This window comes from Dufourea novaeangliae, unplaced genomic scaffold (genome assembly GCF_001272555.1).
Source record: "Dufourea novaeangliae isolate 0120121106 unplaced genomic scaffold, ASM127255v1 scaffold248, whole genome shotgun sequence".
Classification (NCBI taxonomy): domain Eukaryota; kingdom Metazoa; phylum Arthropoda; class Insecta; order Hymenoptera; family Halictidae; genus Dufourea; species Dufourea novaeangliae.
This window is the reverse complement of record NW_015374156.1, coordinates 2,165,830-2,237,918: the sequence shown is the minus strand read 5'-3', so window position 1 is coordinate 2,237,918 and position 72,089 is coordinate 2,165,830. Positions and strand designations below refer to the sequence as shown.

The following is a 72,089-nucleotide window of genomic DNA, read 5'->3' as shown; positions in this document are numbered from 1 at the left end:
GAAATCCGATGCTCGTCCCCTTTAAGGAAATATCGATGACTTCAAAATTTCGAAAAATTTTTGTTTATTATAGTATTTGCTCCTTCTAACCAAATAATACTTTCCTCTTTCATTTTTTTGTATCTTCAAAAACAAGTGAGGTATTGAAAGTGCTCATGCCAGGTGGAAATTTGTATACAAAAGTCAAAATATGTATGTATCTTTGTTAGGTAATGGCAAATTTGGTATGAATATTCTTCGACGTCCGAAAAAGATTCTGTGTGATCGCCACTCCTTCCAATCACCCCTAAAGTCCGTCCCCTCTTAAGCTCGAAGAATTTTTAGTGTTGTAGCTCAATAATTTCTAATAATTTTAAAGGGAAACATGTAAGGAAAATTGATTTCTCATACATTGCCCTTAAAAATAAAAAATGTCTGGACAGTTCTATAATTTATTGTGGAAGAATTAGTTATGCTATTCTTCAACTCCAAAAAAATACTGTACAAAGTACAGCCAACTTAGCAACGCCAGGCACATAAATCTGCTCATTTCTCTCATTCAACTTCTCTGTTTAACTTTCATTTATTGCTTCCTGGTCGCAGCTTAAATGAATTAGTCAGGGTAACTAGTTAATTAAAAATATACCATTTCGAGGTAGATAAACCGTGTTATCAATGTTTAGCGACCACGTTGGTTTTCCTGTTAAAGGAACCGTGGTCAGGATGGCCAGCATGGAATAGATTAAGAGCAACGATAACATTCCGTACACCGGAATGGCCGGAGTTACCGGATTACGAAAGCTCGAATTAAAATTAATTTTCTAATTCGTTTTATTTGGGTATTATATTAGATATATTACATATGTACAATTTTTACAACATCATGTGTCACGTCTCACTGCTATTTCATTGAATTATGTCACATTTCTGCGTCGACGAAGCTTGTAAGTATAATATTTTGAATAAAAAATGATATTACAAAGTGACGTTTGTCGTCTTCGATACATTAAAATTTATTATTATATTCGTATAGACCTTTCTATTTCGCGTGTGTCTGTCTGTTTTTAGATTCTTCTATTTCGGAGCACGCTTTTTTATAAGTCTTTAATTCGTTTCGCGATATTTCAGCGTCATCGTCTTGATTGGGACCGTCTGTACTTGTTCTTTTTTTTGGAAATTATGAGATTGTAGCATGTTGAGCTCTCCTCTTGGCCCTCGTTTTCTATTTCGTCGACGTTTATACTCCACGTTCGAGTGCCACCTATTTGATACTGGGTAATCGGCTCCGTTGGCCATTCAGGACCAGGAGTTTGTCTGGATTTCACTTCAACTGAAAATTAATATTCTAATATTATATTACATTGATCCGCGCCGAGCATCGGATTTCTCATATTGAAATACGATATAAATTCCATAATGAAGATAATTTGAGATAAATTTATAAATTCATTAGTGGAAATGTTCGTGTTCCCGTAAACAGTCCGTGAATCTTCATGTTATATATTATTACGTTAAATGTATGAAACGCAATAAAACATGCACATTAACAGATGTTTATGCAAATTACAATTGTGGACCTTAATATATAGAACAAACTCATTAATGAATGCACACTTAAGAGATTTTGCAGCTATTAAACTCGAATTTTAAATGGCAATAATATTAATAAATACTCAGCACATGAAAATCACATTTTGTAACATCTATACCCTTTTATAACGTAGAGATTTCAATTTAAAAAATGGTAAAACTGTAATTAAATTAAAAAATAAAAATACAGACTTTACCAGTGAATGAACATTAAAAAGTAATTAAATACTTCTGACCAATGGCGCGAAAATTGCTTAACCACGAAACAAAAAATAGAAAGAAAAAAACAATATTTAATCATTTGCTTATTTTAACAACTTAATTTACTCGTTTTTATATGTAATGTTCACTCACTGGTACATGTTCATTTATTAGTGCATCCACCCTATGTTAAGGATAAATATTAAACCTTTCGATTTTGGTTCTTCAACATCTCCATCATCTTCTCTGCTCATTCTTCCCACCGTCCTAGTCCCATAACTATCGATTTCATCATTCGTGTTATCATAAACTTCATACGTGTCCTTATCATTCGCCTCCGGAACCGATTCGTCTTCATCTCCGTCAGCCATTGCTTTCATTAACGAATTATCCTCGCTTGATTTAATCCCTTCCGCCAAACGAATCTCTTCGTTTCTCTCGTATTCACGGTTCACGGGGTTCAATGTGTAAAGTTCATTGTCCGCAGAGAATTCATTTTCTTTCGCCAGTGCCCTCCAAGCAATCCCAGCGATCGTCGAATTACGACCGATCGATGGTGTACCCTCTGTTGGCCACGGTAAAAGCTTCTCCTCATCCGAATTACGTTCGATATTTTTCTCATAATTATACTCGTCCATTTCATTATCCACTGTATTATCGTCCTCGACATCGTCGACTTCGTTAAACTCCAACATCCTCCGCTTCAGATATTTCTTATCATCGTTTGTCCAATAATTTCCATCATCACCTCCTTTCGCTACATCGATTCCCAGGTACGAACTAGTGCTAACATTTCCATACTCCAAATCTACTTTATCAATATAACCTCCAATCGTCGCGTCCGTACAAACAACCCAATTTCTCTGTCCCATTCGATTCTGAAGTACTTCGTTCAATTTGCAACCGTTTAGGCCATTATCTCTAATACATCGATCAGAGGTCCTGTAAACATTGCTCCGTTTAAAACGAATCTTTTCATCGTTAAACGGCGATCTCGTAGAATCAGGCTGGTAATCAGGCGGTTCAATTTGTGGTTCAGTGTAAGTGCTCCGGTATCCCTCCGTAACTGCGCTTTCCGTCCATTCGTGACCCCTGAGACGCAGTTCTTGAATCTTAAACGGTTCATCCTTCGGCATATCTTTCCCTTTTTTGTAAGTATCCGGACCCTCGACGTTCGGTACACAGACACTCTTCGTTACCATACCTTGAGACCCCTCCTCGAACACATTCAGACAGACTGTCTGCGTGATAAATTCTTGCTTTGGTACATGATGCTCCTCCTCGTAGTCCTCTTCCTCTTCCTCCGACGATTTCGTAATCAGTTTCCTCTTGACAGTCACACGTGTGCCGGCCTCTTCAGTCAGTTCTCGAATATCAATCGTGGTTCTTTCGGTGGGCGGGAACTGGGACATAGATGGCGTTGCGTGCGTCACCGAAGGGTCCTCCGTATTGGGCTTCCTCATTTCATTTTCCAATTCGCTCACTGGTAGGTTCTCTAACTCTCGCAGCCTCTTATCAAATTCTTCCCTGTCCCTCTGAAGTCTCATTTCTCTGTCCGTTAAACTGTGCTCTCTGTCCTTCAAACGTTTCTCGATGTTGTCGAACCTAACCTTCAATTTCTCGATCTCTATATTCAGCGTGTCCTCGGTGGCATCAGGCTCGAAGGATTCACCAGATTCGTCCATAATTGGCCCTTCCGTGAAGGAATCGATCTCTTCCGGTGAAATGGTCAAACGATCACCCTTCTTGTGTTTGAGAATTTCCTGCATACGTGCCATTTTCTCCTGCTGCCATTTCTGCTCCCGGTTCGCTAACTCGGTTTCTTTCAGAATAATCGTCTTCTCTTTGTTCTCTAGCTGGACGATCTTGTCCAGTAGCTCCTGCTTCATTTCCGTTCGACGGATCTGCTGCTGTTCCTTGTTCGTCACCGCGGAAGACTTCGTCGAAGCTGTCTTCGGGTGCTTAGGTGTACTCACGTATTCGTCGTAATCGAGGGGTAAATATTCCGTGGTGTACTCGGGAGTGGGCTTCAGAGTAAATATTTCGGTTGTCTTGGTAAACTTGCCCTTTCCTGTTGTCGCTGTTTCTTCTGTAACGTTTGTGGTCTCAGAGGTTTCTTCCGAAGTGCTTTCCGACTCAGTCTCCTCGTACCTCGCGGGTACAGTCGAAATAGTCGCGTTGGTATCAGTTACATATACTTCTGTTCCTTCAGTCGTCGATTCAACAGACTTAGTTGTTTCAGTAGACGTGATATTTTCGTCGTAATCGACCCACCCTTGGGTATAAGCTCCCGTGGCTTCTTCGTATTCGTCCCCTTCATCCTCTTCACCTTCATCAGACTCATCGTAAGAGTCTTTGTACTCATTCTCGTAGTCGTCGTCGGGTACCATCTCCGTCTCGTAATAATCTTCGGTGCTTGTCAGAGCTTCCTCAGACGTCGTAACGTTCGCTGATAAAGTGAATACTACGGTCGTAATTTCTGGAGGCGAGACGGAAGCTGTAACAGCTTGTTCGGTCGTCGTCTCGTTCAACGCAAATGCGACGGTAGTAATGCTGAGGGATGGGAACGATGATTCTGTGGTAGTTATGACGGATTCTTCGAATGAAGTGGCGTTCACAGAAAACGTAAACTCGACGGTAGTAACTTCAGGGGATAAAGTGGTGAATTCTTCGATGGTTGTCACGGCTTCTTCGATTGTCGTTTCATTCATCGTAAATGTAGTGATTACAGGGGGTAATGTAGGGGATGGTAGAACTGTTATATTAGGAATTGTGATTTCTAATTCGATTAACGATGTCGTGAACACAGTTGTTTCAGTTGTCTCTGTGGTCGTTGATAAATTTTCAATAGGAAAACCGATCATCTCGAATGTGAACGATGCGTTTGATAGTGTCGATTCTGTCAGTTCTACTTCTGGGATTACAACCATTAGGATCGATTCAGTTGTTTCGGTGAAGTACTCTACTGTTTCAGTGGGTGTGGTAACGTTCACTCCTAGAAATTCTATTGTTCTTTCTGTAGTTTCTGTAGTGGGAGATGGAGTTTCAGTGACATTCACCTTTTCTTCGTACTCTGGAAATTCGGGTACCCCCATAGTAGTTATTTCTTCATACTCGATTGCTGTCGATAATTCTGGGGGCATCGTTGTCAGTTCAAGCACGTCTGTTATATTAATTTCACGTGGCAATTCAGATATAGTTACGAAAACGTATTCCGTTGTCGATGGAACGCTAGGACTTGGAAATTCTGTGGTCGAAATCTCAGTCATTTTAGGAGATACAGTTACATTCTCAACAGTAATAAGTGGGACTATTGCGGTAATATTTTCAAACATGGATGAAGTAGTCACTATAGTCTGTATGGCAGTAGTTGTTGTTTCTGTTGTTTCTGCTGTGACGTTAATTGGTAGAGATTCAGTGGTTATAGAAGTATAAACTTCAGGTGTTTCTGTAGTAGTGAATAGAGATTCTACAGTAACTTCTATTAGTTCACTTATTGTTTTCGCGGTCTCATTAATTGATGATGTTTCTGTGGTTATTGTTGTCAGCTCGATTGTAGATTCAGTTGTACTAGATAGTATTTCCATAGTTGCTTCTGTTTTTACAGTTACATTCGCTGTCAATGGTTCTATCGTTACAATCAAGGATTCAGTTGTGAATTCTGGTAATTCAGTTGTTGAGATATATTCAGTTGCTCTGGTGGTCTCTACAGTTTCATTCGCCGCCAATGATTCCATTGTTATAGTTGAGGATTCTGTTGTCAATTCCGTTAACTCAATACTAGCAGTAGGAGACTCTGTAGTCGCAATCATGACTTCAGTAGTCTCAGTCTCTGTAGATTCAGTTGTTTTGGTACTTTCTGCTGTTACATTCGCTGTCAATGATTCCACTGTTATAGTCGAGGATTCGCTTGTGAATTCTGGGAATTCAGTAGATGAGATGGGAGTTTCAGTAGTTAGAATCATAACTTCAGTGGTTGGACCAGATATAGTACTCTTCGTCTCTGTAGATTCAGTTGTTTCGGTACTCTCAGCTGTTACATTCGCTGTCAATGATTCTACTGTTATAGTCGAGGATTCGCTTGTGAATTCTGGGAATTCAGTAGATGAGATGGGAGTTTCAGTAGTTAAAATCATAACTTCAGTGCTTGGACCAGATATAGTACTCTCTGTCTCTGTTGATTCAGTTGTTTTGGTACTTTCTACTGTTACATTCGCTGTCAATGATTCCACTGTTATAGTCGAGGATTCGCTTGTGAATTCTGGGAATTCAGTAGATGAGATGGGAGTTTCAGTAGTTAGAATCATAACTTCAGTGGTTGGACCAGATATAGTACTCTCTGTCTCTGTTGATTCAGTTGTTTCGGTGCTTTTTGCTGTTACATTCGCTGTCAATGATTCCACTGTTATAGTCGAGGATTCGCTTGTGAATTCTGGTAATTCAGTAGATGTGATGGGAGTTTCAGTAGTTAGAATCATAACTTCAGTGCTTGGACCAGATATAGTACTCTCCGTCTCTGTTGATTCAGTTGTTTCGGTGCTTTTTGCTGTTACATTCGCTGTAAATGATTCCACTGTTATAGTCGAGGATTCGCTTGTGAATTCTGGTAATTCAGTAGATGTGAAGGGAGTTTCAGTAGTTAGAATCATAACTTCAGTGGTTGGACCAGATATAGTACTCTCCATCTCTGTTGATTCAGTTGTTGCAGTAGTCTCCACAGTGACATTCACTGCCAACAACTTTGTAGTTGCAGTAGACGACTCGATTGTGGATTCTGTTGTTTCAGTAGTAACAGTAGGAGTTTCTGTAGTCATCATCACGATTTCAGGTGTTGAAGGTGTTAAGGTACTCTTTGTCTCTGTGGTTTCAGTAGTTGCTTCAGAAGTTTCTGTCCTTGCAGTTACGTTCGTTGTCAACAATTTCATAGATGTAGTAGAAAATTCCTTTGTGAACTCTGGAGTTAGAGTAATAGGAATCGGAGTTTGTGTAGTTATTAACATAATTTCGGTTGTTGTCACAGGAGTGGTACTCTCCTCCTCTGTAGATTCAATTGTAGTTTGAGTACTTTCTACCTCTGCAGTTACATTCGCCGTCAATAATTTCGTAACTGCAGTTAAGAACTCCGTTGTGGATTCTGAGATTAGAGTAGTATGAAGTAAAGTTTCTGTAGTTACTACCATAATTACAGTTGTTGGAATGGGGGTAGTAGTCTCTGCAGATTCGGTTATAGATACAGTAATTTCTGGAGTAGCTGTCGTTGTAGTAAAGATTGTGGATTTTACTGTTTTATTAGTAGAACTGGGAGTTTCAGTAGTTACTACCATGATCTGAGTAGTAGGCACAGGTGAAACCTCTGAAAATTCAGTAGTAACACTAGTGGATAATGTTTCTGTAGTTATTATTGGTACTTCTGTCGTAGCTTTTAACGTGGTCGGTTCAATCGTAGATTCAGTTGTAGATTCTGGTGTTTCAGTAGTAATTGATGGACCCTCCGTTGTACGACTTTCAGTTGTCACCCACGACGAAGTTGTTTCTGTTGTAGAAGTTGTTGAAATTGTTTCTGTTGTAGGCCTTGTCGTTGTAATAATACTTGTAACAGGTTCAACTGTCTCAGTAGTAGCTTCTCTAGTGACTTCAGACGAGGTGGAAGCAGTAGACGTTTTAGGTCTTTCTTTTGTTGTCATTAATGGTTTATGCTTAGTTGTTTCTTTCGTCTCTTCGTATTCGGACCAGTCAGGAGATTTTTCAGTATCTTCTTCCTCGTAATCTTCTCCTTTGTCTTCTTCTTCTTCTTCTTCTTCTTCTGTTTCTTCATATGCGTCTTTGTATTCCTCTTCATAACCGACATCCTCGAATTCCTCAGTTTCAGCAATGTATTCAGATTCCGTTGATGTAACTTCTGGCGTTGGGAGGACTCCAGCTTCTGTCGTTGTACTAGACTACGATTATTTCAGAAAGGTGTTATGTAATTTTTATTCATTTAAAAAAGGGGTACGACTGAAGCATATACAACATATGAATATAAATGAAATTTTAATTCTGTGAAGAGAAAATAACATTGTATTCTTATAACCAACAATTTGAGGTAAATAGGAATACGTACTGTTTCGTATATTTCTGTTGTTACTGACGGTGTCGTCACAACAGGTGGAATTGTCGCTAACGTAGTCGGTTTTTCAGTGGTAGTTTCAGTAATTGGCAGTGGAATCATAGTACCTACGAAAATATTTTTTATTGTAGTTTCTGGAATAATAGTAATCTTTTGACTGATACCTATTATTGTTTCCAAAACAATTTTACTCATCGAAGTAAATAAGAATTCAGGGATACTACCTTCGGTTGTAGTAAATAATTCAGTCGATGTTGTGGCCATTGCTGTAGTTGTTTCCACTGTGGATTCCTCAGTTGTTATTATTAACTCAGCTATTGTAGTCGATGTAACTTCCAACGTCGGTTCGGGAACCGTTGTTTCTACTGTTGTTACAAATGAAGAAGTCGATTCCTTTGTTGTGGATAGTTCTGTGGTTGTGGTTGTTGATAACAGTGTTGTAACTTCTGGTGTAGTTTCAATTGTTGCTTCAGTTGGACTTGTTATAAAAGGCACGGTAATTTTCTGTGTTGTGGTCATTTCAATTGTAGTTGTTGCTGGTATTGTTAATGGGGTAATTTCTTCGGTTATAGTCGTTTCAGTTGTTGTTGCTGCTGTAACTAATGTCAGAGGTTCCTCTGTTGTAGGCATTTCAGTGGTAGTAAATATCGTTGTGATAGATGTAACAGTCTCCTCTGTTGTGGATACTTCACTCGTTGCTGTTGTTGTTGTTGTAACCGACGCAGTTGACTCCTCAGTTGTGGGCATTTGAATTGTGGTTGTCATTACTACCAAAGATGTGGTACTTTCCTCAGTTGTAGGCATTTCAATACTGGTTGTAGTTACAAAATATGTGGTAGTTTCCTCAGTTGTGGGCATTTCAGTTGTAGTTGCTGCTGTAACTAATGTCAGACTTTCCTCTGTTGTAGGCATTTCAGTGGTGGTAAATATCGTTGTCATAGATGTAACAGTCTCCTCTGTTGTGGATACTTCACTCGTTGCTGTTGTTGTTGTTGTTATTGTAACCGACGCAGTGGGCTCCTCAGTTGTGGACATTTCAATTGTGGTTGTCATTGCTCCCAAAGATGTGGTACTTTCCTCAGTTGTAGGCATTTCAATACTGGTTGTAGTTACGAAATATGTGGTAGTTTCCTCAGTTGTGGGCATTTCAGTTGTAGTTGCTGCTGTAACTAATGTCAGAGTTTCCTCTGTCGTAGGCATTTCAGTGGTGGTAAATATCGTTGTCATAGATGTAACAGTCTCCTCTGCTGTGGATACTTCACTCGTTGCTGTTGTTGTTGTTGTAACCGACGCAGTGGGCTCCTCAGTTGTGGGCATTTGAATTGTGGTTCTCATTGCTACCAAAGATGTGGTACTTTCCTCAGTTGTAGGCATTTCAATACTGGTTGTAGTTACGAAATATGTGGTAGTTTCTTCAGTTGTGGGCGTTTCAGTTGTAGTTGTGGTTACAACAGATGTGCTGGTTTCCTCACTTGTGGGCATTTCAGTTATGGTTGTCGTTAATATAAAAGACGTAGTTGTTTCCTCTGTTGTAAGAAATTCTGACGTGCTTGTCGTTGTCATAGCAGACGTGGCAATTTCCGTTGTTGTTGTCGCTGTTATAAAAGATTTGGTACTTCCCTCAGTTGTGGGTATTTCAGTTACGGTTGTCGTTGTGACAAAAGATGTAGTTTCCTCTGTTACAGGCGTAGTTATTGTTGTTGCCGCAGTCGTGGTACTTTCCTCAGTTGTGGACTTTTCAGTTACGGTTGACGTAACAACAAAAGATGTAGTTTGCTCTGTTGTAGGCACTTCAGCCGTAGTAGGTCTTGTTGTAATAGACGTAACAGTTTCTTCTGTTGTGGGTATTTCTGTCGTTGTTACGATAGGTACAATAATACTCTCCGTCGTATATATTTCAGTGGCGCTTGGTGTTGTGATAACAGATGTGGATGTTTCCTCTGCCTCAGTCATTTCAGTTATTGTTGTTATACTAGATATGAACGTTTCCTGTGTTATAGGTATTTCATATACAGTTGCTGTCGTTATAAACAATGTAGTACTTTCCTCAGTTGTGGGCATTTCAGTCGTAGTTATTGTTGTTGCCGGAATGGTGGTAGTTTCCTCAGTCGTAGTCATTTCAGTTGTGGCTGTTGTTACAAACGATGTGGTAGTTTCCTCAGTTGTAGGTATTTCTGACATGCTTATTGTTGTTATAATAGATGCAGTAGTTCCCTCTATTGTATGCATTGCAGGAGTGCTTGTGGTTGTTATAACAAGCGTAGTAGCTTCTGTTGTTGTGGGTGTTTCAGTTGTAGTTGTTGTTGTTACAAAAGTTGCGACACTTTCCTCAATTGTAGACACTTCAGTAATTATTGTTGTTCCCTCAGTCGTAATTGTTTTCTCAGTTGTAATAATTTCAGGTGTGGTTGTTTCCTCTATTATGGTTATTGCAGGTGTGATTGTTTCCTCTGTCGTAGGCATTTCAGTCGTTGTTGTTGTTGCTACAACAGACGTGACAGTTTCCTCAGTTGTGGGTTTTTCAGTGGTGATTGTCGTTGTTACGAACGATGTTGTAGACATTTCAGTTGTGGTTGTCGGTATTATAAAATAAGTAGTAATTTCTTCTGTTGTAGGTATTTCTGGCGTGCGTGTTGTTATCACAGACGTGGTACTTCGTTCTGTTGTGGGCATTTTCGTCGTGGTCTTATATGTTTTCAGTGTAGTGGCTTTTTCGTCTGGTTCGTACTCAGCCCAGTCAGATGGTTTTTCAGTATCTTCTTCTTTGTATTCTTCTTCTTCTCCTTCATCTTTTTCTGTTTCATCATATTCTTCTTTATATTCCTCTTCATACCCGGCATCATGCGCTTCATCAGTTTCAGCATAATATTCAGCTTCCGTTGATGTAATTTCTGGTACTGTTGGAAATCCGACCTCTTCCGTTGTACTAGTCTAAGTAATACCAGAAAACTTATATACGTAACGTTTTACTAAGTAAAACCAAAAAAATATACATTCCATTCTGATACAAAGCAATTTGAAGTAAAGAAAAAAGGGATACGTACTACTTCATACATATCTGTTGTTATTTCTGATACTGTTGTAAAAGGAGGTATTGTGGCTAACGTAGTGGCTCTTACAGGAGTGGTTTCAGCAATAGGTGGGGAAAACATAGTACCTGTGAAAATACTTTTTATTGTCGTTTCTGGAAAAGTAACAATTTCTTTACTAATACCTATTGTTGTTGTTGAAGCTACTGTAGGTTCAGGAATCGTTGTCACTGCGGTTGATACAACTGTAGTAGTTATTTCTTCCAATGTAGTCGTTTCTGTTGTTGTCGTCGGTGATGTTAAAGATGTTGCAACTGATGTAGCTTCAGCAACCGTTGTATCACGTGAAACCACTGTTTCAGCTGAACTTGATATAGCAATTAATGTGGTTTCCTCTGTTGTGAGCATTTCTGTCGTAGATACTGTTGTCGCAGTTGTAGTAGTTTCCTTAGTTGTAGGCATTTCTGTCGTGAATTCTGTTGTCGCAGTTGTAGTAGTTTCCTTAGTTGTAGGCATTTCTGTTGTGGTTAGTGTGGTGATAAGAGATGTGGTGCTTTTCTCCGTTACTGGTACTTCAGTCGTTTTAGCTGTCGTTACAGAAGATGTGATACTTTCTTTCGTTGTAGGTAGTTCAGTCGTAGTTATTGTTATCACAGTCGTGGTAGCGACCTCGGTTGAAGGCTGTTCAGTTGTAATTGTTGTTATCGCGGTCGTGGTAGAAGCCTCAGCTGTGGGTAGTTCAGTTGCAGTTATTGTTGTTATCATGCTCGTAGTACTTTCCTGAGTTGTGGTTGTTTCTTCAGTTGTACTTATTGCAGATGTGGTTGTTTCCTCTATTGTTGGCATTTTAGTCGACGTTGTTGTTGTTACAAAGGATGTGACAATTTCCTCTGTTGTGGGCAATTCGGTTGTAATTGTTATTACAGTCGTTGTAGCGGCCTCAGTTGTGGGTAGTTCAGTCGTAGTTATTGTTGTTACTACAGTTGTGATACTTTCTTCAGTTGTGATTTCGGATGTGGTACTTTCCTCTGTTGTAGATAGTTGAGTCGTTGTTGTTTTCATTTCAGTTGTCGCAGCGATCTCCGTTGTAGGCAGTTCGGTCTGGGTTATTGTTGTTACCACAGTTGTAGTTGTCTTCTCAGTTGTGGTGATTTCAGATGTGGTTGTTGCTTCCGTTGTTGGTATTTCAGGAGTTGTTGTTTTTACAGAAGTTGTAACAGTTTCCTCTGTTGTGGGCAGTTCAGGCGTAGTTGTTGGTATTGCAGTCGTCGTAGCGACCTCTGTTGTAGGCAGTTCGGTCGTAGTTATTGTTAATACCAAAGTCGTAGTTGTTTTCTCAGTTGTGGTGATTTCAGATGTGGTTGTTTCTTCTGTTGTTGGTATTTCAGGAGTTGTTCTTGTTGCAGCAGTTGTGACAGTTTCCTCTGTTGTGGGCAGTTTACTCGTTGTCATGGTTGTTGCCACAGTCGTGGTTGTTACCCCAGTTGTGATCATTTCAGGTATAGTAGTTTCTTTCTCTGTAGTCATTGCAGATGTGGTTCTTTCCTTCGTAGTAGGCACTTCAGTCGTTGTGATAATTTCCTCGGTTGTGGGCATTTGCATTGTTGTCAATATAACGGATGTACTAGTCTCCTCTGTTGTGGGCATTTCAGTCGTTGTTGTAACAATTTCTTCGGTTGTGGGCATTTCAGTCGTTGTTGTTGTAATTTCTTCGATTGTGGTCATTTGCGTTGTTGTTGTCAATATTTCGAATGTAGTAGTCTTCTCTGTTGTGGACATTTCAGTCGTTGTTGTGACAATTTCTTCGATTGTGGGCATTTGCGTTGTTGTCAATATAACGGATGTACTAGTCTCCTCTGTTGTGGGCATTTCAGTCGTCGTCGTTGTAATTTCTTCGGTTGTGGGCATTTGAACTGTTGTTGTCAATATAACGGATGTACTAGTTTCCTCTGCTGTGAGCATTTCAGTCATTGTTGTGACAATTTCTTCGGTTGTGGGCATTTCAGTCGTTGTTGTTGTAATTTCTTCGATTGTGGTCATTTGCGTTGTTGTTGTCAATATTTCGAATGTAGTAGTCTTCTCTGTTGTGGACATTTCAGTCGTTGTTGTGACAATTTCTTCGATTGTGGGCATTTGCGTTGTTGTCAATATAACGGATGTACTAGTCTCCTCTGTTGTGGGCATTTCAGTCGTTGTTGTTGTAATTTCTTCGGTTGTGGGCAGTTCAGTCGTCGTTGTTGTAATTTCTTCGGTTGTGGGCATTTGAATTGTTGTTGTCAATATAACGGATGTACTAGTTTCCTCTGCTGTGAGCATTTCAGTCGTTGTTGTGACAATTTCTTCGGTTGTGGACATTTCAGTCGTTGTTGTGACAATTTCTTCGATTGTGGGCATTTCAGTCGTTGTTGTCAATATTTCGAATGTAGTAGTCTTCTCTGTTGTGGACATTTCAGTCGTTGTTGTGACAATTTCTTCGATTGTGGGCATTTGCGTTGTTGTCAATATAACGGATGTACTAGTCTCCTCTGTTGTGGGCATTTCAGTCGTTGTTGTTGTAATTTCTTCGGTTGTGGGCAGTTCAGTCGTCGTTGTTGTAATTTCTTCGGTTGTGGGCATTTGAATTGTTGTTGTCAATATAACGGATGTACTAGTTTCCTCTGCTGTGAGCATTTCAGTCGTTGTTGTGACAATTTCTTCGGTTGTGGACATTTCAGTCGTTGTTGTGACAATTTCTTCGGTTGTGGGCATTTCAGTCGTTGTTGTGGCAATTTCTTCGATTGTGGGCATTTGCGTTGTTGTTGTCAACATTTCGGATGTAGTAGTCTTCTCTGTTGTGGACATTTCAGTCGTTGTTGTTACAATTTCTTCGATTGTGGCCATTTGCGTTGTTGTTGATGTAGTAGTCTTCTCTGTTGTGGACATTTCAGTCGTTGTTGTTACAATTTCTTCGATTGTGGGCATTTGCGTTGTTGTCAATATTTCGGATGAACTAGTCTCCTCTGTTGTGGGCATTTCAGTCGTTGTTGTGACAATTTCTTCGGTTGTGGACATTTCAGTGGTTGTTGTGACAATTTCTTCGGTTGTGGGCATTTGCGTTGTTGTTGTCAATATTTCGGATGTAGTACTCTTCACTGTTCTGGGCATTTTAGTCGTTGTTGTTGTAATTTCTACCGTTGTGGGCATTTGCGTTGTTGTTGTCAATATTTCGGGTGTAGTAGTCTTCTTTGTTCTGGGCATTTCAGTCGTTGTTGTTGTAATTCCTTCGGTTATGGGTATTTGCGTTGTTGATGTCAATATAACCGATGTAGTAGTCTCCTCTGTTGTGGGCATTTCAGTTGTAGGTATGTGAGATGTAGTAGTTTTATTTGTGGTAGGTTTTTCTGTTTCTGTTCTTAGAACAGCTGTCGTTGGTGATAGTTTTAAGGTATTTTCGGCAACCGTCGTTTGTACCTGTGTTGTTAAAGTAGATATACTACCTTCCTCTGTTGTGGACACTTCCGTAGTTGCCACTGGTGTTATTGTGGTTGTTGAATCTTCTAATGTAGGTTCGGTAACTGTTATCTCCATCGATGTTGTTACAACTGGCGTCGTTGTTTCCTCTATTGTCGAGGTTCCAGTCTTTGTCATTGGTTGTAAAGTTGTTGCTAGTTTTACCGTCGATTCAAGTAACGTTGTAGCTTGTTCTGTTTCAGGCATTTCACTCGTTCTTGTTTCTGCCATCGTGCTTGTGCTTGTACTTTCTGTTGTAGCCTCCATGGTTGTTGTTCTTGGTGTTACTGTCGTAGTAGTAATAATTTTTAAAGTTGTTTTGGTTGAACTTGTTTCTTCTGCAGTCGGCTCAATAGCTAACGAAGTCGCTGTTGTTGGAGTAGTGAAAATTCTAGTAGCAGATTCCAATGTAGTGTCTGCAGGACTTACTGATTCTGTCACTGTCGGTGGTGTTGTTTTCACTGTTGTCGCGAGCACTGCAATTGTTGCAGCTGTAGCTGTAGCTCGCGATGTACTTTCCACAGTCGTCGGCTTCGGTGAAGTAGTCGCCATAGTTGTAGCAGAATCATCAACTGTAGTTTCTTTCGTAACAATTTCATCAACAGATGTTGTTGTTTCGCCTGTTCCTCTATACAATGTACTGGGTTCCTCTGTAGTAGATTCCTCAACTGTTGTTTCTTCTGCTATCTGTGTGCTTATCATCGTTGTTTCAGTTATCAAAATTGTTGTTCTTTTTTCCTCTATTTTCGATTCCATAGTTGTTTCCATTACTTCTGTTTCCGTAGTGCTGGTTGCAGTTATGTCTTCCAATGTACTTTCCATTAACGTTGTTGTCTCCGTAGTAAATGGCGTTGTCATTATTGGTGTGGTTGTTGGTTCAGTCACAGTAGTAGTCACTTCTAAGCCAGCTTTTGAAATCGTTGCATCTAGTTTCATACTTGTCTCACTAAATATTGTTGCAATAGGTGTAATGATCTCTTCAGTGCTAATTTCTGTTGCTACTGGTTCGACTGTACTCGAAATGCTTGTCGTGGTAACATCTATCGCCGTTATTTCTGCTGCTACCAAATGTGGCGAGCTTGTTTCGAACATATCTTCCGTAGTGATAGCTTCTATTCTGTCTTCGTATTTATCATGATCTGCTTCGTAAGGTTTCGTATGTTGCATAACTTGTAATTCTTCACTAATTTGAGATATTGTCTCATCTAAGGATGTACTGGTTTGTTGATCCAGCCAGCTCAATGTCGTCTGTAGAGCGTCCATTTCCTCCAGATAGTCAGTATTATAAGTCAATTGTGATTCAATATTTGGATTTGGAGTCGTGGCCAGTATTTTCATCGCGTCCAGGTATGCAGTCACTTCTTTTCCAAACCGATAGGTCACGTCATTTTCTCTTCTAATTCGTCTTTTCCCAACACTTCTTTTTCTTCTTCGCTTCACAGAACTAGCTGTTCCTTCGGGAAATTGTTTTAAGAACAAACCTCGACCAATACTTGCATTTCGCTTTGCAAATGTCGACAGGGAATTAGCGGTACTTGTAGTATGTCTAAACTGCGATAATTCTAATATCTTCGAGAGTAAAATAGTATTATTCCATCGATTTGGCTGCGTATAGTTTCTATTTGTTAAAACATTCTGCCCTGTTCTTCTCTTTTTCCCACGAAACCGTAAATTCGACGATCTCCTAGCTCTCTTCGATTTCCTACGATTGTGTCTTAAATTTAAATCGTAATTAACAATTAGTGACTTTAAGTTCCTCACGAGACGATGGTGCGGCCTTTCGGGAATACGTACAGACGGAAAATCGAAGCAGAAACGGGGATGTGTGTAATCTATAAAAGGATAAGGATAACTGACTTCGTGACGATTGACGAAAACATTACTCCTCGAAGAGAAACCTGCCTCTTCGGTATTAGTTTTCTTCTTATTATTATTAAAAACTTTCCTTATTACTAAATTTTTATTATCCAGTACGGTCATCTTGTCCCGCCACTCTTCAAGAATCCCGTGCAAATTAGTGTATTCCATTCGTTCTGAATTTATTCTCCCACGAATTGCTGAGAAACACTGTTTTCCTCTTAAACGACAATCCTCCTCCGATTTTGCCGCTGTTGCCGTAGTATAAAAATTAACATTCTATAATACACAATATTACTTAGTGATACTAACAATCAAACCACAGTAATGACGTTTAACGTCAACAGCAATTGCCAAATTGGTTATGTACATTATATGTTGACGGTGCTTTCGAAATTTCTGATATATTTATCGTATCAAAATCATCAATGGCAATGCTGGTAGATTATCGATACTGTTTTGGTACTTACAGTGGTATACTCCGCGATATTATTGATACTGTACACAAAATTATTGTCAATGTTGTCAGCAATATTGACGGTTACGTCATCAGCTGTTATTACCATGTACATCACGATCAGCTTACAAAACACAATAAGGAATATATTTTGCATAGCGTCATATCACGGACGTTCGAAATTATTCTCGCAGTTCTTTAAAGCATACTTGTCAGACCCGTTTCGAATCATCATGTCAAAGGATCTATCATCCTAGGGCACTACGTCTCGCCTCGATTCGATCGAATCATCGATATCTGATTCGTGAATACTTTAACAGAATTCGGTATCGATACTAAACAACATCACACGTTTCCTCGATTATGACAATAAATCGCATATTCACGAAAACCATGGAGGTTAACGATGTAACAGATTCAAATTCCTCTTTCCTTTTTAGCTAAAGTTATGTATTAATGATTGTGCTGAATACCAGAATTGAGCAATCGATTGTAATGTTCATGGTTATCTGCTGAGCTCCATAGAGAAAGTCACGAGTAACCACGTCTTTATTCTGGTCCATTGACAAAAACGATGCGATGATACTAGAGTCGGTATTATCATGCTCCTATTTATTATTGACCTGCGGATCCAGCATGTATACATTGATTAAACACTCGTACGATCAGTATCACCAAATCCTTCCTCATTTTATATGCGCCTGTAATGGCATCGTGATGATCGGTGCTAGGTCTCTGTACGTTCTAATCTACAAACTATTTTTTAAACAGTATGGTAAGTGAATCGTTCGACATGAATTCTGCATTGTTCTGCCAATTAATGAGTTTTATTAACTCATAAATTAGTAATTATTATTGGGTCAAATTGGGTATTTGATAAATTTAGGTGTAAATTTAGTAATTATTATTAGGTGTAAATTGGGGTGACTCTGATTCAATCAGGATAACTTTGTCCCAAAATGAGAAACTGATCATTTTCGATTTCATAGCTCTGAAAATTGTTAAATTAAGTTGATTTTCACGTGAAGAAATATTTCACACAGAAATGCCTGCAAAAGGATTGCAAAATCAAAAATTATTTTCTGAGTTTGGAAAAAAGTTACCCCTGACTGGGTCAAAGTTACTGCAATGAACGGTATCAATAAGTCGTACACTTTTTTGGTAAAAATCTGTATTCGTTTCGAAATAATTCAACTACCTATCCTGTATTAATAATAATCGTTATTTGATCCGCTAGTCCTCTACCATTTTTACTAAACAGAAGATTGGAATGATTTTCTAAATTTGAAGTTCATCGCCACCATATTGGAAATATAGTGAATCACTTATTGATGCACCTAATATTTTTTCAGCGTTCGATCCAGTGATTATAGAGCTCGAGGAAAAGGAGAACAAAGAGAAATGTAATTCTTTAGACGAAGTCCTGGGCACCCTTAGCATGACCAGTTTGATGTATTCTTTGTATTGTCATCATAAATATCACGTCCTCGGTGCTTTTGTTATAACAAATTTGACGGTTCTCGATATAATGAAATTATGGAAGACGACAACGACAGAATCACAAGTATTAGTTTTTATCAAATATTATTAGTTGTACCAATAAGTAATCCAAGTATTATCTTCACGAAATCAGTCTGTGGTTCTATGGAAGTCAAGGATCTATTCTATTTTATTTATATTCGTAACGATTTTCCAAGATCCTGTATCCCATTTTTCTTCAGCGGAGGTTCAAGAAAATATTTTCGGTTTAAAATATACCATTTCAAAATTAAGAACATAGTACATAGATTACTTATTTAGTAGAATACCTAATATATGTAATAGTTCAATTTCTAAAATATTCGTCATATTACTTTCACTTCAAACGAAGAATTGCCTAACTTTCGCACTGTTCTTGTACTGAAAAGTTTCAATATCGGACAAACAATAGAACAGTCAAATTAAAAAATTGAAAATACGTGTTAGGTGGTATTAATAAAAATTAAAACATATTTTCTTATGTTTCCAGGAAATTGATACTTCAGAGATTTATTATACTTCTATGGAAGCAATGATGTATATGTCTAAAAGTGCTATATTCATGGGGGTGCTTATTAGTGGATACTTTGCGTAAATATATTGACGTTTCTCGACTTTATAATATTATTCCGTATTTTTATATTTAAAGTTAATTATTTGTATTTGTTCTAGATATTCAGTAGGTAACAACTATGCACTAGTGGCTAATTATCCTTACCTGCTGACCACTTGGGCGCTAACTCCAGAAGGATTCTATCAAGGATGGACGATACAACGAACGATTAACGATTACATGATGATGGCTTATGTCATTTGTATGACAGAAGCACTCCGACAAACACCTAGACCGTGAACATTGTTACCAAATTCACTAGAGTTACTCAATATTCTATCGAACATAATTATTGAAGAACTTACTTTTCAACAAGTTTAGCACATCATTGTATATGATTCAATGTTATTACGAATCAATACATTTTTTGAACATGAAATTTATTAAAATATTCTATGTTTATCTACTACTTACAACAAGTAGGGTATAAACTTTAATTATTGCAGTGTGAACAAGAATTTTGAGATTACTTTATTACTGTTATATTTTTTAATAAAATGAACTGTGAAAAAATGAAGAAGAATGAAAAGAATAAATAAATGAATCAGTGACTGATGCTAATTTTCTCGGAATAATAATTATTATATAATAGTCTGTATACAATAATTATTTCGAGATTAGTACATTAGTTTTAATAGTTTGTATAGAATAATTACTTACTGATTTTGCATCAAATTCAATAATAATAGAAGAAACCTGAATTAAAATTTCTAGAAACTTAATTTATTAAATAAATTCTAAATTCCATGAAACTAAAACAGCAAATAATAGTAAAGCAATTTTACAGCCGAGAACAGTGTTTTCGTTCTCGATTAATATTATTCCTAGACCAAATATAAACCCCGTAATTTTTCGATAGACTCTATTCTCGAAAATATCGATAAACAGAGACTTCTATGCGGTAGGAATCATTTTATTCGGTGAAATTAATTCGTTATTGGATGCTGATCGTTCGAACTTTATTCCGTTTACACTGTACGCAATTGTTTTTTTTTTCTCTCTCTATAGCTCGCTTTACACATACGCACGCAATATGTACAAAAAGAGGTCTGTCGATTAAATATAATAACAGCGGTATCACGGTTTAGGGGAGCAAAATGAAATGTAAGCGTCGTCGCTGTGATAACTGTCGCACATGAGTGACAGCGTGTATAGATACCCGCTAGTACGACACGAAGTTAACCAAGAGGTGTTATTACGTTAAATTATCGTCTACGATAGTTTATCCTATTCAACCGTCGACTGTCATACGACAGTTTTCTTACAAGTTATTGCTATTCACCGGTCAGTTCGTTTATTCTTAAATATCTAATCACGAGTAAAAAAAAAAAAAGAAAAGAAACAGTACGTTTCGTACTCAGGACTGTCTATAAGGATTTATAATTTTATAATTTTATAATTATGCACCTCACATTTAACATGCGAGTACAGTTGCTTACGTGATAAGGTGTATATTTTTTTTTCATGATCTTTTTTACTTTTACTAGAAAAAAATGTTTTAACGACAGTCCTGTACCACTCATTCCATCATAAATTATTTTCTACTCAACGGCAGTCTTTTTCATACTTTTCTATCCACTCTCGCGTCATCGGATTAACGAACAATTGCTATAGGGGAAGCGCTGAAATTACAGGAAAAATAGAATGCTATGATTCTACGATTTTCAGCGCGACTGTGCAAACTATAGCCATCAACTTCCTCCCATTCGGTTCACACTGCACAATGAAGCTGGCCATCGTCACAATCCACCTGAAACATTTTAAATCCTTGAATAAGTTTCCTAGACTTTCACTGTTCTAATACACGAAAAATTTGTTCAGTCTACGTTAAAAATATTTAAATCGTTTTCATACCTAACGATTTGTTTGACTTTTCACATTTATTAATAACTGATAGAAAAGAATGGTGGATTACGCATTTTAACATCTAGTGTTTATTAAAAAATTCAGGTGACGTATATCTATCGTATTTCTGTTAGGTAATCAGGTGATTTGAAACACGTTTCTTCTTAGTAAAAATGTTATCTCGTAAACAAAGCCTCAGATAACATTTTTGCTGGGAAAAAACTTGTTCCAAATCACTTTACAAGTGTCCCATTTCAGGAACCTACAACACTTTTGTTACGCCCTTTATTGAGGGTGAGTCAATAACTCCTAACTGAAATAAATCGTTATCTATTAATTGTATCTGAAAACATTTTAACGAATTATGTAGCCTTAAAGTGTCTCAGCCGATAAAAGAAATACGTATTCCTTATTGTTGACTGTTTAACAGACATACGAAGTTTCATCAAAATCGAAGGGGGACACTTTTTTTTTATTTGAAAGGGGGACATCTCCGTGTCTTCCCTTGTCAGTGTGACAACCGAGGGTTAAACGTACGAATTTCATTATTCTCATGTTTTCCAGCTTCCAAAGTGAAAGCAGATAAGGCTTAACCAAATCACCTACATTCACGTGGTGGTCTCGCGTCAGATGTTGGTGTTGGCCTCTCTCCACGTGCTCTGACCTAAATTGTGAAGTCGTAGACTGCTCCCGCTATTCTCGTCCGGTTCGTACGCGGTGTTCGCGTGTCCGGCGGCGTGACCCTCGAAAACGTCCTTCACGGAGATCTGACTGCTCCTCGAGGGACGACCTTGAATACCCAGAGGATTTCCGGCCACCCCGTAGATGTTGTTAGCCCCGAGTGTTTGCATCTGGGACTTCCGTCTCATTGCCATTATGCTATTCCTGCGACCTTCAAAAGCCTTGAAGGCCTTCGCGGAACGTCTCGTTGACATGTTCCTCGGCAGACCTGGGTCATAAAATTACCAGAAAAAAATTTTTCTACTGCTAATAAATAGGAAACCTTCAGTGGCGAAGTCTAGGAATAATAATATTCCCGCCTTTTTCTTTTTAGAAAATGCTAAGTTTTAGTACTTTTAATGAATTTAAAGATAAGGAAATTTTTAGTAGATGTTTAATTTTTCAAACATAAATTTTTTTCTTGTTATACATATATGTATAGTACTAAGGACCTAACATACGTATCTAGTATGGAATTTTGGGACATTAATTCATATAGAATACATCATATACATAGGTTCCCAACGTGGGCGCTGAGAATATCTGAGGGGCGTTCTAGTTATCTTATATTCTTGTATTTTCAATCTATCTTTTTAAGACTCTATGATGACACGCACAAATGCACTTGGAAATTTTGATAATAGAGATACACAACAAATACTTACATGGAAGTAGTATTTTGAAAAATATTTGACACATATTTTTATTTAGTTGCTGACATTCATATCTAGGGTGTAAAAACAGCCTTCAAATTTGGAAGTGGAACATACATTTTCCTTAATATGTATCTTGGAAACTATTCGACTCATAGAAAATATTTTTTACAGAAAACTGTGTGTATTTAAATAACAATAATAACTAAATAAGTATTTTTCCGAAGGACCGTTCTGTTTAAACAATATATGAAGGAAAATGTACGTTTTAACCCCCAAAACTTTGAGGCCTGTTTTCATCCCCTAAATATGAATATCAATACCTACTACGTGACAAATGTTTTTCAAAATATTACCTCTGTACTAAACTGCATAAAAATCGTGATCAGTACATATCATTAGATGTGTTCCAATGTACAGAAAGAAATATTTACAAACAGTAAATATTTCTTTCTCTTTGGAATATTACAGTTCGAGTATTTCTTTAATCTTTTCTCGACCCAGATGAAAAAAAAGGTAACACATGTTATGTTATGATACTTACCGAATTCGTCTTGAAATCCTCTAACAGACAGGCGTAAAAAAATTATAGGTATATTTGCAAAAAAATTGAAGGTGACCTTGAAAAATCATGAAAAAAAAGAGTTGACAAAAAATGTGCTATAATCACCGTTAAAGCTCTCTTGAAACCATGCTATATCTGATAAAAACATTTTCGATCGGACGTAACAGAGTAACCTCTACTGATCACGATTCGTGGTTCACCCTGTATATTCGTCTCCTGACAATTGTCCGGTCAGAATTCCCCATTACAAAAGATCATCATACGAATTTTTTGCCTTACCGTTCCCATCAGACATGCTGAAGAATCGCTGTCTGAAAGCGACGTCGAGTGTATTGATTGCCTGGGTTTTTCTACGACTCTTTTCGAGGTTTCTTATTGTCTTTCTTCGGCCGGGCCCGCTGCCGCTGCCCTCCTCGTAATCACCCTCCATTCCGTCTAACCGTTGCAAATCCCTCACTATCTCCACCGCGTGTTTCGACAGCAACGCTTCCTCCGACAGATCCTTGGTCTAAACGTGACAACACACATAGCGATTTTCAAATGAGCCGAGTATGTAAATCAAGCTGCCATTAACAACGCACCTTTTTGCAACAGTACCAGTCCAGGCTGGTGCTGGCCAGAATATGGGCGAACGTGCCAAATCGATGGAACAACATCGCGGTGAATTGAATGACCAATATCAGCGCGAAGAAGAATACGAACACCAAGCCGATTGGCTCGAGCTGAAGGTATTCCTTTGTGATATGTACCTACGGAATGGGGTCCATTGTTAGGCGACATTGACGGATCGGTCTCGAGTCGAGCTTAAAAGGCAGATAGAGGTGGAAGGAAGTAACACATAAAACAGTTCTCGTTTTTTGTGATCGTTAATTGCTCTATATTTCCATTGTTGTTTCGTCGTTTTCGAAATGTTTGCGCGGTGAGTACGGATAATACGTCTGTAACATGGTACAGGGGATTTGTAATAGGCTTTTGTAATATGGTATTCTTGGTACGTGGTTTCGATGTAACATGGTTGAAAACGTCACGTGGTATTCTTGGAACATGGTAATGGACACTGTTGAACAATTGCGTGAATCCTAACCACAACACAGTTCTGATATAACACGACTGGATAAGATTTTCATGTAGGGTAAACGCACCAATGGATGAACACTTAAGAGATTATGTATGTACCAAAGTCGAATTTTAAATGGTAATAATATTAATCGATATTTGGAATTTGTCAGTGCCCAGATTACGAAAATGAACGTAAAATATTAGTAACAGTACTACTCAACCGCACACTCTGTTTTCCACTCTGTATTAGTTCTTTTTTACGCGATCCTAATATCGAAGGCCTGAAATTTATTTATAATTTTCTCAAACAGTGTTCTGTAAGAATCTAATTATAGTTAAATATTAATAATCACTAATTGTAAACTTTACTATGTAATCTAGTTAATTATAAGTTGAATTTAAGCTACTGTAATTGTTATATAAACCACATCAGGTTTAAAGCAATAAATAAAAAAATACAATAGATATCTGGCACATGAAATCAGATTTTTTAATATTTATACCTTTTGTTACGTATAGATTTCTATTTAAAAAATTGGAAAAATGTAATTAATTCAAGTGAAGAGAAAAAATACAGATTTTACCAGTGAATGAAAATTAAAACCAGTAAATGAACATTTGTAACCAATGGCGCGAAAATTGTTTGAGTATGAAACAAGCAGTTGAAAAAAATCAGTACTTAATCAATTGCTTATTTGAGTATCTTAATTTACTCGTTTTTAAGGATAATGTTCAGACACTAGTACGTGTTCATTTACTAGTGCATCCACCCTAGCGTCGACTTTTCACACTACTGCATCAAAAAAACTCGAATGGAATTTATAGTGGAATTTCGACTTCAGAAATTTATTTAACAGAGTTTCCATGTACCAAGAATTGACCATGTTAACAGAGTATTGTCTGTACCACCCGAAACTCTTTTTTTCTAATTTTATTCAAAACCGATTTTGCAACAAAATGAAATTCAACGAAATAACAATGTCCTCCTCTTCGTACGCAACGAATGATCTTTGACAGAATAATATTTAAAAAGCTTTCTTGAAATTCTTTCAGTCATCAATTCCTGTGTCATAATTAAACTGCAGATTTTTGTGCAAATATAGAACTTCATAAATTAATTGTTGAACTGTGAATTCAAAGAAAAATTGATTAACTTTGTTAAGGTTTCTAGTAGGTTCGAAGTAAAAATGTAAATCTGAATAATATTTTCGAAACTTTTTTGCACACTTAATTTTGGACAATTGGATATTTTATAAATGCATAAAATCAAGCAATCGAGTCGGAATTTAATTGCGATCGATCGTTCGTACGAACAGGATCCACACGTGAGACACAGTACATTTGAAACACATTGACACGTGTAAGCCACCGTTTAGTTACAATCGCACGGTAACTCCGTTAGTGGTGCGCTCCTCTGCTGTCATACCTAGCAGTGCATTATCGGAATTAGACACACAAGAACGTGTAACGAAAACCTGACGCGACAATTCTCCCTCCTTCGTATTCAGGCAGGTGAGCGGAGAACGGGACAAGGTTTCGTGATGTCTCTCGAGCACGTCTCTTTCGTGATCCGTTGTACTGTACAACGAATTGAAAAATGTAAAGGAACCTTCTAAATAGTGAAATATTCGAAGTCATTCGGGCCACGAAAGAGCCAGTGCACGTGAAAGTTTGGAGAACAGACAGCAATCGCTAAAAAATTGTGTATAATTAAATAGTGAGAAAAATAATTTAACGAATAACAAATCAGTCTTAAATATATTGCGTTGAATACTGTGAATAACTTCTGTTTTTCGTAGATTTGTTTCTAAGTTCAAATTCGAAAAAAAAAATCGATTAATTATACGGAAGATTAAATTCAAGGAATCATAATGTTTTTTGAATTAGCCAATAGAGGCTTGGATAAATTATAAATATTTGGAGACAAGACTTGTTATTTAATTATCGTTTGTACTATTCTCGTTGTCAGCGCGGGAAGTTACTTATGAATCGACAACATACAAGGTGTTCCATTTAACTCGATTAATGAAAGTTTTATAGGAAACAAGTCTTAACGTTTATATATGGTGTATTTGACTTTTCTTGTCATATAATGGAAATATATGTCGTTAACCATTTTGCCATGTTCGCTACCAGTGTCACATATGTCCGAATTCCCATTAAAAAAATTAAAACGCAATCTAAAGTAGTAACTTTCTTCTTTATATCTTGCTAGATTATTAATAGTACTCATTATCTGTTTTATATATTATTTAATATTTAAGTAAAAAGGAAAAAAAATTCATTGCACTGAATAGAATGTTGAAAATGTATATAGTGTACATTGTGACGAAGGGTATCCAAACAAAATAGCGATAAGGAAGCGCTAAGTATTCGGACAATCATCGAATATGCAGTAAAGATTACAAAGCATTAGGAAATGACTCAAAATCTAAAATAAGTATTGTTTAAGGGATATTAAAACTGGGTGAATAACGCTTATGTCACTATAAAGCAATAAACATTACCTAAAATATATGATTTTTACGAAACATCATATTTTTCTCGTGAAGACCAAGTGTCCTAATACTTAGGAGCGATAGTGTACATACTTTTTCGTATTTCGAAAATTTTCGTAGTTCGTATATTAATATATATATCCATGTTTCTGTGTTAAACACCCTGTATATCATATATACCCATAAGTTCATATTGAAAATTAAATGTTTTGCGTTTGTTCTCTAAACTTGTTCCAGTTAATGTTAGTCAAAGTAGAAATCCTATATGAGTAATCACATGAACACTAGAACTACCAGCGTTGAATGTACACTAAATTAAATTGTACAATACAATTGTACAGGATACATACTATTTAGCGCAATATGCCATAAGACAAAATGTATAATAAATTAAATGACAACGCAAAATCTAAATAAAAACAAAAAGACTGTAAAATAAGATGTCTAAAAGCGGCCATTTCGATGGTAGTTCTAGTGTCAAGACTATCGCCAGTCTAAAAACAAAGTCCTAGTGGATAAGGAAGGATCGAGTATCTTCGATTAAAGAGGTGGCGATGTTATTTTGTCACCGAGCCAACTAGTTTCTAGCCGGATGCTGGGTCCCGTCCCGTGCTGCATTCGCTCCGGGATACCTGTGCAAACATGTTAATGGTAATCTGCCACGTGCCGATGATCCACGTTATTGACAAAACATAGACATGTCCCAGCAAGTGCAACATTATCACCGGGTACCATTTTCCGATGTGCTCCGACGCTCAATGTAACTCGTTGTTTACTTAAACGGAGCTGATTTTCATTTAATATTTATGTAAATTCTTATTTAATATCATTCTTTATTGAAATTTCTTTTTGGAATTAAAAGGAACAAACGGGAAGTGCCAAAATGTACACGAATTATTTCGATACTCGTTTTAAGAAACACACGAAACATGTAATTTCTAAAAATAGTAAATCTTGTTACATGATGTGGCTGACTCAACTGGTAAAATGGTAACTTAATGGTACACTGTGGACTTTATGCGTTTGCTGAAGCCTTCAAGCAAAATTTCATGGAGCTTCAAATTTACTTTTAACAGAAAGAGATGCTTAATATGTAAAATAAATTTACGTTTAGTTTCTGCCTGTGTAAGTTACTTCGAATCAAAATTTACTCTTAATAAAAGTAGATCCTTAAGATAAAAAAAATTAATTTTCGTAATTTCTGTCTGTGTAAGTTACTCCAAAGAAATGTAATTTTACACAAATATCCACAGTCCACTTCTTATTGTTAGTATTGGATACCGAAAAAATATCGTGCTATTTTATATTATAAATTTAGTCTGTCACAAATTCGTACCATGTAAATGTTATTAAACAATTTCCTAGGTTCAATTGAATTATATATGTTTCCTGTAATAAATTCCTTACATTAATACTCTGTGCATTATATTAGATTGAAGCTGACATCAAATTAAAGAGAGAAATTTATCTACAACTAGATTGTAATACGCATCTACTGTTGTTCATTTAACTTCTACTTTGTATATTAAACGAATATGATTAGGAATTATGTTCTGAATTTCAGTCGAATTGACCAAAACAGTGCACAAACATTACATGACAATCCTAACTAAAATAAATAAATTAAATTTAAAATGTCAGATAGTGGTAAAAATTTACTTTGAATTTATCACTGACAGGAAAATATCACGAACTTTTCTCTGTAACTAATATTAGGTTGTTGCAAAATAAATGTAATGTTTCAACATGCTTCGTTTCGTCCACCTAAGAATCATTAAACATGGAATCATGAATCCAATTGAGTCTGTCGGTTCAAATGGACTTTTTTTGATTAAAAATGTTCTCCTTGCTAAGTCATAATCGTTCAAAAACTCTGCAGTGCAAAACCAACATCTAGGATACATGTCACAATTACTGCCACCTTAAGATTCTAGCATAACCTCATTTAATCATTTTACGTATCGTCCAACTTAAAAATCATCTCAGTGTGGAACATAATATTATTTAACATCCCCTTCATTAAAAAAAAAAAATAGTTTCATACATTAAATTTGAATAATTAATTGATAATTAATTGAAATTTGCGAGCCACCCCTATAACTGTCACCTTAAAAATTAAAGTAGTTTTGTCATACCTTAAGAATTCATTTTGTACAATAACTTGAATAATAAAATTACAACCCTTTCTATAATATAATTCGACACTCAGATTGTATTTTCATTTTGTACCATTAATTTTTAAATACCAGGTACGAATACAAGTACATGCATTTATTTGTTTTTATGTAGATCAGAGTCCCAATTTAACAATAACATTTATTGTACCCAATTCTTCATACATTACGTTTTTATTAAGTAAATTAAATAAAGTGGCAGTGTTAGGGACACTGGCAGTAATTGGAACATTCACCCTATTCCGCAAACAACCCAATAGATTCCCCTTTTCTACGCGAATCACCGCCAACATTATCGGGCGGACACCTTTCAATTTTCGAAACCGAACGATAAATCAACGGTAAGTGGATAGAATTCGTTCGAGCATCGGAGCACACGGGGGTGTTAGTCTCCCGAGGCATCAGTGAGACAGCATCTCTGTTTCTCAATTCCCCCCATCCCCCCCCCCCCCCCCCCCCTGCTTTTGGAACTATCAGGTACCTCCGAGGTCTCCTCGATGAACGTGATATTCGTCTTGACGCCGAGCGGCCAGATAACATGCAGCTGATCTTTGTTCAGCTGTAGCAAGAATACGATCAGAACGAACAACGCATTGAACATAAAAAACGCGAACACGCTCTTGTTCCGCAGCTCGATCAGATCGCTGGCAATTCGTGCCTGTCCGTGGGGGAGCCAAGCAAAAGAAGAGAGAAAAAACAAATCATAGATTAGAAATTACGTAGAAAAAAAAATTACGCCCCGTCCATACGGTCGATTCCTTTCGACTCCTTGCTGGTTCCTCTCCAGGATCATAGTGTCTTTGGGCCGGTTTTGGTATCTAGATCGTTCAAACGCAGCGAATAGGAAAGCAAAATCTGGCTGCGAAACAGTTCGAATGCTGAAATATCCTACTGTCGAACGATCGATGGTTCTTTGATATGTTAGAATTGGAGTTTTTTTTTATTACTGTGAACTGTGTTTATTGTTCAACATGTTAGAATTGGAGTTTTGAATGTATGTATTTGGTCGGGGAAGTTTGTCAGCATTTGAAATGTTTCACTGAATTCGGTGGGGAATAAGTTTTGGGGGGACGTATGTTCAAGAAGCAGGATAACGCGATATGGACGGAGCGGTCTTTACCTCCTGCGAGCTTTCGTCATAAGTGATGTTGGTCTTGATACCGAACGGCCACTTCACGTGCAACAAGTCTTTGTTTAATTGCAGCAGAAAGACGATCAGGACGAAGAGGGCATTCAGCATAAAAAACGCGAACACACTCTGGTCACGTAGGTCCTTTAGATCTTTGGCGATTCGTGCCTGATGCAAGCAGCATGGATCGGTTATTCTATTATTCCGTTAATTATTCCCCGTGAAATATTCCTCAATAATCTTATTTTTTTTATTTTTTTTTTTTTCGTCTTGATAGATTTCGACAGAAGTGAATCGTTTTTACGAGATGTTTGATTGAGAGTGTAAATCGTAGAGAAGGATTCAACAAAAATATCTGCTTCATAAAATTCGAGGCTCGTCTGCCAACATGGGCGTAAAAAGGAAACTTTAGAACAGTCGTTAAAATATTTAAAAATAAAATGTTCGAAAAATTGGCCATTTTTTGGAGGGAAAATATTCAGAATTAGTATAAGTTCCTGTAAGATCGAATTAATGCATTTGGTGTACCAATAAATAGTCCACTATTTTTTGTGAAACTAAAAAATTCAAATATCTAACTTATGTGAACAATATTCATTATTTCTTCCTATCGTCCTTATCAAATTTGACTAAACAGTTGATTGCAGAGATATTCTGAATCTAAAATGTATTTCCATCATATTGAAATTGTAGCAAATTACTGATTGGTACACCTAATATTTGAACCCTAGAGCCAGAGTGTGTCACTTTTTAAAAAAATGACATTTTACATGTTTACTGTATCAAATACTTCACTTTTTCCAGTGATAAAAATTATTTCGTTCTAAGTCGTATACTTTTTAATATAGATACATAATAGTCTAGAAATGATATGAAGTTCATATTTTTAAAATAGTGTAAAGTTCATCACATAGAGGAATTAATGCAAAGTTCACTATTTTTACATATAGACACTTGACTTAAATCCAGTTCGAAAGTAGCGATTGTTTCTCGTTCAATTATTACCGAACGGTTCCGAAATTACAAGATTTTCGCACCTTTGATTTGCTCTCCTTTAAAATTTCAAAAGTGTGACTTAATACACTATGGCTCTGGGGTCCAGATGTTCAGAATAAATTAAAACAACCGCACGTACAAAGAAATATCTATAAACAATAGGTTGCTGCAAAAGTTTTAACCCTTTCTAAAATACACTACGCAGCAATTGAATTAAAAAAAAATTGTTCCCTATATTACACTACATTTGTCAACTACATTTTATGCTTTCTTTTTTCACCCCTCAAGAAACTAAAAACCAGAATGTATGCAGCAACCCAATACTAAATAATAACACTTACTTTGTAACAATGAATAAAAAAAACATTATGTCGACAATTCTTTTTTTAAACTGCCGTGATATTATGATAGTAAACATTAAGAATTGGAGATTTTCTAGCTATTGTCTCAAAGCAAAACCGTCATCCGATCCTTATGACGAAATCTGACGTTTCAGAAACTACATTCAATTTAAATTGCAAGAAAGAAATATATCGAAGGTAAAACTATTATCGTTAGACGTACGTTTAAACGGAAACCTTTTACCTTTTCCGCTTTGTCCTCGTCGATGGGATACAGATACTTTTCCAGGAGATCCTTCCAGAACTGTTCCTCTTGGAGCGACAGCACGTCGATTTCACCCTTTTTCAACCCCTCGTCGGTCAACCAGTACGGTCGGCTGTGAAAGTTGCTGCCCTCCCGATTCCCTTCCGTATTCTCACTGGTTACAGTTTCAGTGTCGCTTTGGCATTCCCGATCCTCCGCTGGATCCTCGCCGATGGCGCCAAGATGATCGGCGGTTCGAGAACCCACGGATGAAGCCCGTTTACGGCTCGAACTCGCGTGTCCATGGGGATCCACAGCCCTGAAAACGTTCGAATAACACAACAAGGTGATGAAATAATTACATTAATCGATATAAATTAAGAAATGGAGCAATTAATCAAGTACTGTGTAAGGCAGTTTTTCAACCTATGGGTCGCGACCTAATATTGAGTCGCATTAAATTTGTTAATGGGTCCCGAAATGATAGCAGCTGACTTGTGTTAAATCTAGAAACAGCGTTTTTTTTTTTATTTAAAATCGTTAATCTTACATGTTTCCATAGTTGAATATATATGACGAAAAATAGAATTGAAGTGTTTATTGTAAATCAAAATTCGTCTGAACTTTTTTCTGTAGAAATGTACTGAATGTGATTTTTCACATATAAAAGTCATTGTCTATCAGGCTTTTAAAAATTTTATATTATAAGCGTTTTAGTTGCGGTATCATTACGAACACATAATACAGTAAATCCTCGATGAGTGTTCGAAAGCTCCTCGATACTGTACATTGAATATTTCATAATGTAATGGCCATTAAATAATAAATATTATCGAGAGAGTGCCAGTACAAAGTTACTCTCTAGAAGGTTTTATAATGGGATCTGATATTACTTAAAAACCTATGGATTCCAAATGAAGAAGTTTTTAGTCAACGAACCTTTCGATGCCATCCAAACGTTTTCCGAGATGTTCCAACGATTCAGCTATCGCGACCAACTGCTGTTTCTCGTTAGATGTCTGACCGTGTGTACAGAACATACACTTAAAAAGACCCGCCAAAGAGACTTCAATCGATCCTTCTTCATCATCGTTCGAGCCGACGCCATTTTGGAGGAACCCTAGCAAAGATTTTTGTTTCGCTTTTCGTTTCGCCTCTTCCGCCTCCTTTTTCTCTTGTTCAAGTTCCTGTTTGTTTAACGATACGAATATCAAAGACCATTTAGTCTCGATTAGACACTTTTAATTAGATACTTTCTATCCCCAAGTGCAGAGCTCTTGTTGTTAGAAAGCTGTGAGGATGGTACCGTTACTGGAACAATTTAGATATTCTGCGCACCACAAGACTATAATAATTTTTTTCATTTTAATACCTATTGCCAGGAGAATAAAAAACAATCAGTCGTTTATGTTTGTTATTGTTTTGAAAAATTTTTATGTCAATTTTATCAAGCTCAAAGGTCGAAACGTGTACTGAACTTAAACTGTAATATTATAACCCTAAGAAAATGGATGATTTATTTATTGGAGCACTTAAAGATTCATAAGTTGTGATAATCACAGTCTTATGATACACAGATGATGTAATTATTGATTCTGCGCCTTGAAACAATCAAGAATTAATAATACGGCACAAACGCCAAATTTCTGAGAACAGAATAACATCCAAAGAGTGTAATAATTAATGATAGCAATTTTGACGATTTTATACGAAATGGTAAAATATGTTTGTCAGCTTTTGGTATACAAGTCCCACGTTTGCATTGATTTTTATTATTAGTCCCGTACAAAATAGTTTCACACGACACGAGATTTTACCGAAAACCAAACTATTACAGAGTGCGACACACAAATGTCCTATACCCGAATAAATTGTTCGTGTATCACTAAACACGAAAGCATTTATAAATCATCCTGTATTCCTCGAAGATTCAGGTAACATAATAGTTTCCCAAGAACGTTCGAGCAAACGATAGAATTCACTGTAATTGTTTCAAGACACAAAAATATTAACCCCTTCTACTGAAATGACGAACCCAGTTCTCCATAAGCTCAGTATAACAAAGTACACATGGTGAATAAAAGGTTTCACACCTTCTGGATGATGAAAAAGGTCCTGATAAACATAGATCGAAAAATCAATAGTTTCAAATTTATAAACAATTCCTTCTTTCGGTTAAAATTGTAAAGAAAATTGTAAAATAAACCAACAATAACAGTAAAAAAATAAATGATAAGGTAATCCATTGTTTCCAGACGGTAAAAGTGACTTATAACTCCGAAAATATTAATTTTTCAATCTATGTTTATAACTACTTTTTTTCCTCATTTAGCGAGTACTATTTACTCTACAAGCTATGAACCTTTTTTTTTCACCCTGTATACGCAACGAAGAACTGGACCCGTCAGGGATTTTTAACTAGTGAAGCATATTTACATCTCTAAGCATGACTACGTCCAAGTGAATCGCAGTGGAAAGGGTTAATAACGCCGAAAGACGGTGAACCACGACGAATTCGATTAGTTGGTTAATAATACTGGTTAATTACCGCCGCGGTTTTCTTTGTCAGCACCTCCCTCGTTCCCCAAGTGATATCGTTCAAATTACAGACGGAGTACATGATTAGCAACAGGTACATCGAGGGCAGCGTTATAATGTACATCACGCTGTGTAATAGGCAATACAGTTCCTTGGGGTGCATCAGCGCGGATATACCCAGCTGACTTATCAGCAGCATTAGAAACAACGCGGACGGTGAAAATGCTCCGTCTTGGACGATGCTGATCGCGATCCCGACAAAGACAGCGATCATTACCAACCCGTACAACGTGCTGAGTACCGCTGCCACCATCACCTGTGTTAGACCGTTGTTAATATTAACGTTTCTGCAAACCACGCCGTTGTTTGCCTATGGTGGTTGCAGAGATGACGTATCGAGGAGGATTCGAAAGAACGATCGATAACGGACATCTGTCAATAAATATTTTATGACTTATTATAACAACGAGAAAATTGTTTAACCTGTTAACTGAATGATTATCCGATCGTCAGACTCCCTTATGGGCAGAATTAAGGATGAACAAAAATAGTCTCTGGCGACACATTTCGAGATGCACGTGAATATGATTTAATTCGTTAGACTCAGGAATCTGCAAGTAAATAAATAAAAAAGAAACGAAATCTTGCAGAAATAAGGAAGATTGGTTGAATACAAAGGACGAGTTAAGTTGTCTTTTTTTGTTAACAGGTTGAAACAAGTGTTTTGAAATAATTAACACTAGATCTACCGACGATAAACATATATCTACTTCTATCGTTCGCTAAACACGGGAAACATTTGAATATTTAGAAATTTAGAAATGAACTGATTCCTCTGCTGTTATATCGTAATAAATATCTGAGCAAATGTATTGTTATGACATTTTAATCGTAGTTAGGAAAGTGTACTAACCAGTCGTTTTGACTGGATTGGTAGTTCTAGTGTTAAAGGACTCATAATAAAAACGAATTCTGTCAGGTTTTATTTTTTTCCAGTCAATTAATTGTCTTTTCGAGGTAAATCATGACTAGGTCGTGTTTAATAGTATAGGTTCCACCATTATGCGAGTCTCGCATCTGACTACTAAAATTTGTCATCACAAAAACTAAAACATTCGACAAGGTTCGTTTCTCTAACCAGCCTCTCAATTGTCAGTTAAATATTATTTGACAATCTGCACGATAAATTAACAGGTTATATTCGAGAAATAAGATGAGCATTAAAAAACCTGCATCTCGATACGTCACTCGCATAATCCTTTTTGTTACAAGAAAAGCAAGACATACATTTTCGTACAAAGAAGCGCATTTCCGATTTGGTTGCATCCGATCCTAATGAACCCTAAATATATACACCTGAATGTTCCTTCACCAATGTCCTGATGATTGTGATTACTGATAAATATTCCTCTTCTCGGAAATGATCGGACTAAAATATACACTCGAGAATAAGGATTCTTCCGCTGCAACAATTTCATCAAACGACCAATTTCTTAACATTTTACCTGTATCATCGTTCCTACATTATCCGATCATTACCTTCCATTCCCCGAGCAATATCACCCCAATGTGTCAGAAAAAATGATTTTCCTCGATGGGGAAGCGAAGCAAAGCGACCGTGAACCGTGCGGAAGTGTTACGAACGAACGAACCTTTTTCGTCTTTTTCACTTGAACCTCGCGGGTCCCCCATGAGACGACGTTCAAATTGATAATGGAGTAAAGGATCAGAAGTAGATACATGGAGGGGATCGAGAGGAGATAAATGATCCCGGGCACGATGCACCAGAACTCTTGGGGATGCAAACAGGCTGCTATAAAGAAGGAACTGGATAAGGATATCAAAAATATGGCCGAGGGTGATCCGATACCGTCCTCACCGAGCTGGAGGGCTGTACCTACGATCACCGCCATCATTATCATCGCGTACCCTGTCGACAATATCTGCGCGCACAGAAGCTGAAAGACAATCACGTTGCTGGAGCTTGGACATTACACAGATTAACATTTAAACCCCTTGCCTTACGATTGTTTTTGCAGTATGTTAGCTTTAGAAGAAGAAAGAACTCTCTATTGGTTGCAAGTGTAACATACATTTATGGCTGTCGTCCAATTAACAGAGAAGCAGACGAATAATATCGATTCAGCGTCGATAAGTTCGGGTTATTATATGAAGATTCTAGGGGAAAAACGATCATAGTCCATTTTAAATTTTAGTATCATGTTTCAGAGCTTAGGGAAAGCTATCGAAATATAGTATAATAAATGGAAAAAGAACTGGCATAGGCCAGAAAAATTAAGGGCCAAGAAATACTAGTTTCAGGAAAGAACGTGCAATGTCATATTTTTCCAATGGAAAAATGATCAGAGTCTACCTCGACAGATTAAAGTCTAAACTGTAAAAACAAACTGTACTTTCGTAAAATTTATGAATGTTCAATGTTCTTAAAAAGATTCAGGAACAGATTATAAAAAAAGGAAGATATTACATTTTTGATCGTGTATAGTGAGAGGGAGTTCACAAAGTTTGTTTTTCAAATTTTGAGAATTTTACTTTTTGTGACTACGGTCATTTTTCCTTAGCCTCTTTATATATATATATTAGATCGTTGAATAATAAATGTCATTTTTAACAGTGCGTTTCATTTTAGCCATTTTAATTTTCACAAAACTGGGATCAATAAATTTATAACCAGTTCGCAGCAGTTTGTCGATTCAAATGAATTTTACTTTGATTGGAAATCTTCGTTAAGAAATTTTATAATATACTGTTGAGATATTTAAAGGTCTGGGAAAGATCTTGTAAACCACCTCCCCCCGAATTGATATACTCAAATGAGTGTATCCGAATATACTGATTATACTGAGTGTAGTCATTATGTGTACAAATACATCATAATTGAGTACGATGATTGTACTGAGTATGCACGTATATCCGAATATTGACATGGGTCAATATCACCTGATATAGAGGTGATATAATCCACACCACCTGTTGAATTATTAGTGAAGCTGATCATACACCATTTATGCACAAGATAGGGTGAAATTGGAGCCATGTTTCAAGGGCTCGATTACTGACACTTTACTGTCCTAAAATAACATTTATTATGCACCAACGTAATAGTTCAAATATGAATGCGTCCGCAGCAACTAAAGAATCTTTCTTCTGATTCCATTGACTTAAATTTATCATATTACTTTGTTGTACCTATTTTTTTCTTAATTTCGAGGCCTTGTATGATTGACACAATTTTTTCAATACTTTAATTTGTATCTACTATCAAAACAATTATAATAATTTCTTCAATATTAAATTCTGACATTTCCTGTTCCGAATGTTGCTTACGGAATATAAGTGCTAACGTATGTAATGATGCCTATGCAACTGAATTTTATGCTGTTAAACGAACGACATTCTTTACTCTAATTATTAAATATTAATAATAGCAAAACAGTTCATATTTCGTGTCAAGTTATTCAAAATGAATAATATTCACATTTACGAAATTTAATATGCAATCTTACCCACGAGTCGGACCTAATGTTACAAGGCAAGGGGTCACATCGAGCAGTCCAACTTACCTGAATGTTTGCTTTACACGTGAAACAAACAAGCATAAAAAGCAGAATAGGAATAATGTTGTAATAGAAACTGGTCCAGTTGTCGATCTTGAAAGCAGCCACGAAGGCACCCACTAACATAAGGAAAATCGTGCCTGGTCCTAAAATTGTACCACCTGAAACAAGGAAGAATGGCACCTGAATAAGATTCTGATGGTTTTGGGGTTTGTTCAGTTTTTTAGTGGATATTCGACTGACCCATGAGCAGAATCTGGTAAGAAATGTAGGGAAGAGATATGTTGTCGTTAATTTTGATAGTTTTTTTCGCGTCCATTAGAAGATCCATGATATTTGCGATGGTGGAAGGCACCCATCGACGACGTTGATTGTAAAATTCGTTGAAACCTTCCGGTGCGTGAGTGTAAGCGTCACTGGCCGCGGAATATTCAACCTGTAACGTTTATAAAAAAAAATCATTTTTTTTCTTTAAGAAAAATTTGTCCAACTTTCGTGTACCGTTCCACTAAATTTGACCCGAAATTCCAGTTCGACTTTAATTACAATTTTGATTCCAACAATTTATCCACTAACTTTACATCACTAATAAAATATTGCTTCTTGAACAGTTTACAAGGATTATGAAGTATCAATTATTAATTTTCACTTAATTAATGACGTAATTTCTTTTTTTTTATTATTAATGTGATGTTATTGGGTCAACACAAGATTTTACAATGAAACATTAAAAAATGTGTGAACAATATCTATTTCCAACTTGATTTCAATTTTCTAATATTTTAGTGTCGTAAAAGATCGAGTTTACATAAAAACTTCCAGTTTCTGAGTCTTTTCTCTCGATATATAATTTTTCTTTACCAAATCCCCAATGTCGCGCTGTAAATACTTTATAACCATTGAACCTTGTAACGTCTGCCTTTATGCTCACCCTGTAACCCCGTTGCAATAGCAGCGTACAAAGCCATCGATCCTCGCCCTGATCGTACTGTACGTAATGTCTTGCCTCGTCGGATCTGGTGGTGTACTTCTTCATCACGTTATCATCCATCAGAGCTTTTCCTCTGAACAACGAGAAACAACCAGGACTACAAAGTACACAACCGATCATGTGCTCGGTCGCTTTTTGCAGCCAGTGACCGATAGCGTACTCGAACATCTGGTACCAGACCATGGGACCTGGTGCATTCAAAATTAAGTATGAAACATTATTTTTTAGACAGGCAGTACGCTAACGACATTGTAAGGTAATAAACTGAAGCCATAAACAGAGACTTCTTTGAGATTTGGGTCCAATGGTCAATTTGAAGACTCATGATGAAAAATAATTGACAGCTCTATCAATATTATGCAAATATCTCTGTTTTATATTTTTCCAAAGAATGTTGTGTTATTGTGTCTTTTTAAATATAAAATTGAGTTTTCAAATTCAAAACAATAATAGTACACTACGTCTTCACTATTGTAATTAGAAGGGAATGCTAAATGTTTCCATTGTCTGTCAGCTATGACTGTCACAATAGTGAAGACGTATTGTACTATTATTGTTTTGAACTTGAAAACTCAATTTTATATTTAAAAAGACACAATAACACAATATTCTAAACAATAACGCAATAATGTCATATTTAAACATTAGAACTACCGAACCCGTCAAAATGAGGGATTTTAAATTTCTTAATTTATCTCTACAGCTTTTATGAGAACTTATATTGACCTCTAATTTATTCCAGATTTTATGTTATACCATATACTAAATTATATTATTATATTACATATCGCTAAATTATGCAATACAATTTTATATAATATACGTTCAATGCTGATATTTCTAGTGTTAAACGATTTTTTTCTTATCTGTTTGTTCAATATTGATGTAGTTCTGGATTTTATACTTTACATTAGTTTCAAGTACAAGACATTACTCTACGCCTGGCTGAGACCTCTAACAATAAGCGTCCTGAGCTAAGTCATTCGCTGAACTCAGGTCGGAAAAATGCTTCTGTTTACTGCCAGCCTCAGTTTACTACCGCAATCGTTACAGTCAGTCAGTTCTATGCATCATATATCGATGCTTTCTTATTAACAAGACTGACCCGAGCCAACTGGATGAATACGACCGCAAGCAGCGCCGAGATTTTTATTCTTCTTCATCAAGTCCACGAGCAATTTCACGGCAGCCGGCTGGAAATCGATGTCACCGTCCAGGGTCAGTAGATAAGTGTTCTCAGCGATAATTTCTTTGCGGTCCACGCTAATTGGCAACTCCATCAGTCGATGTCCCAGCAAATAATACATGTACATCACCTTCAGAATAGAAAAATGTTCGATAAATATTATCGTACAGGTCTTCGTTATTCCAGGTTTTATTATGTTTCGTAAACAAATTGTTGCAAAGTCGTAAAAGTACCTGTGATAAAAAAAAAACTAAAACTATGATCGTACATCTGGACTCCAGAGCCAGAGTGCATTAAGTCCACATTTTTTTTTAAAAATTACATTTTACATGTTTCCCGTATTAAAATTTTCATTCCTTTCGATGGTACAAATTATTTCATTTCAAGTAACTCTTAATACAATAGTGCAAAAATGATATTAAGTCCATATTATGCTTCTAGCCAAACAGTGTGAAATCCATCACATAGGAGACTTTATGCAATGTTCACCATTTCTACGTATCCAGACTTGTCCATTCAATAGTTCAAAAGTTCTTCCTTAAATTCTTAGCGAAAGGTTCCAAAGTTACAAAGTCTTGCACCTTCAACTTGCTCTTCTCTAAAGTTTGAAAAGTGCGACTAATTACACTCTGGTTCTCGGGTTCAGAAATGTATTCAATATTTTCAGTGAGATTCTTCAGTGCAGCATTTTTTGCATTAATTTTCACCGTCACATTTTTTTGAAGCAATGTTTGATCTTTTAACTTTTGGCATACTCTGTACTGAAGCGAAAAATGTACCTGACTCCAACGTTTCCTGTGACGGATCTTGCTCTTGTCTTTCAAATGGGCAATCATCTTCGTTTTTCCAGGCAGCGTCCAGACCAATCGACCTCCGTACGGTGTCGGATACTTCTTCGGCGCCCTCACGTGCATCCTTGTCTGATGAACATCCGATGCAGCTTCGTCCAATGTGCCCACCAACAGCTTCACGAATCTGTTCACCTGTGACTCGTTTTCATCGTGGTCCGACAATTCGAACGCGTCGTCGAAGAATATATGCGCTGTGAAAAAGAAAATGGAAAAAATGAATTCTTTCTATGCATGGGTTTTTTTATAACTTCTACCCCCTCGTCTTAATGCACTCTTAATTTTATTAGATTGGCAACCAAATTCGCAACCTTCGTCTTATTTCCAGGAGAATATTTGATTAAAATTCAACAAATAATAATTTTCAATCGAAGTAAGTACCATTCGAATCGATAATTTTTAATATTTTTGTAATATTCTGCGGTGAAATTCGGGTCAGTTTGAAGGAAAATACGTGGAAAGGTGCGTTGTGACATCGTCCACTTTAGGAAAGGGTTTTCCGGTTAGTGGATGCTGTAGCGATCGGACCAAGTGGTAATGGCTTAGAGCAGTGGTTCCCAAATTTTTTGTAGCCACGACCTCTTTTGGGACGAAGATATTTACTCACGACCCCCCAGGGAGTTGCGACCCATATTTATCTTTTTCACCCAAATAGAATATAAAAGTATGTTAATACGAATTTTTTGTTTTATTTTGTAAAACCTTTCACAACCATCCACAAACTCTTCTGACGATCCCCCAGGAAGTCGCGTCTTTGAGAACCATTGGCTTAGAGCAAGATAACACGAAATCGCTAAAAATATTATGTATGGGGGTCAAGGTACCTGTCCTCAGAAACGGTTTACCACACTCGAAGAATTTGGAATTCAGAAAAAATGAATTCACTTTACTTCATATGGGTGACATCAGATCGATATATTCCTTTCTGAGAAATAAGAAAAGTCACAATACTTACTTCAAGGTACAGTTTTCAACTATCCAACGATTCAAGGATTTAGAAAAGAATGCACGACGAAGAAATGAATCCATGTCGCGTATTCGTAGAAACATATTACGGGATTTGGTGTCGGATAAACGAGGGGATAACATTTCGACGGAGAGATAACTCAATATTAGCTTGTCGGATAAATTCTGTCTATTACTTTCCCTATGGATGAAAATAAAGGGTCCAATACAGACTGAGAAACTGAGCATAGGAGCAATATTTAGAAAGTATTAAATGTAGTTGACGAATATAGTGTAACAAAAGGTATGAACATTTTTTTATGAAATTAAATTGCTAGTAATGTATCGTCGAAAGAATTAGAGATTTCTCAAGAACCTAATATATGCATACTGCCGCATAAAAATTGTAATATTAACACTAGAACTACCGACGATAAGGGTATATCTATTTCTATGGGATCAATCCCCTTTTTTCCATGACCTTGATTGACCTTGAATAATTATAGTCACTGAATTCCTAATGAAAGGGACTATCATTGTAGGTGTTTGAAAAAGGGTGATTCCGTTTACAAAAAGGAAGGTGACCTTGATATCTCTAAAAAAAATACCATAAAAACAAAAATTCTTTTTGGCATCGTGTGAGCCCCATTGAACCATTCAATTTTGACCTTGAGACATTTGACGTATTTTTAAAAACAACAAAGATATTTGAAGTGCAAACCTTAGGTGATTCACCCTGTATACATATATTCGACGATTTAATACAGCCTTCTTCACTGTAGCAGTTACTGTGTTAATATGTTTCCTATCGATAAGCGTGGAAATCAAAAAACCTATTAAGGTGCGTGTCCATTTATTGTGTATCCTTGTATCGTATTACCATACCATAGATTTTCATATCGATGCAACACTTGCTCGTCCACATTGATACAAAACAGTGATACGATACGATACGCAACAAGTGGATACGCACCTTTAGAAGGTTATCGATCGACCGGTAAGGTGTTTAAAAAAATTACTGTGTTCTATAGGGAAGAAAGATGACTTACTCTCGAATTCATAGTAGTCCGGATCGACAACCTTCAAATATTTTTGGGCGACACGTCTCGCGCATTGATCCTCGTCCAGACGCAGGATACTCTTTAAGAACTCGATCATCTCCTCCTTGTTCTCATGCCACATCGTCGCGCAGGCATAGATCCTAGTTACGTGATCGCTGCTCTTTACGGCCGAGGGTGGTGTCGTTGAGCCGTCAGTTTGCTCGTATATGGTCTCGTAATCTCCATCCCCTTTTTCTTTCTCTATCTCCGCCAAATCCTGTCAGACAAAAACATCCCTTATGTTTTTACACGTTGCACCACCACGATATCCTTAACCCCTTGTCTTACAACATCGAGTCAGACACGTGACAACGATTTTAAACTGAATTGAGTAAACATGTGTATTATTCGTTTTCTTTGAGTCGACGTGAAGTACCCTTTCGCTGGTATAAACATTTATAGTTCAGAATAAATGTAATTCTTCAAGTCGGAAAAAAAAATCGTATGACAATGGTTTGATATTAAAGTCCTTCTGTACGATCTTTTCACCTAGTTTCGACAGGTTGTTGCGCCTTGGACGTATTTTTAACGAAAATGATCTTATGTTTTTAAATGAATATCACCGAATTTTTATTAGAAGCACGACTGTGCTTCAAACATAAAGTCTGAGAAGTATTTAGAGAAATTTGAAACGTTGGAACATATATGCTGTTTTTGAGTGTTATGCAGCTATAAAAATCACAGTTTTTATAGTTGCAACAATAACTACATGTTTTTTGATGATGCAAGGTGAGTTTCAAGAATGGAAAATGAAACGATGTCAAGTGATTGAAATTCGCTCTAATTTTAGAAAATAATATCGATAAACGTAAGTCTTTTGGATTACTGTGTATAGAAATGATTGTTTCACATATAATGTTGAATTAAAAACGTGACAATAATTGCTTCATAAAATCAATAATACCTTAAATGAAATCTGTAACGCAGATGAATATGTGAACTGTATTAAACTTATAAAAAGGTCATGCAATGCATATTATGATTGTGAAAATAATAAAATAATCCTGGAATTTAATCGTAACAATAACAAAATATTCATACGAATAATACGGCATACTTCATTCAGTTTATGAAAGCTTCGTATGTGCACCGAAAATCCCCATATCTCCAAAATAAATAATGAAACAACGTCGGAATTTAATTGTAACAACAATACAATATTCATACCAATAATATGACACATCTCATTGAATTTATGAAAGCTTCTTACATGCACTACCGTCCAGAAATATCCGGACACTTATACATATAATGATGCAAATCTGTGAAATATTTTTCATACGAAATGTGTTTATCGATTTTTACAACTTTATCCTATCAAAAGTGAATATATTAAATTGTTCTAGAATAACGTGAGTAATATTTATTAACAAACAATGTCGATAAAAATACTATAACCAAAGTAGAATGACAAGGTATACATGGAATATGTACAAAAAAAAAAACAAATTTCTTGTGCTTTTATGCGTTTAAACTTAAATATCTCTGTAAAATAAAACAGTCTTGGAATATAATTATCGTTATATTAAAATATTCATAATATCGTATGAAATAATCCATTCAACGTACGAAACCTCTTATAACCGTATTGAACCGAACCATTTGAATATTATTAATTTCTATGACAATTTTGACCCTTCAGGCGTCCTAGTCTTAATACGAACGTTCCCTTCGCAATTAACAATAGAAACTGCATACCTCGACTTTCACTTCCGGTTGATCGTCCCGTTTCCGATTCAAGCCCATCGATTGATCGATCAGCAAGGAGTCGTACATAGGCATCACGAAAAGCTTCTCCGTAGCGGCCAGACGTTCGCATTTCGGTGTCCAAACGTGCAACGTGATCCAGGTCTGGGACAGCAACCAGAGCAGCCATACCCAAGCGTATTGTTTCGACACGAAATCGTTCAAAAAATACAATGGCGGCGACTCGTAGAACAGATAATTCGGAATCGTTCCGTAAAAGATGCATGGATCACCGTTTCGTAAACCACAAGCGGCGATCAGCAATGAGATCGATACCGGTATCGTTAGATTCACAGGGAACGCGTAACTGAATCCTTGTATCAGAATCTTGCAGGCGAATTTACCTGAAAGAAAAAAAAAAGCGCGCTGCATTTCCATTTGTGAACGTTTTTTAACATATTTTCAGATTCTTCTCGTTCGCTACAGTCAGATTAAACAGGATTAACCGTTCAACGCTGCTGTACAACCATTTTCTAAAGTGATCCCTAGAGCTCCCCCGGTTTATTATTTCTCATCTTCTTATACAAATTCGCAGAAGCGTACTGTCTGCGTTTCAGGAGATCCGGGGAAAATTTGCATATGGGTAGAGAAGCTGAGAGGAGGTGGAGGGTTTGGTATGACGTAATTTAATAAAGGAAAGGTCGCCCTCTTCAACAGCCAATTCATTTAGATCTGACTATAACTTCAGAGTCCCGACAAACCCCGTTATTCGAGTTATTTGCGTTTTAAACGTAAAGGGGAATATTCACATTCTTCGTGCTGGTGATATATTAGATTTCTTTAGTGGTACTTATAAGGGCTGTTTCATTTTGCATATTTCTTTATTGTCGTCGTCGTGTGATAAGTATAAAGGCTTTTCTATTCGCACGAAAAATTGTTAAGGTCTGTTTGTACGTTGATAAAAATAAACAATACCATTAAAAAAAACATCGATGACCTTGAAATTTCAAAAAGTATAACCTTCAGAAGAATTTCTGCTCATTCCAATCAAATAACACTTCCCCTTGCATTGTCTGTATCTTCAAAAACAATTTAATATTGAAAGTATTCACGTTAGGTGGGACACCCTTTATACAATCATAATACAGGCAGGAATTTTGCCACCAAGCTATAAATTAAGGGATAATAACTAGACATCAAGAAGTGATAAAACTAATATAAAAAAAATCTCATTTTTCAGCATTTTGTGGCATAAGTTCTTGCATTGGACTCAATTTCATACGTGTCGACAGAATGAATGAAACGTACTCACCGAAAATATACGCGAAATAGGCGCCGAATATTTGCAACAGCAGAACGTAAATCGGAGTGGTCACGTCCGCGGGTATTAGTCTCTTCTCGCCGATTTCCAACAAATCGGCGATATCCGTGATTCTGCTGGATGACTGGGGTCGAACTTCCGACACAGCGATCATATGATTACTGAAGGCGCTGCTCAGCATCGAGAACAAATGTCCCACGGTCTCTCCCTTCATGTGAAGTATCAATAGAGTGCTGATGAAGAACGCCAGAATCTTCCAAATGGATATGAACATGTAGGTGAAGTAACGCGTCACCCTCAGTTCCTTTTTCACCCGTCCCAGCGACCGCACAAAACCTGGGAACGAAAATGCAGGCAAAATTAAACATGCAAATAAAAACTTTTGAAAACCTCCTTTCGTTCAATTTATTTTGGAATAGAAACGTTGTGAGTTCCGAAATAAAAATATTGTCCGATAAATGGAAAACAATTAATCTGCCGCCATATTAGTTAGTGATTACCGACAATCCAGATTGTCAATCGCAAAAAATCTTTATTAAAATTGAACTTTATGAATATTCATATGGACTATTTTACAGAGAAGAAATCGGTATTTTTTCTATTGAGAGGACTCAGCAAGGGAATTTTAGTAATCCGAAAATTCTCATTTATTTTTAAACTTGTAGGCGAACTCATTAGAAGTATCAATTTGTCTTTTTTCCTACTTTTTGATTCTCGGGGATAAAAACACCCCTTAAATGTTAATGTGCGTTTTCCTATTTTTTCGTATATTTTCAGAAATATAGAAATAACAAAATGTATATGTTAAAAACATGTATAAAAAATAGGTATGTATATAAAAAAATTGTTAGATAGAAAATATAATGCCCTTTTCTGCCGTATAAAACTGTACTGAAATGGTTGAAAATTTGTGGTTTAAATAAATCAATAATTTCTTAAATATTTCGTTGCATAGTTTTATAGAGCATGCAAAGCCATTTAATTTTCCTTACTACAATTGTTTTATATCTACTATAGTTTTCAAGATGTGCAGGAAAATAAGAAAACACACATTAATCTTTAAAGGGTGTTTTCACCTGGAAAAACTATTTAGTAGCAAAAAAGGAAAAATTCTCCGATACTTGTATTGAGGTCCCCTACTAACCCTGCAAATTTTCAAAAGAATCGGAATTTTTTGAGAACCGAAGTTCCCTTCCGAATTAAAGATAAAATAAGAACAGTATCAAATCTTAAAGTTTGTTTCAGAAAGTCTGATTAATGCATTGAACCTATAGTATAATTATTATTAATTCCCAATACAAAAGAGGATATATGTAGATTGCCAAGCACGATACCACTTCAATAAATCCGCTATAATAAATCTCTGTCTACGCCTGGCTGAAATCGTCGAACGAAACAAAGTAGCAGCGAACGCGTTAAAATTCAAGGAGCTATTATTAAAAAATGATCCATACAACCGTTCCTGACTATCTTGCATTCGACTTCACGTTTGTTACCTCTCCGATGCTTACAAACCCACTATAAAAAAACTCGATAAAAGAATAAACATAAATGTCTTCCAAGTGTTTTTTTTTCATTTTCGACGGCAGCCTGAATTATCATAGAAAAAGAACGAAAATAATAAACATTTCCAAGTCGTTCGTTCGATTGAAAAGAACAATTGAGAGCGGAATAAATGCCAAATAATAGTACTTGAGCGTTCAGGCTTTTAGAACTTATTAAAGATCGAAGACGTCCGAGATCTTTTTAACAGTTTTACTACTTTCATACCGATCTACTCCTATTCGTTGGCACGAACACGTTCCTTCCGTGTGTGTTTCGTCGATAGTTGCATCAGACAATGGTTATGTTACGTACCAAAGATGGCTTTGTTATTGAAAAAATTGTTTACGTACCGATCGGGCTTTGCATCGAAACATAATTTTCCCACCATCCGCACGAGACCAGGAACAACGCCGGCGGTATGAGCCACAAAGACGGCCGGGAGCTGTCCAATAATGGCCAAAGGAAGAAACTTGTTCCTTGGGCGGCCAACGCGGCAATATCGATCAGCACCAGGACAAATCTCTTCGATTCGTCTTTGTTTTTGTTGCGGGAGAGAAGCCCTTAAAGAAGCGAATCGCAGGTCTACATCTTAATGCAATTCGAAATAACCTCGACGACCACCGCGCGGCGATCTTATCGAGGTAAATGTCTTCATTTATATCGAGGATTACACTTCTTTTTGCCAGTGAGTGTTCGACTTTAAGAGGTCAGAGAATCTTGATGTGTTCAAAAAGTACCGTATTTTTTGGAAAGTTATTTCTAAGTAAGTGAGAAAAACAGCAGGCATTTTCTCGTTTGATTCGAAAATAACAAAATGCTGATGTAAACTTGATGTAAAATGTTTATTTTTTTGCAAGGAAATGACCCTTTGTTTATGCATTCAAGTTAGATAAAAATTGAAATACCGAAAATATACTACGTTGAACGATAGACAACTTGGATTTATTTAGTATTTCATTTGTTCAAACTTTGTTTCGGAAACCTGCTCATCAGAAATCGACAGACGTATTTGTTTTTAAAGAGAAATTAAGAGAAAACTTGTATATACAGTAGCAGACAGAGAAGTTACAACATTTTCGATTTGTTTTGTTTTTATTATTTTAAACATCTACTTAAAACTTTAGTATGTGTTTAACATATATTCTGATACAGAATTAAAATCTTATAAACCCTGTATATTAAGGTTTTCAGTTGATGTTAAGAAATAATAAAAATAGAAAACATCAGTAAAATGGTAACATTTTTGTTCACTGCTGTATAGACTACTCATATATGTTTCTATCTGTATTGAATTCGTCATTTAGTACATAAATTCCTAAAAATACGGTTTCTTTTAAACACATTAAGGTGGTCTAAACCCTTAACCTGTTTATGATGTCTTTCTTGGAAATCATGACTGATCTGCACTTTATAATTAAGAGCATATACTTGTCAGTGAAAGTAAAGTATATATTCATGAAATCTTGATAAAATTACGCGTAACTTATTGTTCAATAAAATAACATGAACTATAAAGTTTTGCAAAACTTATATTTTATATTCGAACATTCGATTCAAATTATTCTGAAATTTCTGTGGTTATAATATACAAACACCTAATTGTACACAGAAATGAAAATGTATATGTATTAAACTATAGAAAGACAAATGAAAATTAATAATACCTAGCATTAACTCATTATAGCTGATAAAAGAAACTTTGTGATACTTCGAAGTATAACAATAAACTTCCTCGCCTTTTTTTACAGTTATTTATTATATTATTTTCTCGGTAGTTAATAAATTTGTCCTTGCCTCATTTTCAATTAACCATTAATTGATTCGGTAATTAATTAAAATTATAGTAAGAAATAACCACGGGTTAGTGATAAATAACTTCCATAGGTATTTCATTACTTCCGTCAACGGCAATTAATAATGAACTATTATCAACTATACAATATTACATTGTAATATCACTATACAATATTAAGTATTATGAAATTCAAGAATACAGATTATTATTCTTCTTCAATGATCATTCATTGAATGTCGATCATTTAAGGCGAATGTAATTAGTGATACGTTGACGGTTTAATTATCGTGAGACGGCGTTCCTTACCTAGCAGTCCCGGCACGAAGCACACGCAGTTGGTCAGCATCGCGCCTTTGACGACGTCCAAATCAGGAAGCACTGCCATAAACATCAGTGCTAGACCGACCACGTGGAAGCTCTCCATGAGAAAAACGAGAAGGAAATGTGAAGCAGGCGGTTTCTTCCACGATTTGAAGATACATATTCGGATGCTGCGGATCATCGTGCCGAATTCTGGCACCGCGAACGCGATTATGATGCACCAGATCCACGCTATCCTTTCCTCTTCCGGTAACGAAGCTACAAATTGTTTGTCCCGGCCTATCAGAAAAACAGTGAAATATTTTTTACTTCGTTATTTCAATGAAAATGCATGCTGTTTCTTCAGAATAAACTTTCTTTTGAAATTTCACAGTTGCAGGGAGATTTTGAAAATTAAAGTGGTGAGCCTGTCTCGAATTATTATTCAGTAGAATTAATTTTAATATTATGACAAGGTTTTAGCGCATTTAAAAAAAAAAGATGAAGTTTGCGCAGTGTACAAATTGTTATAATAACTCAGCATGGTCATGTAGCCATTTATTTCTCACTAACATAATATTTCCTTATTTGGTTATCCCTGTGCTCTTGTGGTGAATATCTATGTATATCGTATTAAATTTAAATTAAGCAATCCAGTAATAAATGATTGTAAAATAATTTTAAGGAATGATACAGTTACTGTAAACCCTCAGTGCTCATACGCAAAGAAACTTTAAGATATTAACTGACCATAAACCATTCGAATGTTCAGAAAATATGATAAACTGAGGAAAATAACCAAGATCATTTCAAAGGCAATCGACTTAATTGAAATTAAATTGTCACTTAAACCCTGTTTGTTACTGTAACTACATTAAAGTCTCTAGTGAGGTTACAAGCAAACCAACAGAAGGAACCTTTGTCTTTAGCATCAATGTTTCTCGATAAAATTGTAGAATTATACAGGATGTTATGTAGGGGGTGATTCTACGTGACAAAATGTCGAAAATATATAGAGTAAAATTTTCTTCATTAGAGACATCGTTTTCGAGAAAGTCGACTTTGAAAATCTACCGAATACGCCTGCCATTTAATAGAACTTGGCTAGCGCGTCTGTTCATTGCATTCCCTTTCTACTTACTACGATAGGACGAATACACGTGTTTCAAATTAATTTTCAAAGTCGATTTTCTCAAAAAACGAAGTCTCAAATGAATAAAAAATGTATTCTTTCGATTTATTCTTCCACGTACAATCACCCCATATCTGGTTGTACCACCAATTATTGTATATGACACCTGTATAATTACTTTTCACCATTAAAGATCACATTACTCTTCATTATTGAAGATCAAATATTTTTCTTCAGCCGACACACTCATGTGGTCGACATATCGCGGCGTTTCAACCTGTTTTCACGTACTTTCTCTCCTTTGCCTGCACCGTAGAGCGTATGTATGTGTGTATGTACGTCTTTGCCGCAAAAAGGCTTCGTCGTAACTATGTTACGAGCACGATCTACTTTTTACATTAAATCTTACGCCACCTTCCATACTTATTTTAATCGAACAAAAATTCTATCTCGCTGATTGCCCGGTTGGTACACAATATTTCGCGTAAGTTTCGCATTTATCCATCGTTTTCCATGAAATCACCGTCAATTTTTATAAGTGGAACGAAAATTCAACTTTGCAACAGATGTTACGGACACATCGTGCGTCTCGCTTTCCACAAAATGGGGAAACAGAGCATTTAGGCGAGGCGAGCGACGCGCGAAACTTTTCTCTAATAACACACGTTTTATCGGACTTATTCCGTACATTCGAGTTTCTTCGTTTACTTTTACTATTCGATGTGTATCGTACATTTCTTGTCCAAGTTTTTCGATTCATTTAACTGATGTTTCGTTCGTTTTATTGTAATGTATTACGGTAAAAGTAATATTTTATGTACAGCAATACAACATACAATCTTTTTAGTAATAAAATTACAATTTTGTGTAATAGTAACATACTATTATACTTATGTACATCGGTATTATCAGTGTATTTATAACTGTTCGTAGATACTGATATTAAACGATAATATACATATGAAAGTAAGCACATTTTTGAAAATATTAAGTGTGCCAATAAATAATTCATTATTCCTTCAGGAAATCTGTACTTGCTTCTATGGAAGCCAAGGATCTATATACTGCTTTAATTGTATTTAGTTATCGGAATGATACTGTATCAATTCTATTGCATTCCTTACCCATAAATTACGATACCGTATTAAATAGTATCACACATATGTATAGGTACCAAGTCTAATAGATACCAATTTGATATTTCTACGAATCTATCAATATATAATGGTCGGTACTTTTGAATATACTTATTACCATTGTTCCTTTAATAGGTTGACTGCCACAGTGAAAAAAGCCGTATGTAGCCAGACACACCTTATTTCGATTTTTTAAGTCATAAATCGACGAATGTATACATATATGCATTTAGTCAATAGAAGTTGTTGGTCTTATTTTAAATTATACTGCTTGCTAATATATACTTGGGTGACATTGTAATCACACTTTTAATGAAGTATTGAGAAGATTTTTCGAATTTAAAATAAATATATCGACTCGGAATTAAAAAGATAGTGGATTACTTCCTGGTACACCTAATAATTACTTTGATAAGAAATATAATATACTCTTCAACGTAAGAAGTATAATGTAATCGTTATCAAAGCAATATATTAGGCGTACATGTGCATAGTATTCACTCATTCTCAAAGCAATAATTTAGGTGTATCAATAATTAAATTACTATGTTTTTAATTCTGGAACGATATACTTTAAATTGAAAATGTTTTTAGTATATACTCATTAATGTACTATATGTATACTTCGTGGTACAGTCAATAATATTATAATATCGATGAATCAGAAAAATTAATTACTTACCTAACGCTACATTGCAATAGACAATCGCTCGATCAGCTCTGAGCTGCGACGTCATGAATAAAATCGTTCCTTTGGCAACTACACCGCTCCCCAGCACTATCACAAAAACTAACAGGTAAACGATCACCTTCGTCACTTGTACCGTCACTTCGAGGCATCTTTGATTCGCCATCGATCCGGAATCGATTTTCGGCGGCGGATTCCGGAACACGTCCCATCCTTTCGTTTCCACGACGGTTCTTTGACTGCAACAAAGAAAACGATTCACTTTGATACGCAATAAGGGTAAAATTCGATTAATAATAATCAATAGATTAATATCCGATTTTTAAACAAAATTCTAATCACTTGGAATATTTAACCCTTTAACGGTGTTTGACGAGTATACTCGTCATGAGGAAATGACAAGTTTTTGGGTAATGGTATAGACTAAAAAATAGGATACCTTTTGCTATAAAAATTGAAATTATAATAGGAATTGAGAAATATATTTCTTTTGTTAGACCTTAATGGAATCGAATGGTTACACATTTCCAATACGAAATTCCATTGTTAAAGGGTTAAATACTTGCTCATTCGTGTCATACTGTGTCTCTCTGCAAACAGTAAAAGTGAAAAAAATGGTGACTTTTACATGGAAAAATCAAATTGATGATGTAAAACAACATTTTTTGGAAATTGATGATGGATAAAATCTATTAACCCATTGTTTTTAATACTTCATCAAACGATTATAATATTTTTTAACCCTTTCAGCCCCAAATTATCTAAGAGTTACTAAATATAAATTTTGTTGTATTTTTGTGTATATTAGATGCCATATAAATGATTCACAGAAACATTTTAACATTTTAAAACCGTTCAATGCCATTTTTTATTCGTTCCCATTTGATTACTTTTTTACTTTTATCACAGTTATATACAATAATTCTCGTTACAATGTTATTATTCATAATAAAACCCAATTTGTATTGTATTTGTAACAATGCTCGACACTTGAATTCTATCAAACGAATGATACAAAGGATAATGTCTTATTTTACCGATAAGCTTTTAAATGCACGTTCAAATTTGTGCCAAATCACCTATACAAGCCTAGAAGATACTTTGTATACTCATAAATATGAGAACATACATGATACTAATATTTTATTTCGTAATTTAGAATATGGCAATAGTGGGAACGAAAGGGTTAACGTGATTTCCCTCAATTGTAGAATCGCATCTTTCTCGACTCCAATATTGATTATAACAAGGTATAAAATTTACTGAAACAAGAAGTAAATTCCGATTCTTTTTTTTTGCTTCGATGTTCAATTATATAATGCGTTTAAAAAATCGCAAGAATAAGAAATTACATTCAAGTAACCACTTGTGACGTACTTTGGAACGCATGATGGTTCGACCGACAGAAATAACGACCATCTCCGCGTGCCCTTCTGTTTTTTAACGGAAAAAAAAAGATAATCTGAATGTTTACGAAAACCAAGGTCTCGTCGCAGGAATTGCATACCTTTCGCCATAGTCCTGAGTCAATGGGGTACTCTCGCCGTCCGAGAAGTCGTCCGCGCCAGCGACCGGTATCATTCCATTCGGTTGCTGATTTTTGGCCATTCTGTCAACCAAGAAACATGAATAAAATTTAAAAGAAAATTCATCAAATCACACGCTGGTATACATAAGACTTTACTTAAAATAAAAACCGATTAAATATTTGTCTATTTCGCAACGACACAAAGAGCAATTAAGTGAATTGTCATATTCAAGTAAAAGCTTACTATCCTCACATAATAATATTACCATGTATCACAGAAAATAGAGTCCGTACTAAACGCAAATAAAGTTCTATCGTTACAAGCGCATAAACTTCAAAGTTCAGTGACTTCAATAAGAAACTGCAGTCCAATATGCGTCGAAACAAATTGTTACCTCGACGTTATGAATAAATTTCTCCTTTCTCGGCTGCTCCCATTAAACAACGATTTTCTAACATTTTAAAATTTAATAGAATCTATGAAATTACGATGAAACGGAACGAATCCGTCCCGTTGGTAATGATGCAGTTCAGGAGAAAGTTGGATAACTCGACGGAGACCTGATTGCATATGCATACGGCGGCGTAACAATCGACGGAGAAAAAAGGATTCTAACCGCGACGGATGAATTACCGCATTTCTCCGTGGATCGACAGGCAAAATTACCGAGCGGTCGTATAGCATTTTACGTCTCCCGAAATGAGGCCCGATGACAGAATAAATGCAACGTGTGTAACGGATCAGTTGGCAGCCCCAGCTTTCTAGATTTGTCGCCAATCGGTCAGTCGCGTGACTGGTTTCCATAGGGTAACCACCATACCGTCCTTTTCTGCGGGAAAAATTTATCCTGCCACGGCACTTTGCTTGCTACCGTTTCACTTGCGAAATTTCCTCGTTAAATTAATTACCGATTCATCGAAACTGGCATGAACGCCTAGCCATGTGAGAACGACAGGTTTTTTTTTTAAGAATATCGCGTTTGTGTGCATGTATTGCTTGACATGACAGTTATTAAAAAATTATTGAAACGCTTGATATCAATCATTGTCACCCAAATATTAAACTAAAAGATCTAACGAATCATTTAATTATGATCGACGTTATTTTCTACGATCTTAATATTATCTAAAACACTACATTATATTACTACCTCAAATATTACAATTATAGTCTTTTCTTTAGTACCCTGTTTTCCATTTCGCTAGTAACGAAGTCGTAATTTTTACTCTTCCAATCAGCCAAAAATGTTGGATCATTTTCTAAAATTAAATGCTGCTCTATCTATCGTATAAATTACAGTCTCAATGGCATGCAGAATTTTCTGTATATATAAATTTTTATTTGTTATTTTAAATAAACCAGTCTTGGATGACAGTAATTCGGTAGGTGGCAGTAAACGGTCCGTTTACCCTACGCATCTAGTTGCCCCGTATTCCCCGTTGTCTAATTAATAGACTCGAGAGAGCCAAGCCGCCTATTAACCGACGAAATAGGGCAGAATAAGGCGAGAAAGAACGAGAGAGAGGGACGGTTGGCTCCTTCGCAGCGTTTCGATCTCGTCGGCGAAGGCGGAGGCGTATCTTTGTTCGTGGAGGTCTGGGCTTTCTGGTTCCTGGACACTGAAAGTGAAAGGGAAACGAACAGTGAAAGATAACATAGCAAGGACGTCCACTGCAACTCGCCGTGTCGGTTGCTGCCCTCGAGGCACGTCACGGATTCGTTCGTACCTCTGGTTCACCCCCTCGCCAATACCGCCTCACCCTCCTTTGTCTCGCGATGTTTTCCACGGGGTTTCAGGGTTACCGATCAGGATCCGGTAATGAATTTAAATAATACAACTCCTCCTCGATTCGTTCGCTACCTCTCTTTGTCTACCGTCCGATTGAAGAATTTTTGGCGGCGATTAACCCGATGTCGATGACTTAGACACCGGCCAAATAGGTTAAACCGGATTTCAAAGATTCTTCTACTTTCGTTCTTCCTACCTCTGTTCCGTTTTATCCTGTTTTCGAAGGCTGACCATGATTGGCTTCTCGCCGATACCTTGTGGTGTTGCTTCGGGGAAGTTCCGGGTGCATTTTTATGCGGTATTTTAGCGACCGAAAGCGATCGTTTTATTCAAGGCCCCTTTCCCTTTTAGTGGCCCGAAATAAACGTGATATTTAGGACTTTTTGTTAAAGAATACTAATAAGATATGATAAAGAAAACTTCCTGGAGTTTATTTATTATACATTTAAGTAAATGAAACAAAATTTTGGTTTCAATATTTGTGCAACGTGGCTGATTGTAGGTAGCATTAATCGTACTGATACAAAATTGCATTGTACAAACGGTGCTCAGGGTATTTCGATGTAGAGTGGTGTGAGATCAAAATTTCAAAAAGATTATTGAAGTCGAAAAAAAAATGGCTGCATTTGGTATGGGTTTAAAGATGGCATGCAGAAAAAAGGGGGAAATTTTACATATGTTATTGTGAATAGTAGATGTTAGACTTCAAAATTTTCAATAATATATCATACGATAGGTGATTCAATTACAAAAAGAATGCCACAAGAATGTTTATAATCGGTTAATTTTTTACGTTTTAAGTGGCAATTTGTATACAGTACAATTTCAGATCAACCCAATTATCGTCACCTACAATGCACGAATATTGAAATGTTGCGTTAATGCAACATTTCATATGCAACTTTTTTCAATCATGTTACATTATTGAATTTTGTTTCTTTTAACAAGGTTTGTTGATGAAAAGGAATTCCAGGAATTTGCTTAATAATTTTTACGTGATTATTTCTTCTTCCACCCAGGTATGCAAATTTTCTAAAGAATAAAAAACTCTTACGTATAAAAATCGTATTATTTTACTGTTCGATCTTTAATGGGTTAAGAGCAACAAATTGCATTATATCTCTTTCGTTCCATGAAAATTCTTATTTATTGCCGGCTGTATATTATCCGCGACGTCGTTACAATTCTCGTTGAGCCGTTGATTTTTCATTAATTTCACTGCGAGCGAAGTAACTGCGTCGCGGTTAATATTGAATTCGCGTGCTCGAATAATCGCGTTCGTTACACAACGAATAAAATCGAGCCCCGTCTACGCTCCGGTTCACATTCACTTCTCCGTTTTCCCGGCTTAGAAAATAGAAACTGTCGAGTTTCCGTGTGAAGCAGCTCTCTCGCGACGGGACGACGGAATTTCTTCAGCTCAGTTGAACGCGTAGCCATCGTGAACAGCATCATTTTTTTAATTTATCACAGTGTTTCATTACTAAAATAATTTTTTCCGTCGATTAACACGTAATCAGGATTGTTATTGTGGTTAAATTGAAATAGAAACTTACATTTCGCTCAACATCGCCTATTGCGTATGTTTAACAATACCCTCCTCACTATACTCTTTGTTTCACTTCTTATAATTTTATTCTTCGCTTTGTTATTGTTATTATACAAGTTCGTTACGTTACTTTTATTATTAAGTGATACAAGACCAGTTTCGAAAGAAGTTTGAGTATACTTAATTTTATGATTTGTATAATAAATGTCAAAGCATTACAATATCCTTATGAATTAATCAATGGAACGTTCAGTTGTTAAAAAAACTTGTTTAACAGAATAAAATGGAACATTTTACATATCTCGAAACAAAGAAACCAGTGCACTTATACCACTTTTGAGATGAACCACTCGTATAATGCACTTCATGCGTAAGAAGACAAAAGGTACCATTTTGTCCTCAACGATAAATACACTGCGTGCCATATCTATAAAAACACCCTAAAAATTTCAATTCTTATACATTATGATTACAATAAAAACGAATCAAGTATGCCTTGTCTGAAATCGCGATGAGAAATAATGTTTCGCTAGAAAAAGATAGATAACATTCCCTCGAAAAAAAAGTACAGATTCCTCTCGATTATCGTCAAACCTGTTCTACACGATTAATGTTCAGATGTTATCTCCACCACTGAGAGAGCGTGGAACCTGTCAAAAGCATACTTTGTTACCACTCCGCTTTTGTTGTCGAGACTCGTGTTTCGGGCAAAAAAACGAATTTATGAGGATCTGAATCATTCCTGCCTATACGATTATTGTCCCGGCGCGGACCCGAATTCGGGACGATAATCGAGAGGAGTCTGTAGTTCGTTTCTCTTTTAACCACTATACATAAAAATTGAAAATTTTAGGATGATTTTATAGTTACGCCAGACAGTATATAGTAAAATATAATTAGAAATGAACTTCAATATATAATATTAACATCAGTAAATAACCTCTATTTCTTTTTTAGTAAACTAGCGACCTATTTTAAACCCAGTACACATCTTCCAAACCCAGTGACTTATAGAAATGGCGTGATCTAACACAATATTTTCCAAACGGCGATCGTTCATTTAATTTCCACCATACACCTAATATTTCAACCTTAATAAATTACCACAAATGACACTGCTAATAAAGGGTGTATATAACATATATAAATAAATGGTTAAATATTAAAACCAAAGAAAAATAAGACACCGACACGAATAATAATATCTAACTGTCCAGGTTCAAAATTGATACTTCTGTACGATAGTGAAACGTTTTCTCGGCTCGTTCGTGGTGCAATCGAGGGGTCGAAGTGAACGTCCTTGGAAAGGAACAAGAAGCATTGTACACTCGTAGGAGATTCGTAAAAATACACGGACAACGTCCACGCCCCGGCTTATCAGAGGGACTCCGCGCTTGGGCGATTCTTTCTCGGATTTTATTCCGATCGTAAGTTACGCCTGGTGTGCATAAACATCACCGGCCGTGGAAACGCGCCGTGGGCTTTCACGGTCCCGCTGTTAGCATGTTTCTACTCCCTAGGCCTACCACTTTTCGTCGTCTTAAAGGCCGTTGTCCTATGAGTCATTGTCCACCGTGGAATTACTTCGCTCTCCTCTCTTCTCCTATACTCTAACCCCTTCGCCGGGTCCAGTCTACCTGGCTCGTTTCGCGTCTACTTATCTATATTTAACGAGGAATCCAGTCGGCGTACGGTTCAAGGCTTTCACATTTTATTTTTAAAAATCACTCGCAAATCGTGCGGTACCGAATGACAGTAACAAAATGTTCGATGTATTACAGAAATAATGGTCGCTGGCTTTACGTTGGTACCGTGGTTTTATTTTATCTTAACCGTGCTATGATCCTAAGTTCAGCTATAGAGGGTGTTCCGCTTAAAACAGGCCACCTAAATATCTTCTCGATCGGTGAATATTTGTGTATTTTTTACGTAATTTAAATGGTTTCAAGAGATGAATCGGATGGCGGCAAAAAGTTTTCATAAGTGTCATTCTTTAATGGTTTTTTTCAAGGTCACCCATGTTTTTTTACGTATATGCACATCATTCTTCCTGGTGTATGTTATAGCTAACATTAGTATTCATTTATCTATGATAGTATGATCTTGAAATGACCTTGAACTCTAGATATTTTTAATTAACTTATAAAAAGTTTACTCCAAAAATGTTGAATTCATTTCTTTATTTTTTTCTTTTGAAACCATTTAAATTATGTGAACAACATTTCTCGTATGATCGCAGATGGAGAAGATTTTTGGTGGCCTGTTTTAAGCCGAACACCCTGTATGTTCGAAGCAATGACGAGGAAGGAGAAACACGCAGATCGGTAATGATTTCCATAGAGATCTCGCGAATCTAAGAATATCTCTGAACAGACGAGATTGAGGTTAAGTCGAGAAAGTCGTAACAGTGTTAAACAGATAAATATGTGATTGTGTTGATAAAGACCCAAAGATTTTCTCGAAGATTTGGGAATTTCAATTTCTGGTAGAAAGACGGAAAAATTGATGAACTAAAATAAAATTAATGTGTAGTATTTTGAATTTTAAGTTATAGTAATAAAATATAAAATACTTTGAAAACCTTTAATAAACGACAGAAGAAGTTAGGAAGTTATTGATTAAGTTCCAAAACTGTAAGGACAATTATTTTGTGATACGACATTGTCCAGTAATTAACAAAGACGGTACAGATTTGAACAGATTCATTAGACTTCCCTTTACACGAATTGTCAGTCATATTAACATTGAGACACAAGTGTTTCTCCAAAGTAAGGACACCGAGATATTCCAGGCAATCAACTCCATATAATGCAGCAGTTTACTGCATACTCGAAATACATAACTCCTCACCATTAATCAGCGAATGTTCTATAATCTAATACAGTCGGTAACAGACATGGTATTTAACGGTTCACAGCATTTGTGCATAGATTGGAATAATCACAGATACAACATGTCTAGTTTGAATCTATGGACGTAATTATTTCTGAAACTGTTATTGTCAATGGTTCCATTAAAATTTATTACGCCTACTTTCTTGGGAATTTTTTGATGCATTTAACCTGGTTAAGAAAGCGTTAATTTAATGCATCGTTCCGGTAAATAACCTCCATGAATATTAAAATCTAAAATTTCTATATACAATATTGTTACGAAAACATAAAACTTAAAATAATTCACTTATGAAAATAATCACTTATGAAATGAAACAATGAAATGTAGTTGTTCGTATAGTTGAAGCTTGTAACTTGTTGGCAAAACTGTGTCACTGTAAATCGATATTTGATTAACAATCTTGAATTTTATGATAGTTCTAATCATTAAAATTCTGCACTCCAAAAATAACATTTATTGCGGAGCAACCTAATATGAACTATATATATTTTTGGTTTTATTAAATACTAGAACTCTGACAAGAAAAGCACAAGATAAAACGTACGTGACATTTTTCAACGATATCAACTCCTGACGTCGCACACATGTAGTTTCCATTAAATTCCTTTAACTGGATTTCTTTCGTCGTTCGTGTTTGTCCTAATTTCCCCATTTACTAGCTTCAATTTTTACCATCAACCGTACGGTTCGAAGAAACTTAATTCTGTTATGTGGTACATACACTACCTGCCAAAAGTATAGGACCAGGTCTGATAAATAAAAATAAAGAAAAATGTTACTCTACAAATATTTAATAAAAATAATATACTAAAACTGATTGGAAATGATTTCTACACGTACTGATTCTGTAATTTTAATTACATATATCGTAACAGAATAATAAATTACTGTTCCATCAATAATGAACTGTGGTCCAATACTTTTGGCCGGTAATGTACGTATTTTTCTGTTCTTTCTTCATTGCCAATTCGCTTCTTGCTGCAGTTTTAGATAAAATTGCCACGACGGAAATTCAATTGAGTGGAAAAACCTTTTCCTGGATCAGTTGTAACTTTTAACGTCTTGGCCTTTCGATGCTACTGTACGAGGTCACGGGCACCTTTCAATTATTCGGCAGAAGGAGATAACGGTACCGTTTCCTTGTAGCAGTGACACCGATGACAGTGATTTAAATGTCGCGCTACACCTACCTATCGGCCGAACCCATGCAATACCGTCTTATAAGCGTATCAGAATATACTATATCGTGAATATATATAGTTCAGACCATTTTCTATAGGTGGTGCCAGCAATCTGATTATCTCTACGTTTATTTACCGTTTCGATAGAATACAATCTGCGCAAATATATACTTTTCTGAATTAATTTGCACAGTTAAACTAATATTTGTTCACCGTACTATGGGTTTCGTCAGATGCAAACTCAAACAAACGCCAGAACTTCATTACCACGTTGACTACCCGTGTTTTTGTTATTGGAACAGTATCGCGGTGAAATGCAACTGTTTAAGTTTGTATAAGTAACCCTTTAACGCTCAGACCCTTAAATCATTATTTCAAAATTATAAAACTGATATATATATATGTTGTATCTTGTTATTTTGAAGTAAAAAGTATCGATATCAGACAGACCTATTTTTTTTTACGTTTTTCCTTTTTTTATTTATATCTGGAGGGAATACTTGGATTTCTCAACTGAAAGCATGGAGGCCTACTTCTCAAAAAGTTAAATATTACTTGTTTACAAAAGTTGGATATTAACCAACGATAGAATTTAAGGGGTTAAAAATAAAAATATTCATCTATTGACTTATAGATTCCTTATTCTACTATTAACTATACGTAGAAGGTTAAAAATATTATTATCTCAAAATTGGCTATTCCCTCGTACGATTTAACCTTGCTACAATCTTCGGGTCTATTTCGACCCAAGCACATGTTTAACCAGTTAAGCGTGGAATTTAGTTTTAAAAACCCTCCACCGTGTGCGGAATTAAAATCAGGCTATGACGTGTATACACGTCGAACGCAGGGCAAAATGGTCCTATTATAAGTTTTATGAAAAACGAGGAAGAACTTCATTTTTATTTATCATCCCACCACCCCCTCTGTATAAAATACTCAGCAGTTCTATTGGTAATATAAAGGAAACATTCCATCAAATAATATTCTTATTGGATTTCATTAAAATTTAGAGATTTTATAGTCAATGGTAATTTTTTATTTCTCACGACGTGTATACACGTCGAACGCACCGTAATAAAGATTTGGTTCGACGTGTATACACGTCAAACACACTTAACTGGTTAACACTGTTACGATCTTCCACTCTGTTTTATTTAATGTTAATGTCGTTACTTCAAATATATTCATAGGTTTATAAAATGTGTAAAGAAAATGGTACTGATCTTCGTGTTTCTCCTTTATCGTCATTATTTCGATTGTATAGCTGGACTGAAGACCGTAGCAGGGTTAATGGCTGTGGTCACCGACGACCACTATAGCGGTCAACGTGTTAATCCGTATACCACACCGACAATTAATTTTAAATTATCGTACATATTACAAGTCTCAGCCTAATAATGATATTAACCAGGTATATTAAGAATAATTACGGTATACATCTTCAACTTCAAAAAATTCAGATCTTCCATAGAGCTAAAAGATCCCCTAAACTCATCGATAGCCTTAAAAATGTTCGAACATCTCATAAAATTCTCTTTCCACTCGATTCACCCTGCGTAGCCATTCGACTGCCAGCGTTAAATTTCCCCCTCGGTTCAGTAAATTACTCCCCGTGAGTTCATGTATAATTCTTTCACTATGCTGAAAATTAACCCTAAAAAATCACACCCCACTTCAGCATACGTTAACCCCACACTAGTGCACAGTGGAATTTTGCAATTTTGACGATTAAGAACTTGAAAAGAATAAAAGGAAATTGAACTCGTATCTTTTAGAATAAAATTTCCTCACAAATTCAATCTTAATAATTGCAAAAGTAAGAAATAATTTTTCAATGGAAGGAAAACGTTATAGCCAGATATTGTAAAATGTTATAAACGAAACAATGTTTCGCTTATGCAAATTTACAATAGTGTGGTATCAGAGGGTTAATTGTAGACAGTCGTGTATATTATTCTTAGCCTAATAATGATATTAACCACATATACGAAGACCAATTACGTTATAAATCTTCGACTTCAAGAATACTCGAGCCCCCAAAGGCCTGGAAGATCCCCCGAACGAATCGGTAGAGCCTTGAAACTGTTCGAACAACATCTCATAAAATTCTCATTCCACTCGATCCACCCTGCGTAGCCATTCAGCAGGCAGTGTTAAACTTCTCCCCGTGTACAGTAAATCACCGTCCCGTGAGTTCGTCCATATTAAACGACGTCGAAGGTTCGCCGAGAAGATTACGATCCAGCTCGCGCGCAAACCGAACACGGAACCGCGTGCCACCCCCCTCTAGGCCCCCTCTCTATGTGTTCATCGATCGTGCAAAATAAATGAAAAAAAAAACGAGAATAATCTGGCGTGTAACGATGGAATCGCGAGGAATTTCGGCGGCGTGCTTGCGTACAGATGAATCACACAAGGGGGACGAAGAAAAGGCAGAGAATTTCACAGCAGAACACGATACTAGGGAGAAAGGAATGACCTTGCGCCGCGGAGGATATTTCGAATCGATGCGACAGGGAGGAGGAGGAGCTCGTACGAAGACGTATGGATCAACCGGTTCCAAGCGAATCATCGTTGTTCCCTTTATGAATCAACAGATTTTTCCCGCGTAACGCCGATGCGTTTCCTCATTTATCCTGGACTCTAATGGGTTGCTCCATGTGTGCTGCCGCCGCCGTCGTGATTCCCACGCGACTACGTGATTCACCTGACTCTGTCATCTTCGGTCGCTTTCAGTCGTTTTCTTGACGCCACGTGGGATACGCACCGGAGGTATTCGAAAGACGATGACAAGAAAATAGAAGTACGGAGGGAAGAACAAGTGTATGACACGGGATTCCAGATGAAAACAGTTAATGTTCCTATTTCTAATCACGTCTCGATTTCTGCTTAGTACGTATATTTTTTATTCAATGTGAAAAGGTAAACAATAAATTAGTTATAAAAATTATTTAAATTAGTACAGTATTTCCGTTCAAAATGCTACATTTTTTAAATAAATTTCATTAATGTGTCCGTCATAAAGAAACGTGATTTGGGCGGTTCTGTTGCGATCGTGAGTTACACGTGGTAGCTGTGTTTTTACTAAAAAAACTTACGAAATCTTTAATATTGTTCGCCAACGTTTGGTTTTGGCACTTCCGTTTTCGCTGAGCAGAAATAGGGACATTTTATACTTCATATTAAATTAACTATTATTAAGATAAAATGTTTTTAAAAATACTTTTATTTAAATTTAATTATAAGGAGGGGTTTAAATTTTATATCTATAAATTTTTTTGTCGATTGTTGCATAAATAAATAATAAAAATCAATTTCTGCCGTAGCAGAACTCTTATATGATTAGAAATAGGGACACTGACCTTATTTTTCGTTTTTAACCCTTTCATTTCCAAACTATTTAAAAATTACCGATGAAATATTTTGTTGTATTTTTGTGTACATTACGTAACATATAAATGATTCACAAGAATATTTAAACATTTTGAAACTGTCTAATACCATTTTTCATTTGTTGCCATTTGACAACTTTTTTACTTTTATCACTGTTATATGTAATAATTCCCATTATAATGTTATTATACGTAATAAAACTTAATTGTTTGTTACCTTCGATCAATACACGCACTTGAAATATTTGAAAGAAATTAGAGTAATGTAAGTTTCTGTTGTATTTGTAGCAATGCACGGCACTTGAATTCCACCAAATGAAAGAAACAAAGCACCAATAATGTCATATTTTACCGATAGGCTTTTAAATATATATTCAAATTAGCACCTTACCATCTGTACAAGACTAGAAGGTACTATTATATACTCACAGGTAAACAAAATACATTTCTGCTTTGTGTATCTATCGATGGATTAGTATATAAACGTGTGAGATCGCAGACACAATCACTAGTTACATACAGGATTTTATGCACTATAATACCGTTGTCAAACAATATGGATCACTTCTCATTGTTGAGGATTTAACCGAATTTAATGATTTGAATAAAGACACGTGCGTCCATTCGGAGAAATTAAACATTGATATATGAATACGTGATATGTTTGAACTAATAATATTTAGGATTTCCGAGAAATAATTAAAATAATCACGAAAAAATTGTCAAATTCAATGCAAGCAAAGGTAGATTACGTGAAGTTTTAATTATCGTTTGATTTTGCCACAAGAATATAATCAGATGTTTGCATACTTTTAATCGATAACTTACTGTCTCAGTGACATTTTTAAATAAACATTTTAATATTCCTATCACATAATAAACACGTACAACAATGCAATAATATCATAATACATAATAAAAGTAATCTTAAGCAATGACTGTAATTAAAGAAATCAACAGCAAGATTTTTAAACAAATGACAAGATAATCGAAAGAGTCATTGAAATTCGATATTGACGTTTCTCGAGGCAATGTTACATCGAAGCAACATTGGAAACTGTGTTACTCACGTCGAAGATATGCACACTACTAACTCGTTGAAATTAATAGGCACGAATTATATTATATTTCACTGAAATAATTCGATATCCATAATACAATGCATTTTTTACTCTGGACTCAATTACCTCGATGTCATTGCAGTCACTGAACTTTTAATGGTATACAAAGTGGATAGTCACCTCTAGTGGGAACACAGAGCTTCGTTCGTCAAACTTAATTCTAAATTATAGTGCACGTATTAATGCTTTCGTAACAACTGGAGTTGCAGCGAATTACGAAAACCTATATCTATGATTAATCTCATCGGCTAACTGACATTCAGTAAGAGGAGACTGCAGTTAATCTCTTCTGTTGGTGTGCATTTCCGTTTCATGTGATCGGGATTCCTTACAATAGATAACATCGATAACAATCGGTAGACTATCTATACGGATACAGGTCAACGGCTGTCTTTGTCGATCTCGAATAACTGACGATAAAACTATGACTTTTATCGAAACAGATATTACGTGTACTCCACTATCTTTTGTTAAATTCGTTTCACTGGAATTTGTCCTTGCTCTTTGTCACTATTTTTGAAGAAGAAAAAAGCAGGAACATAATATCGTCGCCTCTAGCTCTTAATTATTCTATCTCGATTAGTTTCTAAACTGAGAAAACTGAGTTTACAGTTTACGAAATTTAATATTATCGAAGCAGGAAAGTAGTGAAACAAGCAAACACACTGTAATATCATCTAATTAATAGCCATTTAGTACAATATTTAACACAAGTTTTATCTTATTATCAACTTAAATTTTTAATTGTTGTTAGTATTTGGAAATGCAACCATTAAGAAAAAAAAATATTAAAGTTTCGGAGTTAGGACTTGAAAGAATGAGTTCAAGAACTACTGTTTTCCAGGTAGAATTTTTGTTTATATTATGGTGAATTTGTATTCTTTGGACCAATGAACACGGATGGAAAAAATATTTTTTGAACATTGGAATTAGAACAGTTAAGAATTCGGGTGATGATATGAACTTTGAATTTAAATAATCTCGGTAGTTTATTAAAAAGAAAGATCACATTTATTAAAAGGAAGAAGATGACAAAGAGACTTATTGGTGTACTTAATAATTCATAAATGGAAATATTGATGTACACAATATTAAACAAATTCGTAATTTTTCTATAGTTCCACGTTCAATTAAACCGTGACTATGAAAATCCACGTATTACTTACAGGTATGTAGGTCCAAAGTGTATACTTGGAAACATCATGACTTCATTGACAGATATCACATTAATAGATAATAGAAAATGTCATTACGAACAAAAGCTTTTTCATCGGTAGATAACGATTTTTCCTAGATCTAGTTGTAGTTCAAACATTCTGTTTAATGAATCACCTATCGAGGTACGTGTTTCTTCTAAATTGATACAATAATAATTATGATTACTCTGTAACAACAAATAAAATTCTACTCCACCTATTAATGATATCGGATCTAATAATATTATTGCATCAAAAATAAAATTAAGAATATTTTTAGATTCATCAAACTCATCACCTTCAATTATTCTAAATGCATACAATCTATTTACAATCCAGTAATTACACCAGATATTTAGTAAATAAAACAGATAATTCTAAAACAGAAAGTATGCAATCAAGTAGATGCTTCCCAGTTAATACAAATGTTACATTTTCTCTAGATATAGTTTACTGTCAATTTCTAACGGTTGATATTCTCAGTTGATTACAAAGCAAACAGATACTTGAAATAATAAAACTACCTGCAATACAAAAAGATTAGAATTACAAAATACTATGTACAATCAGCGTAAAGTGCTCAACCACCTTCGTGTTCATTAGTGACGCGATACGCAATGAAATATAACGATTACGGGGTCTACAGTAGTAAAGACAGTCACAATTCGTTAAATTATGTCGATAATTCACACTAATTAGCCCTACTGGCACGAAACGAACAGAGAGAAAAAACTAAGAAGAAAGACGTGGCATGACTAATATCGATGATGTCCTATAAATATCTAATCACCGCCTCACGCCCTCGTCGCTTTTGCAATACCGTTATAGCTTAACGCGTTGTCTTGCAAAATGATCAATGAAATCGCACTGACCACCGTGTCTTGACATAGATATCAAGCATTCCCACTGTATTAGGCGGCGAAAGAAGGGAACGCGCCAGCGGGGATTTTTCTTTTCTTTTTGTCTTGTTTCCGTTATCGTAGAAGAAAATAAATTAAACAGCGGATTAATTATTAGTATAACACAGTAACTCTTACTGAAGAATTGCTCGTACCGTCAACATAAAAAACCACAATAATATTCAACATCCAAAATTATACTACACTGCGTGGCATAATTATAAATCCACCCTAAAATTTTCAATTTTTATGTACTGTGAGTAAGATAAAAACAAACCAAGTATGTCATATCTAAAATCGTGTTTAGAAAGAACATTTTTTCGGAAAGGATGGATTATAATCCCTAGAAAAAAGTGGGTCGTTTTTATTGTAACCACAATACATAAGGATTGAAAATTTAAGGGTGGTTTTGTATTTATGACAAGCAGTATATGTACCAAATGCCTTCGTGGCAACCTGTACATTTGCATATACATTAATAAAAAAAATTTTAAATATTAATTGAATTGATGTGTATTAATTAAAACGGATAAATAATATTAATCAAAATTATCATTTTTCTATTGATCTACGATCTGTTGAACCGTCACTGCGAAAATCCATGTATTATTTATAGGTATGTAGATCCAAGTGTAATCGACATTTTTCGCTGTCGTAGAAAAAAATAGACGTGTTTTTTCTAATGATTTCGATTTTCCTCGTGGTGTCGTAACTTTACCGCGCCGACAGGCTCGTCCGCTATCGCGCTTATATTTTCTCTTAATTAGAAGTTTGTCTAATTGGGCGAGAGAGGTTTAATGAGATGATAACATCGACATTCGTGTTCCTGTCACGTCTAGCAGTGAAATACCGCGGTCTTTATCAACGACATTTAAAAAAAAAAAAATAGCATGTAGACGTGTGGAAACGTAAGAATTTTACACTGCAACCAATGATAGTAAATGCTGTTCCATTTCTGACATTTCGACCACTGTATCTGTCATATGAGCAGTTTACAATGTGATTAATTACTCTTATAAATTTTTTTAAATTTCGTTATCAAAGCACTTGATTGATGGTTAACTTTGTATATTTAAAATGAATTTCTTTGATTATTTTTGTAGAGTTAATCACTTTGCCAAATGAACGGCTCAGGTCCAGTGAGACGATTTGGTATTAGAGATAAAAGTTAATTGTTATAGAACAATTTTAAATAAAACGAACCTGGTTAAGACACGTGAAACGTCTGAAGGTTAAAAAACAAGTATAATAAAAACTTAAAATTGGACTGCAGATATTTAAAGAAATTCACGGTTTTGGACATTAATTTATGCAAAAAAGTAAACCAGGTATAAACTTACCTTCTGCGCTAGGTATTTTATTATGTTTATGATAACACATAAATATTATTTTCTACTGCGTTATGCAGATTAAGATTTGTTATTAGAGAGTAAAAACCAAAAGGGTAATTGTAATCCTAAGGCAGTTTCAATGTTGTTAATAATACAAACGTCTAATAACAACTATTTTTTATACCTTCGATCCCAACTCGTTCGAGAAACTATGTCTTAACAAGACCATCAACAGAATATTTTCGTCCGCTAGCGAGATTTCACTTAGTTAATATAAACCGTACCACATAACGAGCAACGCGGACACGCTTCAATAAACTTTCCTTTCCGAGGCGAACAGCTGTCATCGCGCGGGATACCAACGGCCCCACATCGGATCATTCACGAAATTACGAAACATCATGACTTCGATCCACAATAGAAAGTCGACGAGACGCTGGCGGAACCAGTAACAACACTGACCGCATACCACGAAGCGATTCTAATCCGATCGGAATCCGATCGTTTCCATACCGAAGAGATCAAAACAGCACGTAAAAATCCCCCTTTTAAAAGAGAAACAAAAAACCATATTCACCGTATACAAGATCAATTTGTCTGACTCTCGAAAAACAAAGGCACGATCCCACGCACATCATCCACAGGCGAATAACAAAAAAAAAAAAGAAAAAAAAAACAATAGGTACATACCTGCTGGGACGAAAGAGTGAATCGTCCACCAGCCAACCAGAAACCGACCAAGAGACGTGAGGATCTCAGGGAAAATCAAAGGCACACTTCCTGGATCGACGATAACGTTTTCGGAAGTCTTGCTCCGCTCACAAATCCTTCTTGCTCCTTAGCTCCTAGCATGGAAACAGGATAGGTCTCCTTAAAGGAAGACAACACGAGTCACCATCCACAGGACCATGATCTGTTTGGGTCGATCACCGATCAACCAGCCACGTAACCCCCGTGTGATATCTTTTTTTTTTCTTTTTTTTTCTTTCGTGTGTACGCGAACACACACATAAATACACACACGGCTCGTTCAGAGAGACAGTCGAGACGCGTAAAAGGCCGCAGAATCAACTCGCGTAAGTACACACACGGACGGTCGACGGCACCAAAGGGGAATCCTTCGTAATCGGGGGGGCCCAGGTGAAAGCCGTTTAGGTGAGCGGCGAACGAGCGACTGGCATAGCCACGATCTACCGGAGGTACCAGAAGCGATTCAGGTGCCCCCCCTTGCCTTCCACTCCTTGGATAACTTTCACAACACCCAGGCTAGAGAGCGAGTCTCTCTCTCTCTCTCTTCTTTCCCTCTAACTCGCGGTTTTTCTCCGACCATCTCGCTCTGTGTGTCTCCCCCCCTCCCCCCACTATCTGATCGGTGGTCCCTTGAACAATTTTTGATGTCAAAGCTGGCGACCAGTCGGAGATATGTGTAACAATGGCCGATCTATCGGCCGGAATCCAGTGAGGTTGCGAAACTCCCTGATACCGTAGGATATGGTTCTTGGGCTGTTCCTTCGAGACGTTGAAAAAGGGTGATTTATGAAACGTGCTCACCGGTTTGTTGGGTCACCTTCGGTGACTTGAAATTATTCTTGGAGGAATGTGATATTTCTGTTGCAAATTGAATGTTGAGATCAGACTTTTATTCATTCTTAAGTACCTCTTGATATGTAGTTATTACGCCTTAATTTATAATTATGTGACAAAATTTGTAGAAACTACTTTTCTTGAAGGCCTTGATAACTTACAACGCTAGTGTTGTGGCATAGATGTCTCTTGCACTAAGCTATGGGGGAAGCTATCAACCCTTAATGATCTGAAATGAAGTAACGTTAGTTTGAAGGTTTTAATTTTTTCAAAAGTGTAGCTTTATTTCTATTGGATATATTTTATTTCTTGTTGCTGTCTTACAATGTCATTTAATGGCGTATTTAATAGTGAGTAGTTTAATTAATATTATTTTTCATTTTCTATGGCTTCGTAGTTTTAATAATTGTATGATATAGAACTTGTCTATGGGTTGATAATTTTTAGCAAAATAGTGATCAGAAAATCATGTGATCTGTAATGTGATTAGCGTATTGTTTGTTATTTTGGGGGTTGGTAGGTTTCCGCATAACTTCGCCCAATTGATGCCCCGAATTGAGTACGAGCTGCCTTGGTAGAGAAGCTATCATTGAAAAGGATTCTGTGAGGTTTAGATGTATCGTTTCACGAAATTCTGAATGTAACGTCAACAGAATTTAAAGTGTCCAGAACGATTCTATTGCAGTAGATTATACGGTTGTTCCATCAGTGGCCTTGAGCTTGGGTTATCTTTGATGACTCAAAATTGTTTTTAGAGGAATGTGATTTGCTATTGCAAAATTCAAGCCTCCGAGTTAAGTGAGTTGCCTTTCTAAAAGAGTTAGCACAGGAAAGAATTCTGTGACGTTTAGATGTGATCGTTTCACAACATTCTGAATGTGACGTGAAAGAATGACGTCGATAAAATTCGAAATGTCCAGAATGATTCCATTGCAATAGATTTTATAGTTGTTATATCAATGGCCTAGTGCTTGGGTTACTCTTGGTGACTCAAAATTGTTTTTGTAGGAAAGTAATATTCCTATTGCAAAATCAAATCTCCAATATAAGTGAATTACCTTTTTAAACAAAATCAGCATTGAAAATAATTTTCTGACGTTCAGACGTATACGTTTTACAAAATTCTGAATGTGACGTGGAAGAATGACGTCGATAGAATTCGAAATGTCCAGAATGATTCCATTGCAATAGATTTTATAGTTGTTATATCAATGGCCTAGTGCTTGGGTTACTCTTAGTGACTCAAAATTGTTTTTAGAGGAATGTAATATTCCTATTGCAAAATCAAATCTCCAATATAAGTGAATTACTTTTTTAAACAAAATCAGCATTGAAAATAATTTTCTGACGTTCAGATGTATCCGTTTTACAAAATTCTGAATGTGACGTGGAAGAATGACGTCGATAAAATTCGAAGTGTCCAGAATGATTCTATTGCGGCAGATGATACGTTTGTTCTATCGATAGCCTTGTGCTTGCATCAAGCACTATCTTACACTACGCGTTACAAGATACTATCGTTATCGGATTTTTCATCGATTCAAGTACATGCTGCACACAGTTTACATAAGTGAGGAATTCTTTGGTAGTCTTTTTATCGCAGGTAACATCAGGCGATTTGTGTTTTGAACCCGGGAAATATTGGTCCGTACGGAAAATAATTTTCGTCGGAGAAAACAACGAAAATGTATATTGAGGACCTATATATCGAGGTACACCTTCCGAAATGAATTGTGAAATGAGCTCTCTATAGGTCAAATCTGAC

At 36.1% G+C, this 72,089-nt stretch overlaps 2 protein-coding genes across 2 annotated transcripts; one reads left to right on the top strand and one right to left on the bottom strand.

Moving 5' to 3' along the window:
• The first annotated feature begins 17,428 nt into the window (after positions 1-17,428).
• On the top strand, positions 17,429-19,082 carry LOC107191894. Its single transcript, XM_015581036.1, has 4 exons — positions 17,429-17,486; positions 18,064-18,281; positions 18,720-18,820; positions 18,902-19,082. The coding sequence occupies exons 1-4, from the start codon at positions 17,429-17,431 to the stop codon at positions 19,080-19,082; spliced, it is 558 nt and encodes a 185-aa protein (XP_015436522.1).
• A 1,433-nt stretch (positions 19,083-20,515) lies between these two features.
• Positions 20,516-69,890, bottom strand: LOC107191901. Its single transcript, XM_015581043.1, has 22 exons — positions 69,431-69,890; positions 53,363-53,464; positions 51,850-52,094; positions 48,906-49,199; positions 47,155-47,364; positions 45,251-45,595; positions 43,951-44,342; positions 42,202-42,469; positions 40,139-40,401; positions 39,279-39,489; positions 38,114-38,361; positions 37,426-37,618; positions 37,189-37,343; positions 35,257-35,562; positions 32,006-32,253; positions 31,067-31,385; positions 29,477-29,653; positions 23,207-23,374; positions 22,874-23,133; positions 22,605-22,622; positions 21,294-21,611; positions 20,516-20,592 (listed from the first exon to the last, which is right to left on the bottom strand). Exons 2-21 carry the CDS (start codon positions 53,461-53,463, stop codon positions 21,314-21,316), a joined length of 4,719 nt encoding a protein of 1,572 aa, XP_015436529.1. The 5' UTR covers position 53,464; positions 69,431-69,890; the 3' UTR covers positions 20,516-20,592; positions 21,294-21,313.
• Between the last annotated feature and the right edge of the window lie 2,199 nt (positions 69,891-72,089).

Bases quoted from the DNA above. Each gene is read 5' to 3' on its own strand.
- LOC107191894 (XM_015581036.1), top strand. From the start codon at position 17,429: ATGATCGGTGCTAGGTCTCTGTACGTTCTAATCTACAAACTATTTTTT. The intron at 17,487-18,063 runs GTAAGTGAATCG...ATATTTTTTCAG, and splicing joins ACTATTTTTTAAACAGTATG to CGTTCGATCCAGTGATTATA. The intron at 18,821-18,901 runs GTAAATATATTG...TATTTGTTCTAG, and splicing joins CTTATTAGTGGATACTTTGC to ATATTCAGTAGGTAACAACT.
- LOC107191901 (XM_015581043.1), bottom strand. From the start codon at position 53,463: ATGGCCAAAAATCAGCAACCGAATGGAATGATACCGGTCGCTGGCGCG. The intron at 38,362-39,278 runs GTCAGTCTTGTT...TGAATGCACCAG, and splicing joins TATTCATCCAGTTGGCTCGG to GTCCCATGGTCTGGTACCAG. The intron at 37,619-38,113 runs GTGAGCATAAAG...TAAACGTTACAG, and splicing joins TATTGCAACGGGGTTACAGG to GTTGAATATTCCGCGGCCAG.